Source organism: Callospermophilus lateralis, unplaced genomic scaffold, assembly GCF_048772815.1.
Source record: "Callospermophilus lateralis isolate mCalLat2 unplaced genomic scaffold, mCalLat2.hap1 Scaffold_83, whole genome shotgun sequence".
Classification (NCBI taxonomy): domain Eukaryota; kingdom Metazoa; phylum Chordata; class Mammalia; order Rodentia; family Sciuridae; genus Callospermophilus; species Callospermophilus lateralis.
This window is the reverse complement of record NW_027516368.1, coordinates 3,550,424-3,622,512: the sequence shown is the minus strand read 5'-3', so window position 1 is coordinate 3,622,512 and position 72,089 is coordinate 3,550,424. Positions and strand designations below refer to the sequence as shown.

Here is a 72,089-nt window from a genome sequence, read left to right as displayed (position 1 = left end):
GTCATAGATCTTTCTTGTAGAACTAGTCTATTCTCCTCTAAGCAACCATCCCATCTCTCAGTCTTCAACAGAAGACACTCAGGCTGGAGATTTCATGCAACAGTAGAGCACTTACTTACCGCCTATGCCTGAAGCCCTGGGTTCGATTCCCCAGCACCAAGAAAAAAAAATAGAAATCCATCTCCCTCCAAAAAAACACCCATTCTATTTCAAATGGATGATACTATTGTCAAGCTTTAAAGACTTTCTCGGGACTTGATGTGAAGACCAAGAGTAATTAATCTGGAACATGACGATCTTTTCCAGCATGATAAAGAAAATCTTGATGAGAAATTATGTACTGAACTGAATTAGTCAAAGAACAAGTTGTTCTTTCAATGTGCACACTCACATGCGCAAATTTGCACACTTGAAAGAGAGATGAAAAACTGAAATATTCTGCACAGTCGGTGACGAGCTAAACAGGAGGGTAGATGAGAAACGACCAGTATTTAACAGATCGGACTAAATGCGGTTTAAACTCTTAAATTCTCCGAATGGAGAAACACCTGACCCTTTCAACCTTCGTGGACACCTTGTTGTAAATGATCAATATGTAGTTCAGGTGGGCACAGTGGTGCACGCTGTATTTCCAGTAACTAGGGAGGCTAAGGCAGGAGGATTTCAAGTTCCAGGCCAGCCTGGGCAATTTAGTGAGACCCTGTCTTTAAATAAAAAGGGTTGAGCTGCTCACACCTGTAATTCCAGCAGCTCAGGAGGCTGAGGCAGGAGGATCATGAGTTCAAAGCCAGCCTCAGCAATGGAAAGGCACTTAGCAACTCAGTGAGACCCTGTCTCTAAGTAAAATACAAAATAGGGCTGGGGATGTGACTCAGTGGTTCAGTGCTCCTGAGTTCAATTCCCTAAATAAATAAATAAAAATAAAAGGTTGGAGATGTAGCTTAGCAGTTGCCTAGCATGAGAAAGGCCTTAGGTTCAATTTCAGCACCCTCACAAAAACAAAAAACGTCTACCTCAGGTACACATTGACTTCAGAGGAGCCTAATGCTGAATGTGGACAATGTTCCTGGTGATTTTGTGTGGTACTCTGATTCAGACTTTTGACATATAGTTTTCCAAATGAACTTGTCCGTTATTGAAGGCCTCCTCAAATATCCATTCTTTTATCCACATCTATGGCTACGTCATTTCCTCCTTCTACCAAGTATAGTAGCTCATCATCAGTACGACATAAGAATCATTTCATTAACAGCAGTCAGTTTATTCCCGTCCAGCCACTCCTGCAATACTGCTCCAATGTTTGGGGTCACATGTTGCTTCCGAGAGATTTCACACTCTATACCTTTTCTTTACATACCTGGCTCAAAGATACAGGTAAAGAGCTATGATATATAACATATATATATATATTATATATAATAGAGTCACATGACACATGGCTGTACATCTAGGTTACAAGAATGTAAAGTGCCACTCTTGATATTTTAGCAATCTTGTGGTGGACAGTCTAGGGACCAGTTTCTCCTCGTCTGCACCTCATTCTAAAGGGAAGAACTCTACCTTGTCTTTGGCCCTATGAGCTCTCACAGAGTCATGAGTCAATTAAACTCCAAGAATGAACTAGACCTTACACATCCAAATGCTTTTCACTCCCCCAGCACTCCTGAGGATCTTATCAACAGGAAACAAAAGCACTATACTGCTATAATGAAGCGTCTGGCTTTTATTTTCTAATTAGAAAAGCCCAAAGATTGTAGCCCAGGGAACAGCTAAATATTTAGAATGTTAAAGAAGTTACCAAGACCCAGGTGCCCTCTGCCCTCCCCACCCCCATGGCCCTGTTGTTTACCCTGCTCTAGACCATTTCAGAAGAAAAAACTTTTGTTGCCCAAATCTGCAGCAATGGGGATGTACGTGCACCCGTTGAGACCTCCCTCGCTTGAAGTGCAGTCTGACCATTTTGGGGAAAAAAAAAATAGGAGCTGTTGTGTTTACAGATAAACGCTGCCCTGGCTCCTATCCCACAAGAAGCACCAAAACAGTAGAGACACATCAGATTCCTTGACATGCAGGTAGTTTCAGTCAGGATATTCTTCAAGAACTAACTTCCCATTTTAAAGTTCTAATTCTCTCAACTTGCCAGCAACCACTTTCATTTCTTGGAATTCAACCTATTCTAATTAAACACATGTTCACACTAACAAAACAAAAGTGACTGTTTTTGAAAGAGAGGCATTAAATTTTTGCTCACATATCTTGGCAGATGAAACACACTGCAATCATCAGAATCTAAAACATCAGCTTGCTTCTCAGGTCAGTGGTGTCCCCCGCCCTCTTTACAGCTCCATTTAATTCTCTACACCCTCAAAAGCTCTCATGCTGTGTCACTTCTACACGCCTGTAATCCCAGCCATTTGGACGCCGAGGCAGGAGGTTTGCAAGTTTGAGGCCAGGCTCAGCAACTTAGTAAGACCCTAAGCAACTTCGTGAGACCCTGTCTCAAAACAAGGAATAAAAAGAAAAGACTGAGGATATGGCTCAAAGTGAAGTCACCCCTGGGTTCAATCTCCAGTACAAATAAATAAATAGTGCAAAGCTATCCACCAGCTTTCAGCTCCCTAAAGCCCTCATTAAAGGCAGTGACAAATTTTGAAGACCCAGCCATGGAGTTACCTTTTCTTTCCTACACCCCACCCCCATGGCTGCTTAGAGAAAACTAAACAGACTAACAACAAAAAACTCATTATTGACTACAGCACTCAGGCTTCCACACTCACCTGACCCCGGGTCAGCCCCTCTGTTACCAAAGTACGCCCAGCCAGGAATGCGAATCCTGCTCCTCCAGTAGTCAGCGCCTAGATATTTAGAAAGAAAGACCACCAAGTATGAAACTCTCTGGGTCTCTTAACAGAAATGCTCCTCCTAATTTCACCTGTTTACCCTCTTTAGACCCCTTCCCTGGAGGGATGCTCTCTCCTCCAAACTTGGCAGAAAGGTTGGTGGGATCACCTGGCAAAGATTATAGGTAACTTCGCTTGTTTATTTCCAGGGCATAACTGACAAGTGAGACCGGACACGCACAAACTTCGAACGTGCATGAAGCTGGGTCTAAGCGAAGTGTTTGGCAGATCCCAAAGCACTGGATTCCCCACGCGGATGATAAGTATCGGAAACCCGCACCCTCATTGGACAGGAGCTCAGTCCAGACTTCTGCCCTCACCGCTCCCCCAGTTTTCTTCCTTTTTTTAAAAAAACCCTCCCCGCGGGGGCCCCCACGCATGCATTATTCTCCTAACCATGCAGCGCGAGGGCTACATTTTTAGAAAGATTGCTTCCTTGAGCAGACTCACTTATGACACCCCCTCAACCCCCCTCCAAAAAAAAAGCTATTTCCTGCAGCTGCTCCAACAGTTTCCAACTTGGGGGAATGCCATTTAGGTGCAGAATGGGGAGCCCTCAAAAGCCAGGCACAGGAGTCCAGGGAGGATATCTGGGTTTGTTTGGGTTTTTTAAAGCCTGAAATGAGACCTCCAAATAAACTGCCGGCAGTAAAAGAACCCCCACATACATGCCAAGTGCATGCAAGAACTCCCAGAAAGTGGGGCAAAAACTTCTGCGCCTGGGAGCCAACTCCCTGCGCCCTCTGCCCGGCCCCAGCCTCTACCTTGGTGCCCAGGGAGCCACTCCGACTTGGGGGAGCAGGACGAGGAGAGGGGTTAGCAGCCGCTAGGTAATCCCATGTATGCGAAAAGGGAGCTCATTCCGTTAGGATGGAAGCGGAACACCCACACCTCCTCTCGGCGTGCGCTTTCTCTCTCTCTCCACCCCCTGCCTCCTCCTCCTCCACCACCACCTCCTCCTCCACTCCTCCCACCCCAGCAAGCTTGAGGAAACGCTTCAGCAGAACATCCAAGTGGTTACAGCACTTTGAAGTGGCTCCCGGCGCTTTATATAGGCCGGGAAGCTCCCAGGGCAATGCAGTCCGAGTGCCTGGTCGTGCCAGCTCCCGGGGCTCCTGGGAGGAACTGCAAGTCCCAGAATCCCCGGGCTGGGCTCTAAATAGATGCGCGGCGGGGGGGGGGGGGGGAGCGCGGCGGGGGGTGGGGGAGCGCGGCGGGGTGGGGGAGCGCGGCGGGGGGGTGGGGGAGCGCGGCGGGGGGGGGGGGGGAGCGCGGCGGGGGGAAACGTCCTGCCGGGCTGCCCCGCTGCAAAGTCGACTCTGCTCCGGGACCCGTCGGACTTGCAGCTCGCGATCCCCCTGGACACCCATCCCGGGACGCCCCCAACCCCTGGGACTTTTCTCCTGTGGCTGTGTCCCTTACCCTGAATCCAGGTGACACAGGGGACCGGGAAGCGGGGAGGGGCTTGAATTTCTGCTTTGGGAAGTTTTTTGTTTTTTTTTGTTTTTTTTTTTTTTTTTTTAACAAGCTGTTGTCCACCCTTACCCCCACCACCCCCTCTTTGGGTCCCTAAGCCAAGAATTTCAGAAATCCGGGGCACAGAAACGCCAGTGTTTGCGGTCAAGGATTAAAGGCGCGAGGTTGTCTTTATTTAATCTGCTCTGCCCTGCTAGTGTTTCTTGAAAAAACAAAACACAAAAAATCCTAAGTCTGGAAGCGACGGTCCACGCAACCGGGAACAGAGGCGGGTCGCCTGAGAGCACTTTTCTGAACTGCGTGCGCCTTTCGTCGCCCGGCAGGAGGTAAAGGAGCGCAGACCTCTCCGGTGCGCAAATAAAGGAACCGTGTTGTGACTTTCCAGCGCAGCGATTGAAACGCAGAAAACAAATAGAAACAGCAATCTCGTTTCTGAGCCTGCTTCTAGCAGACCCCCTGCTCCTGGAAGCTGTAAATGCTTAAGTAAATAAGCCGCAAACCAGAAAAATAAGGGCTTTGAACAGAGCCGCTCACACAGAGATGCGCGTCCAGGTGAGGCGCCCTCCCAGCATCTCCAAAAGGGGCGAAATGGATTTCATCCCACTGCCAAATAGTGTTTGAGGTCTCAGGCTATGAGATGGCGTGGGCTCTGGGTTTTGGAAAGAGAGGAAGGGCTTTGCTCCCTACCTCAGATGACGTGTATTCATTCCACAAACGTTTCCTGAGTGTCTACTGGGTGCCAGGAGCTGGGGCACAGTGGGGAGCCAAAATGCAATATGGCATCCCAGACAGGCGCTGCCTGCTGCTGCTTAAGACCTGCAAATAACAACAGTAATAATAATAATGATTAAAAAGCGGCTATTTTATCGAGCCCCAGACCACGTGCGCTTTCCATGCATCTTGCATGGAAAGTTTTACCATCTCTAAGTGTATTTTATTATCTTTGTCTGGCAGGTGCACAACTGAGGGCTCAGAAAAATCAGGTAACATCCCAAGATGTCACTCACAGAAAGTTAAATCCTTGCATGCTTGCAGCCTAGAGTCTGGCTCCATCACCAGTTCCTTAAACCGTCTCCCTCCACATTTTAGCAGCAGTCTTTGAGCCCTTAAGCAAGTCATTTTCATCTGTTTGCTCCTGTTCTGCCACCAGAGAGGCAATTACTCATTAGAATTTGCCTACTTTCTATCTGGATCACTTGACAGAAGAGCCTTGTGAAGTTTTAGGTACAGATTAGAAATGCACCACCGGTAACAAATTATTACTGTGATAATAATGCCAAAACTAATAATTAGTGGCATTTATTGGGTGCATGCCACGTGCCACTCATTGTTTTAAACTGTTTATGTATAGCACCTCACCAAATCCTATTAGTGACTTTTTTCCCCCTTTTTCTTTCTTTTTTTTTTTTTTAATCCGTGAGAAAACAGGCACAGAGAAATTACATCACGTTCCCAAAGTCACACAGGTGGCTGAGCTGAACTCCCAAAACCTTGACCTTTCTTACTGCCCTCAACTGGCTCAGAGAGTTTAAACATATGCAATGTATTATTTAAGGCAAAGCTCTTAAAACCAATTTAGGTTCATTATGTTTCCTCCCGCCCCTCCTCTCAGCACAAATCCCTCAGTTATTGGGCACAAGAGTCTAATGCCAATGTCTCCCCTATCCTTCCCCATCATCAAGAACACCACCCAACTGCCACAACAAAGGAGTACAGAGCTTTATCTGTTCTAGTGAAAAGCACCTGTTCCATTTTCAAAGGATTGTCAATTCTACTTTGCTAGCAAAGAAAACAAGTCTATGAAAATGTAACAAGTAAATCAAGAAGGGTATTCATTTCACATGCTTCTAACTCAGAAATGCGATGAAATTCGTGTGTGAGTTTTCCAAAGAATATTCCCATATATTTACGAGCTGGAGTTAGGCAGCTTTCATCTTGGCTGTACAGTGGACATTTGTCCCCTGTTTGCTTTACCACTGTTTTTCCTCTAAGTTCACAAGTTTCATTAAAGTCCGGGACCTTGTCTCACTTATGCTCACATATCCCACTTTCCCCGACCCAGCAATACTTAGTCTTCTACTTTCACATTTTGGCAGATGTAAAAAAAAAAATTGTTGAAGCCTTTAAAGGAAAGGTGTGTCAGGCATATGGCAGGCAGCACGACTGTATTTTTGAGCAATGGAAATCTCCCAGCCCACTCATATCATGGCCTGCTTTCTCTGGCTGTTTGTGCATGCAGTTCTTTTCATCATTTGGCAAGTTCTGGAAGCTGCTAAGTCACTAGGAAGTAATTTTATTAAATTTTGCTGTGATGCAAGAGATTCTCTGTGACGTCGTATGATTGATGAATATCAGAATAAAAGGGTCATTTGCACACTATTCAACGTGTAAAGTACACATTAAATTTCAAAGATAGTGTCAAAAAGAACAACATATCTCAATAATTTATATATTGATTACATGTTGAAATTATAATATTTTGAATATATTGGGTTAAATAAAATAGATTATTCAAGTTAATTTTGCCCATTTCTTTTTAATTTTTTTTTTACCATGGCTACTAGAAAATTTAAAATTACATATGAAGTTCATATTATATGCTTTGGGAACATAAAGATCTAGAAAACTAAAAACCTGATTCTCAAGATTAAAATTTAAGATGATGAGCAGCCACGAAAATTGCTGTTCATGACTGCCCTTGAAATGCCCATTCAGGGAAGTAGACGGCTTCGCAGAGTCAGTATAGTGTTATAGAGTGAGCCAAAGTCTGAAGAAGGCTCAAAACTAGCACACCAGCCTACCCCCAGGGAAGCCCTACAAATAGAAACAGGTTTCATTAGCAGTCTATGGCTGAAAACTGCGGCTGAATTCATCTGCCAAGATGCCCACCCTCAAGTGTTGCCCTGATTAAAAGGGCAAGATGTGCTGGAAAAAGGGGGACTCAGGGGGAAAAACATGGACTTAACACATAGTAGCACTCTTAATATCCAGGTTTATGTTGCTGAGTTGATTGACTGGGTGACACCTCTAATCCTTCCCCTGCAAATCCAATGAATCAATGTGTTATAGGACAGGAAAGGACTCTCAAAGTTCACCTGAGCTGCACAAGATTAAGAGAATTATCAACTAGTACAGACAAACTGATGTGTTCTGATTCATTACTCCCTTCCAAACTAAACCTCTGCTTCTCGGGACAGCACTATTCCCAATTTTTTCCCCAGGCAGGAGACTTCCATTGCCTGTGAATATCACAATAAGCCTCACGTGCTTTAGTTAATAGCTTCTTTAAGTCACTCTTAAGTGGCAAGACAGAACTTATAATACTCAAGTCATAACACTCTATCTATTTTTTGGTGCTAACTTATTACCTGGTTTGATAGATTGCCATTGACCGTGAGAAGTGTTAGCAAAGAGAAATAGCTACTATACAGCCAATACCTATATGGTCTTTCTTGGTAACTTTACCCATTTCCTGTGGTGGTGGGGTGGAGTCAGTCCAGCTTGAGAATTTTATAAAATTCATGAATGTTTGTCCCAGCACAACACAGACACTCAAAATTTTAGCCATTTCCTAAACACCCACAAGAGTAGATTATCTTCTAGTTCCATATATATATTTTTAGTCATAGGTGGACACAATATTTTATTTTTATGTGGTGCTGAGGATCGAACCCAGTGCTTCACGCATGGTAGGTGAGTGCTCTACCTCTGAGCTACAACCCCAGCCCTGGCTCCATCTTTCTGTGATTTTATCTTGCCAACCTGATAAGATCTTTGAAGACAGGGACTTGGTTCTATATTTATGTGTCTTTTATAGCACCTTTGTCAGATCTGGATAGAGTGTGTGTGTTCAGCTTTAGCAGCTAATTAACTATTAGGGCTACAAGAGTTCACTGGAGAAATGAGCTACAAACACATTGCAGTCCTACTTGAGATGGGAAGAATGTAGTTGGTATTCAAACAAGAGCAGGAGAGAGAATCATGTGGTATGGAGCTAGGAAGAGGAAGACATTTTCTCAGTCCAGTGTCCTGGCATCCTATGATGCTGGGACAGGTCATATTTGTGTTGTGCTATCTCTGGAGTGCAGAAAAGGTTGCTCTTCAATCACCTTGTGAGTGGTGGGAACTTGGATAAATTATCAACAACTTAACATCTGGAAAGCATCCTCGTAGCTACAAATGAATGCAAACCTGGGGCTGGGGATATAGTTCAGTGGGTAGAGTATTGCCTAGCATCGTGTGAATGGCCCAGGGGTTGATCCTTAGAACTGGAAAAGAAAGAGCTACACTTTATACCATCTCTGGGAACATTGTCAATCTTGTCTACAGTCACCTAAGCAAAAAAAGAGAGCTGCTAATATTTTTGCACATTATTTTCTTGTGAAATAGGCAGAATCCAGGGTTTATTATCAACTCTGTCACTTTTCCCAGTCTCCTGCTTCCCCTCTGTAAGACTGTCATTGTTATTTGCTCTAGTGGACAAGCTGGATCTAGAGCTTTGGAGTCTTATTGTCTTATCCTACTGTTCCAACTGAAGTGAAATCTGTGTGTCAAAAGAAAAACACGAAGCTCTTCATTACAGAAGAATTCAGCTAGTAGATGTAGGAGAAATAATAAATCTAAAAATCACCATTCTGTAGCTTCCCGTGGAATACTTTATTTAGACTAAGATTTCACAAAGTATAATCTCATGTTATCTAAAACTCACTCTTGGCAAAAATGCCTATTTAATTTATAGAATACAAAACATTTAATAATTTTCTATGTTTTTTTCCTAAATTCTCTACAGAATTTACAGAATATAGAATATTACTTCTTTTTATATTTACACTTGTCTATCTTCCTCAAAAAAGCTATGTAGCTTTTGATGATGGTGCACACCAATAGCTCCAGCTACTGAGAAGGCTTAGACAAGATGATCAAAAGTTTGAGGGCAGCCTCAGCAACTTAGAGAGAAACAGTTTTGAAATAAAATGGAAAGGGCAGGGGTGTGTAGCTCAGTGTTAGAGAGCTTGTCTAGCATATGCAAGGCCCTAGTACTAAAGAAGAGGAAAGAATAAATGAACTTTGTGAAATTAGTAGATATTTCTACCCCCTTCTGTGAGAGTTTCACAGGTAGGCTGTAAGAGTAATTATTTAGCTTTTGGGGTTTTGTATGTAAGAAATAAATTAAAAAAGAAAGAAAAAAAAAGCAAGCTAGTTACTCTAACTAAGCAACTTTTTATATCAATAGCCTCCAAGTTATGAATAATTCTATTAATATAATACATCCTTCTTAGGGTCTTTTCAAATCAACCAGAAGAGCAAAGGGAATTATGTATGTGAAAGGGTTAATGGAAACCCTGAGAACTTTTGCTGGCTTCTTAATGATCAACAGACTTAGTCACTAACCCAGGAACTGAATTCTACCTAATTCAGTTACCAATCAAGGGTACCACTTCTTTCACTTCCCGTACCAATTACAGAGACTCAAAAAATAATTAACTGCTTCCTTTTGTTCCCTATTAATTTTGTTCCCAGATTTTAGGTAGTATTTCCCTCTAGTTGTATTTTTAGGATATGAGCAACTCATGAGGCTAGCCCAGGTGGAGAGCTGGAGGCCTGTGAAACAAATCTTAAAGGTAGGTCCAACCCAGGGAAGTGAGATTGGATGGGTGGAGGGTCAGGAGGAAGCATCCAGGGACATTTTATTGCTTGAGTGCTGGGCTGTCACTATTAGATTGATATACCTACTCTAGCAGGTGCTACTCTGGGTACTGGGGAAGATGGAAAGAAGGAGTAGAATGCAAATTATTTTTGCTGTCATTACTTTCCTTGCAAAAAAATTTCAGACAGGATGCTTAGAGGATGACAAACAGGATGCAGAGGCAGAAGATGGCAGGTTCAAGGCCAGCCTCAGCAAGGTAGCAAGGCCCTAAGCAACTTAGCAAGACCCTGTCTCAAAATAAAAACTAAAAACTGTGGCTCAGAGTTAGCATATTCCTGGGTTCAATCCCCAGTACCACAAAACAAAGCAAAACAAAACAAAAAACTGTACCTGTGACAAAGATGATTCTTTGTCATTGAAACATTTATATTGAACATAGAAAGTGAAGAAAGTTGCTTCTGAGTAGCTTCTCTAATCAACAGTTCCCTTGACCTATCTTTTTTTTTTTAAGAGAGAGAGAGAGAATTTTTTTTAATATTTATTTTTTCAGTTCTTGGCGGACACAACATCTTTGTTTGTATGTGGTGCTGAGTATTGAACCCGGGCTACATGCATGCCAGGCGAGCACACTACCACTTGAGCCATATCCCCAGCCCCCTATCTTTTTTTTTTACATTGATAATTGTGATACCTTTTAGGAGGAGGAGAAGGATGAAGAAGTAGAAAGTGAATGTATTTTAAAGGCAGTCTAGGTCTGAGTCAACATCTGAAATACCTAAGAAACAGAAAAAACTGACTATCCTTGAAGCCATTCTGTAAAGATCAGTTTTCATTAGGAAAAAAATGTTTTTAATTCTATAAATCTTATCATCAAAAATCAATAAAGGGGGCTGGGGTGGTGGCTCAGTGGTAGAGTGCTCACCTAGCATGTGTGAGACCCTGGGTTCGATCTTCAGCACCACATATAAATAAATAAATTAAATAAAGTTAAAAAAAATCAATAAAGGTATTCAATCCAAGTGCAGTGGCGCACACCTATAATCCCAGCGGCTCAGGAGGATGAGACAGGAGGATTGTAAGTTCAAAGCAGCCTCAGCAACTTAGTGAGGTCCTGTCTCAAAATAAAAAGGTCATAGCTCAGTGGTAGAGCACTTGCTTAGCACATGCGAGGCACAGGGTTCAATCCTCAGAACCACTTAAAAACATATAACTAAAAAACAAAAGGTATTGTGTCCACTTACAACTAAAAAAATAATAATAATAATTAAAAATAAATAAATAGAGCTGAGGATGTGGTTCAGTAGCTAAGTGGCCATGGGTACAAAACAAGAAGAAGAAGAAGAAGAAGGTATTCAAAAGAAAATAGTTAATGCTTCTTAAAGAGTCCTTCTCATAGGAAAAGCTAGTCCCTTCTTTCTAAGATTCTGAATACAATGTCTTGTACCCGAGGAAAGAAACATTGAAACAAGGCTCAATGAAAGAATTTTTATATAGTAGCAACTAAATATATTTGTTTTTTTTTCCAAAAAATGATTCAGGTAAGAATTCACTAATTATTTTTAACTTATGCATCACTGAACAATTATTTGGCTTTCAGAAAAAGCAAAGTTGTAAAGGCCATCTGGTTTTGGTTAGAGAATTGAGATGAGAAGTGACTATTAGAATAATCGTTGTATTACAACACTTGTCCTGGCTTTTCTTTTCTTTCTTTTTTTAAGAAGTTGTACATTCTGACCCCAAATCACTATTAGAAACTAGATTCTCAGATTAAATGGGCTTTTATTTCCCTCCACTTATTTTCAGAGCATAACACAAGGGAAGAGACACCGATGCTAAAAGAAAATGGGATTTCTTACAATGCTAACCTATTTGGGAACAATGATTTGAAGCAATAATGGTACTGGTGATGTGTTAATCCACAATGCAAGGTAAAGTAAATAGAAAAAAAAAAAACCTTTTCATGTGGTCTATGAAATAACTTTTCATCAGCAAGTAAAGTTGATGAATTGCAGCCATTAAACTATGAATCTTGTTTTGTGTCCTTCCAGGTAAAATGTGGTAGAGTTGGGTGTGGTGGTACACACAAGTAATTCCAAGTCCTTGGACGGCGGAGGCAGGAGGATTGCAACTGTGAGACCAGCCTGGGAAACTTAGTAAAATTCTGTCTCAAAATTTAAAAGAAATAAAAAATAAAAAAGGGCTAGGTATATGGTCCAAAAAAAAAATTACAGTGTAAGAGACTCTTGAGGAAATGAGAAAATGAATCGTAAAGTTTCCCTTAAAAGTCGACTTTCATCATGCCCCCGGAAAGAAGCCCACTCAGAAAGAGAAGAAAACTTTTTTGCATATAGAATGGGATACCCTTTAGACACATGTATTTGGCAAATATCAATATCCATCAAACACTCGATAATAAAGAGATTTGGGTAGAACTGATGATGAATTTTAAATTAATTTCTGATCTTGGGTCCTATTTCCAAATTAATTTCTGATCTTGGGTCCCTGTTTCTACCACATGCTTGGCACATAGCAGATAGTAGGTCTTTGTGGGGCAGAATGTGTTGATTTGATACATGCACATACTATATAATCATCAAATCAGGGCAAATAGAATATCTGTCGTCTAATGTATTTATCATTTCTTTGTGGTAAGGGCATGAAAAAAATCTCTCTTCTAGCTATTTTGGAACATACTGTCATTATTAATGGTCTCCTCCTGTTCCACAGAACACCTGAATTTACCCTCCTATCTAACTTTGTACCTGTTATCAAGCCCTTTCCATCCTCCCCTCCCCAATCTCTGGTAACTACTCTTGTACTCTCCTTTTATGTGGTCAGCTTTTGTAAAATTGACATATGAGCAAGATAACTCAGAATCTTTTTTTTCTTTTCTTTTCGAGACAGAATCTCACCACATTGCCTAGGCTGGTCTTAAACTCGTTAGTTCAATGATGCTCCTGCCTCAGTCTCCCCAGTGCCGGTCTCAGAATTTTTCCTTGTGTCTAGCTTATTTTGTTTAACATAATGTCCTCCAGGTCCATTCATTTTGTTGCAAATGACAGGATTTCATCATTTTTATGACTGAATAGTATTCCATTTTACATGTGTATACCACATTTTCTTTATCCAATCACGTTTTTTTCTTTTATCCAATCATATGTTATGGGACATTTAGGCCTATTCCAAATCTCCAATATTATGAATAGTGTTGAAATAAACATAGGAGTTCAGATATCTTTTCAATATACCGATTTCATTTCCTTTGGATATATGGCCAGTAGAGGATTTGCTTGATCATTAATATTTATACTTTTAAGTTTTTTGAGGAACCTCCACACTATTTTCCAAAATGGCCAAGCTATTATTACATTTCCACCTTTCTTCATCCAAGAAATAGAGTTAAATAAAACACATCTCTTAAGCTTATAATGAGGATTTAAAAGGTTGGTCTAGCGGCTGGGGTTGTGGCTCAGCGGTGGAGCACTCACCTAGTATATGTGAGGTACTGGGTTCTATCCTCAGCACCACATATAAATAAAATAAAGGTATTGTGTCCACCTACCACTAGAAAAAATATTTTTTAAAAAGGGTTGGTCTAGGCAAAGCACTGAGCACATAGTAAGATTTTAATAAGTAGTTTCTATTATAATGCATTTACCATTATTATGATGATTAAAAGACAAGCTACTGAGTGTAATAAACCTACAAGGCACCAGAAGAACACCCACGGACAAGCCATTTGTAGACAATAAGTGTGCCCTCACAAGCTGCTCCCCCACAACACTCAAATTTTCCACCTTACGTCTTTTACTCCAGAGCACTCTGGGAGAAAAGAGTCTGAAAAAAAATGTTTAGCCCCCAAAGCAGAATGAAGAGGAAGCAGAAAGTTTTCACATATTTTGTGGAAAAAAAAATGTGTCCAACAATAGAAAGGAAATTCATTTAGGTGTGATGCAATAGCTGTAGAAATGAATAGAAGTAAACTGGACCAGGAGCAAATTAATTTGCAAATAATTGAAGAGAATAAAAAGAAACTATGCCAGGCTCTCTCCTCTGGGAAATTTAACAAGAAAGAAAGGGTTTGGACATATATATTATTTTTCTCTCTCTCTTCCCATTCTAGGATAATTGATATTACCATTGTGTGAACAAAAGAGGTCACCCCTGGAAGGACACCCTTTTCTTTCCATTATGAGGAATTCATTCTCTGGGTCACAGGAACAGAACAGGTTAGGTCATTGGGAAAGTGGAATGTTTCTATGAGTTCCCTGTGGAAAAATGTGCCTGGGGGAAATTAGTCACCAAGCTGTCTGTACTCATGTGATCACATGCAATCAGATAGATCATAAGTAACCTCATGGAAACTCAGAGCAGGTTTGAAGGAAAGTCAAGAACTGCTGTCGCCATTTGTCCCGAGAGCAAATCAGAAGCAGAGATGGGACTCGCACGGGTTGCTTGAAACCTGAGCTTTCTTTTCTTTTTCTTTTGAATCCTGAGCTTTATTTTTTCTTTCTTTGTCATCATCTTTCTTTCTTTCTTTTTTTTTTTTTTTTTTGATGATACTGGGGATTGAACCCCAGAGCACTTTATCATTGAACTACATCCCCAGCCCTTTTAATTTATCTTGAGACAGGGTCATGCTAAATTGTTGAAGCTGGCCTCAAACTTGTGATCCTCCTGCTTCAGCCTCTTGAGTCATTGCACCAAGTCCTGAGCTTTCACTCACTCTGTCTGTGATTCTCAAACTATGGTTTTTAACATCTGCAGCAGCAGCAACATTACCTGGGAAGTTGTTAGAAATACAAATTCTCAAGCTACACCTCAGATCCACTGAGTCTGAAATTCCAGGGGTTGGGGGCAGGGACAGGTAGGCAGCAATCTGTGTTTTACTTAGCCCTCCAGGTCATTCTGATGGATCCTGAAAAATCAGCAGCACCTGGATATGCGATCTATGTACCATGCTTGTAATTAGGGAAATGGAGTCTGTCTGGAAAATGACTCCAGAGCTCTGAGTTGCCTGGCCAGGAACAGGCAGGGCTCATGCTTCCTGTTTCTCAGTTGGAGGCTGCAGAATTTCCATGGTTTCAGGGACCACCTCAAGAACCCCAGGGGCTGGGCAGTTTGGCAATCTTCTGAATTCCCTTAAACAGAGAGCTCAGACTATTCTAAGCACCATGGGTTATGAACACTATTAGCCCATGCAGATCAATTACTCTCCTCTCCCAGGAAAAAAAAGTAGTAAGGGGAAGAGGCTAAGGGGATAGACAGAGTCCCTCCAGTGGCACACAGCTCCTCTGTGATCCAGCTGTGTCCCTGCCGAAGCACATCACCTCCCTCTTCCAAGTTTGCCAAGAAAATGGAGACTCATGCATCTGCTGGCCCTTCTGCCCACAAGTTCCAACCTTCACCACGTGAAATTGCTGGAACTGAAATATATATTTGGACTAGTTTCCTCTTGCTGCTGTACAATATGCACAAACTCGCTTTCAATGATACAAATGTATGGCCTTACAGTGCTGTAGGATCAGAATCCCACTTGGGTTCCACTAGGCTAAGATTCACGTTAGCAAGGCTGTGTTTCTCTCTGCATGTGGGGGGCTCTCAAGGAATCTCTTGTTTTGTCTTTCCCAACTTCTAGAGCCCTCACACATTCCTGGCCTTGGCTCCCTTCCTCCACCTTCAAAATCCACACTGTGGCACGCCTGACCATTCTTCCACAGCTGCATGTCACTCTAGGCACCGCCAGGGCTGGTTTTCCTGCTTAGGAGGACCCTTGTGGTGGGACATTGGGTAATGTTAATGCCCCCCATCTCAGGGAATCTAATCTGATCACATCTCCAAAGTCTCTTTTTGCCATGTAAAGTAATACATTTGTAAGTCCTAGAAAAGAGGATATGGACATCTTTGGAGGCAATTTGTCTACTTGCCAGGATTTTCTCTTATAGTATAGGGCAGTCTTCTCTCTTAGAGATTACATTTGCAAAATTCGATAGGAACAAGAAGAGAAGATGAACTCATATTTTATTTGTCAATTAGCAAAGTGTGGAAAGGAATTTTCCCTTATTAATTTACTGAAAATACAAACCTCTAATTTTATTTTTTTTTATTTTTTGGGGGTACTAGGGATTGAACTCAGGGGTATTTAACCACTGAGCCATTTCTCCAGCCCCATTTTATATTTTATTTAGAGGCAGGGTTTCACTGAGTTGCTTAGCACCTCACTTTTGCTGAGGCTGACTTTGATCCTCCTGCCTCAGCCTCTGGAGCCATAGGGATTATAGCTGTATGCCACTGTGCCCTTTTAAAAGGAGGGAAATGGAACTGTACCAAATTATAGGTATTGACAGCTCATAAAATATATCCAGATTTCAGAAACCATAAAATGGGAAAGAAGCATCTCTTAGAAGCACCGTGATGCCACAGAATTATCTTCTAGTGTTCATGTGTCTCTTCTTATACTTGCACACTTGATCTCAGTAAGGCACTGTTAGGAAACAAAGAAACTCAGGCTCATGGAAGTTTAATGTATATAATGAGTCAAAGTCCAGTTTTCAACTCAACTCCGTGGCAAGTTCCACCACATTAGGTGAGGCTGCTCCACATAGGAATGATGGTTTTCATCTGCCTTGAAAGAAGGTATTCTGCATGCCTGTAATCCCAGCGGCTCAGGAGGATCCCAAGTTCAAAGCCAACCTCAGCAATGGCAAGGCACTAAGCAACTCGGTGAGACCTTGTCTCTAAATAAAAAAACAAAACAGGTCTGGGGATGTGGCTTCGTGGTCGAATGCCTGCATTCAATTCCCAGTACTAAAAAAAAAAAAAAAAAAAAAAAGATCATGAGTTCAAAGCTAGCCTCAGCAACTTAGCGACTCCTTAAGCAACTCAGGGAGACCCAATCCAGACAAAATATAAAAAAGGGCTTGGGGTGTGGGGCTCAGTGATTAAGTGCCCCTAGTACCAAAAAAAGTTGTTTTGTCATTGATCTTCCAAGTTTTGGTCACAGACTCACAGGAAACCAAATGACAAGAATTTGTGCATATGCTCAGCATTGGTGGAGGCTTGGAAGAGTATGACGCATATTTGTGACTTTTAAAGATATACAGGTGGCGATGTGATTTACTCTGCAGTTTCCTTTGCTCATTCACTGGCTCCATGGCAGCATCTTGACATTTCGTTTTCTTAATAAATGGATACGAATAAAAATGCTGTTATAGAAGCATCTGGAATATCTATCCATCTTGCCTTTACAATTGAGCTCTGTTTCTTGAAAAATCTGGGACTCCCTTCTCCCTTGTGTTACTTGACTTTGAACAGTGCGAAAGCTAGGATGTTACAGGGACCCAGGATGGGGATTTCTGATAATATTCCTTCCTGTTTCTTTCCAAAGATACATAAAGCATGTTTTGCTTGATCTAAATTTCTTTTGGTCCCATTCTCACTTCTTCTCATCTTCCTTTCCAAGTACTACTGTCCAGGAACATCCAGAAGATAAACATGGTAAGTTTGGAGAAGGGTAAGTTAAAGCTGTATTAGAGTTGTTAATTACAGAGCCTACCACACCCCCAGCATTGCTAAGAGGTGGTTGGGGGGAGCCTTACCCAGCACAGGTACTGAGGGCTAGTGTGGGAGGCTTACTTTAAGAAAGTGGCAGTTATAAAATATCCAGATCAGTAGAATCAGCATCACCGGAGGACATGATAGACATGCAAATTCTTGTGACCCATTTCAAGCATTTGTGGACAAGCCCAGCAATCATTGCTTTCAAAAGACTTTCTAGTGCCAGGTGAGGTGTGGGTGGCTCAAGCCTACAATCTTAGCTACCAGGTAGCCCTAGGCAGGAGGATTTATAAGTTCAAAGCTAGCCTGGGCAGCTTAGTGAGACACTGCCTCAAAAGAAAAACTAGGGACTGGGGTTGTTGCTCAGTGGTAGAGTGCTTGCCTAGCATATGCAAGTCCCTGGGTTCGATCCTCAGCACCACATAAAAACAAATAAAATAAAGGTATTGTGTCCAACTACTCCTAAAATATAAATAAATACACAAATAGGAAAAACTATAAATGGTAGGGCACCCCTGGGCTCATTCCCCAGTACTGTGAAAAAATAAAGATGCCTCTCTGTGATTCTGGTGCAAGCACCATGTCTGCATGACCTACTGATTGGATGGAAGATGGCCAACCTGACTCCTCTGAGGGAGGTGGCCTGAGGAGGAGGAGCAAGGCAACCCAGGGTTCCCCACACTGGCAGCTGCATGGGGAAACAGACAGTTAGCAGCAGCTGAAGGAGGCTTCTGCTTAGTCACAGTTCCTGTTCTAGCATGCTCTTGACCTTGGTGGCCACCAAGGTGGCCTAGCTAACTGGAAGGGGATGCAGGAACCATGTGGGCTGAGTCCCACAGGAGGCAAATTCTCTACCATTAACACACAACCTGGCCCTCTGACCCTCTTTCCCATAGTCTAACCCTTGCTGATGCCACTGTCACCACACCAGTCTCTTAGCTGTTCAGTGAATACACAAGGCACTTCCAGACCCAGGGTCCTTCAACTAACTTCATTAGAGAGAAGTGGCAGCCAGGGCTATAGACAGGAGAAGGGGATGTAGCTTAGAGGTAAGACATTTGCCTCACATGAGTGAAGCCCTGCGTGATCGTGTGATCCCCAGTACTGAAGCCAGAATTAGACAGTCAGTCTAGACAGGTAAATCGAGTCAGGTAGATTAAGGAGGCCAATTTTGACTGAGTCCAGGAAGTTGGAGACTGTCCCCTGAGGGATTGAAATGTTAATTCCTTCAGAGCCCTTCCTCCACCCCAGATCAAGAACCTGCCCCTGCTCCAACCTGTTGCTAAGGTAACCCGTCCCAGGAATAGCCCCTCCCAACAGGGAGCTATAAGGTTGTTAATTAAAGTGTCCAGGGCTGCTCCATCCCACCCTTTCCCCTTCCACCCACCTGTTTCCCACCTTTTGGCCATCCCACTGAGCATTGGGGGGGGGGGGCTAGTCACATAGGGAAGGAGAAAGATAAGGGGGAAAAGGCCGAGAACAAAGGAATCCTAGGACATATAAAAAGGGCAGAACAGCTCGCCTCTTGGAATACCAGGATACCAGCTATGGTCCCCTTCTCCCTCCTGGGAGAAATCTATGTTACCCCTTTTTAAATAAACCCTGCTTTATCTGCTTGCCTCCCTGTGCTTCTCTAACATTCAAACTTCAACGTGTGAGGGAGCAGGACTCAGTCACCAATAACCGGCAGTATCAGTAGCACCCAAACCAAACACCTATGCACATACAAACCAAAGGAAACAAAAGACTTCTATCTAAAGGTTATAGAAACAAATAAGAATTTTTGGGTTGGGGATGTGGCTCTGTGGTAGAGGACTTGCCTTTATGCCTGAGGTCCTGGGTTCCATCCCCAGCCCTGAGAAAGGGAAAACAAAGCTTGCATAAGGACCTCAGTGGGAGACAAGGCAGGAAAACATCTAGAATATCACCCGAATTTATACAGAGCTGACTGCGCAGAGGCCTCTTCACCTAAGCATTTCTCAGTTAATATTTTTCACTTAGTGACCACAAAGAAGTTCTATGATGGACAAAGAATGTTCTTCCTGGGGAACCCACAAAGCTCCATCTTTGACAGTGATTCCTAAAAACAGCAAATGTTTTTGGAGATATGTTAAATGAAGGTTAAGCCTTACATACTTGATCTCTTTTAAGCCTCATAAAACCTCTAAGGACGGGGGTCTGTTTGTTTGTTTGCAGAGCTAGGGATTAAACTAGGACCCTGGGCTCTGATTGTGGCTCAGCAGTAAAGCACTTGCCTAGTGCAAGTGCAAGACACTGAGTTTGATCCTTAACACCACATAAAGATAAAGAAATAAAGGTATTGCGTCCAACTTCCAAGTAACAAAACAAAACATAAACCAGGACTTCTGGCATGTGAGGGAAGAGCTCTACCATGGAGCTGCACTCCTAGCCCAAGAAGGAGGTATTATCATTCTTAAGCACATATATTTCTAGTAAGTGGCCATTGTGTGTGTGTGTGTGTGTGTGTGTGTGTGTGTGTTTGTGTTGAGGGTTGAGCCAAGGAGTACCTTACTGGTTTATCCCTGAGCTACATCCCCGGTCCTTTTTAATTTTTATTTTCATACAGGGCCTCACTAAATTGCTGAGGCTGGCCTGGAACTTGCCATCCTCCTGCTTCAGCCTCCTAAATGGCTGGAATTACAGATATGCAACACAGTAAGCCGCCTAATTTTGCTGAGACATAACCTGTTAAAAAATGAGATTATTTGGACACTGCTTATCGTTTACCTAATAGTAAAGTTAGTTTATCTTCTATAATGGCTTACCTGAAATTACGTGAGAGCCACTGCGCCCAGCTAAGTGACCAGCTTTGAACACAGTTCTGTGCTAGTCTGCAACCTGTATCATTTTCTTAAGAATTTTCTTCCTCTTCGGAGAAAGATAATGATTTCTGTCATTTACTCATATATCCATTAATTCAAGAAATGTGCACCCTGAGGGCCTATCATGGGGCCGACCTTTGCCACGTTGTGCCTGAAAGGCACGTGACTCACCTGAGGTGGAGATTCAAACAAGAGATTTATTGGGGGGCTGCCTGAAGGGAAAGAAAAGGAGAGGCAGAGAGAGAAGAGGAAGGCAGAGAGAAAGAGAAAGAGCAGAGAGAAGGAGAGAGAGGAGAGAAAGAAGAGGAAAAGGGCAGACAGCATGAGATTGCAAGCTTCCGCTTAAGAAGGCTTGCGTAAGCCATGTGGCGGATGCTGAATGGCAGGGTGAGGCTCTTCCGGTTGGCGCCTTTTGGAGAGGGATAAGGGATTCCATGATGTTCTCGCGAGATGTAATCTCGTCTTGCAGGACGGAAGTTATACTTCAGCACGCAGTCTCCCACACACCCAACATTGCCAATATACCCGTGAACAAAATATCGGGGTCCTCACCTTTATGGAGCCTCTAGCTTAATGCTGTCACAGGACTAGAACAGAGACCTTCAGGTTTCTGCTAAGCAGTTGACCCAGCGTGTGCTGAGACTGACCATTTGAAAGAGATGAATAAAGATGACCTTTGACCTCGACTGTGGAATATAGATTGTGCACAGTAAATACATAAAACTTTGGTTTATACATGCATCTTGAAGCCTCATCAATGATGAAATGGGCAGAGCACAGCTCGCTCTTGTCAACTGGCTGCAATTGAATGAGAAAATGTGTAAAAACTGCTGTAAAATAGCCCACAAGGAGGAAAGGACTTTCTTTTTTTAAATTTTTTAGTTGTAGAAGGGCACAATACGTGTATTTTATTTATTTAGTTTTATGTGGTGCTGAGGTTTGAACCCCTGTGCCTCACACATGCTAGGCAAGCACTCTACAACTGAGCTATAACCCCAGCCCAGTAAAGGACTTTTCTTAAAAAAAAATCATGTTAAAGCCAAGAGAGAATAATAAAATAAACACCTGGATACTCATCAAGCAGCTACAACAGTCATCAACTGATGGCCAATTATACTTTTCCTTAGCTACTCATCTCATTGCCCGTTTTTGGGGAGACAAATTTTCAATGACATATCTTTTGCTCCACATATATACCTCTAAGAAAGGGACTTTTTTTTTCTTTCTTAAATATTTATTTATTTATTTATTTTTATGTGGTGCTGAGAATGGAACTCAGGGTCTCACACATGTGAGGCATATGCTCTACCACTGAGCCACAACCCCAGCCCCCTCTTAATTTCTGAGAAAATAATTTTTAAGGAAACACAGTCACAAATACTATTGTTACTCCTAAAAACCTAAAATAAATTTACAGTAATTATTTTTTTCAAATATCATAATTCAATTCAGCAATCACATTTCCATTCTTATAGGCTAAATGTCATTTTAAAAATCCATTCAAAAATCCAAAATTTAGGGCTAAGGATGTAGGATGCTTGAGGCTCTTGCTTTGATCTTCAACAGTGCAGGAAAAAAAATAAATTCTAAGATTGTGAAATTGGAAGATTTTTGAGTGCTAATGTTATGGTCAAAAAGTTTGGGAGTTTGGACCATTTTGGATTTTGCATTTTTATATTAAAAATTAAAAATGCTTTACCTGTGAAGTCTATGCCAGAACTCCAAAACTGGAAAAAATCTAACATTTGAAATACTTTTAGTTCAACTAGGCATGGTGGTGCAAAACCTGTAATCCCAGTGACTCAGGACACTGAGACAGGAGGATCAGGAGTTTAAAGTCAGACTCAGCAATTTAGTGAGTTGCTAAGCAGCTCAGGGAGGCCATATCTCTAAATAAAATACAAAATAGGGCTGGGGATGTGGCTCAGTGATCAAGTGCCTCTGAGTTCAATCCCTGGTGCCAAAAACAAAAAGTGAAAAACAAAAACTTTTAGTTCCAAGCATTCCAGATAAGAATAGACAATATTCCAGATAAAATAGACAATATTTCTATTGATTCACCAGGTGGTACAGATACTGTTGGTGTGGGATAAAACTTTGGGAGGTACGATTTGGCACGTCCTGCAGCCTGGATTTCTCTAACTCTATCCCTTATTCAAACTATCTCAAAAAACTTTATATCAGTAGGGCTGGGGTTTTAGCTCAGAGATAGAGCGCTTGTCTAGCATGTGTAAGGCACTAGTTTTGATTCTCAGAGCCACATATAAGTAAAATAAGGGTCCATAATTAAATAAAACAAAGGTCCATCAGCGACTAAAAATATATACAGATAAATAAATTTTATGTCTTCAGTTTGAATCATTATTTAGATAAGGCTTGCGTGTTGCATCCGGGTGCTGTTTTTGTTTTTTGCCTGTTTTTTGATATAGGGTCTGGCTATATTGCCCAAGCTGGTCTCCAACTCCTGGGACTGAAGGGATCCTCCCACCTCAGCAGGCTAAGTAGCTGAAACATTGCCACCAGGGCAGATGATTGCTAGGTCAATTTTAATCAGTAGATTCTCTTTTCATCTTTTAATTTTGCATTTTGTTGCTCCTAAAACTGAACAGTGCTTTTTAAAACTGATGTACATTAGAATCATCTGGAGATTTTGTTAAACCACCCATTACTGTTTCCAGAGATTCAGTCAAGGCTACATTTCTTTGCTTATTTATTTATTTACTTTTTGGTGGGGGGTAAAGGAGATTGAACCCAGGGGCACTCAACCACTGAGCCACATCCCCAGCCCGCTTTTGTATTTCATTTAGAGACAGGGTCTCACTGAGTGGCTTAGTGCCTTGCTTTGAACTCGTGATCCTCCTGCCTCAGCCTCCAGAGCTTTTGGGATTACAGGCCTGCGCCACTGCCAGTGGGAAAAGTACATTTCTAGGGCTGGGGTTGCGGCTCAGTGGTAGAGCGCTTGCCTGGCATATGTGAGGCACTGGGTTCCATTCTCAGCAGTGTATATAACTAAATAAAATAAAGGTCCATTGAGAACTAAAAAATATTTAAAAAAAAAGACAATATTGATTCACCAGGTGGTACAGATACTGTTGGGGTTTAAAACTCAGAGTTTGAAGTTAGATTCCCTAAGTTTAAATTTCGCTTTTGACACTTTGCTGCCATGTGACTTTGGGCAAAAAAACCACTCCATGGCTCTGTGAAACCCATATCACTGGAGAAATGTGAGGATGAAAGGAGAAAATTTTGAGAAATAAAGGGCTGTCCCTTTAACGAGAGCGTGGCCACGTGACCCAAGGCTCGTGGAGCAACGTAGCTGCGCCTGGGCCAGGGCAGGCTGGTGAACGCCGCCCCGCGCCCCTTCGGGAGCTCCTGCTGCCGCTGCTTTTGCTGATGTGCTGGGCGGCGCGGGGCGAAGAGGCCAGACCGGTGCGCGCGGCCTCCCTCGCAGGCTTCTGCGGCTGCGGCATGCCTCAGCGACCCCGGGGCCCCGGCAGCTCCTCAGCCGCGCACCGGTACGCGCCGGAGGCGAACGCCCCGAGCGCGCTCCCAGGAGAGCGGCCGCTGGCTCCCTCGAAGGTGCGCCCTCGACTCCCCTCTGGAGGGTGGGGGTGTGGGGGCTGCCGGGCTCTAGGAACCGGTCGCAATGGGCGCGGTCAGGGGAAGGTTACCGGAAGGCAAGTCGAGGCTATAGCCACACCCGCGCCACGCACCTTCCCTTCCCATTCGACCGGGCGCACCTCTTGCCCGCACCTCCCGAGGGCGGGCTGCGTCCTGGGGCTCCCGGGTTGTGAACCCTGGACTCAGTTCCCCGCCTTCCTCCCTCCCCCGTCCCGAGGTCCACAAGTGAATTTTAAGTTGGATAAGTTCGGGTTAAAATCCACAATTCCTGTCTTACTAACTCTAGGGAAATTAGGATCAGCGTCTCCAACTTTGCACTGCACTGATTTGCAATCGCCTGCCTTGTATGGTGTGCTACCTGAGGACAAGGACTTGTCATTTTATTCTGTCACGTTGAACACTAGGAAGGTCTCAGCCAACTGGTTGCTTTATTTTGTCTTATTTATCTGTTATGTCTTGCACAGTGGCTGGTTGTGGAGGGGCTAGGGTTTGTACAGAATAAACAGCAATAACAACTGGTGGTACCCATCCTACCTGCCAGGGATTTTGCATTCTGGTACATCTGAGGCAAACCTAATGCCCCTTCTTGTATACGTCGTGTACCCTATTCTTTTTCCATCTCAGTTTTCTTTCCTTTGGTTTTTTTTTCTTTTTTCTTTTTTTTTTTCTGGACAATATTCAGGATTTGGGTGAGAGGTAGCATCCACTACTGGTTTACCTGACCTCCTCTGCTTTCCTCCCATCATTATTTTCATATCCTGTCCCAGTACTATGTGTTAATTTTGACATAACAATAACTAAGAATATTTGTCTCTGCCTTTAACTAGACACTGAGGGTGGTGGAAGTTAGGACAATAATTTAGTCTTTGAGGTATGGAGTATAGGAGGTTGACAACTGGGCTTCTCATTATTTCTGTACACTTTTGCCTTTAAAGTTTTTTGTTTTTTTTAAGATAATGTGGGCAAGGGCCTCATTATTGGTGTTTACCTTTTATGGAGGTCCTGATTACTTTTTTTTTAGTTGATATTGATCATACTTAATTTTAACCCTCTCTAAGTTATATGCTAACTGGTAATCTCTCTCTTTCTAAGGAGAAAGCCTATTTATTAATCTATTTTGTAACTAACAGGACAGCTGTCTTATTTGCATATGCATATTGATCTTTCTCAAAATTTTGTCTTGAAACTGGTGGCCAGTGTTGAACATTTCTCATTTTTATATGCTCTGCCTTTCTGTGGGTTCCAGAATGGAATGTGAGTCCCCATCATCTTTTGAATTAAATTTACAAGATATATATCTTTTGTCCCTATAGAGTGGTTCTGTGCCCTCACTGAATATTGCCTGGGTCATCTTTGACCAGTCCTGTATTCACTTTCTATAATATTTGGAGGCATTCCAAGCCATTCATAAAATTAGTAGTTGATGAGAACACAGCTTACAAACTTTCCACCCAATCATTGATCCTAAAGTAACCTTATTATCAAGGCCAATGTCTTCATGGGAGGTAGTTCTTCACCTGTTTTCCTTGGTTTTAAATGTCATAGTTTATATGCAAATGACTAGTTTAATTCTGGCAGCATTTCTTCTAAATTTTAGGAAGTAAAATTTACTTTAGGAGAATCTAATATTATAGTGGTAGTCCTTCTTTTCCTCTTGGTTTTCTGTTTATTTGGTTTGGTTCAACCAATTTTTGTTTTATATATATATATATATATATATATATATATATATATATATGACTCTGTTGTGTGTGCTGGGCATACAGAACAAAAAGAACTGTTCTCCACCCTCATTGCATTTCCACTCTGGTAGGTTCTGTCTCTCATTCTTTCAGACACACAAACACATTTGCACATACACACACACACACAACTACACATAAGTATAATTTTGTGAATAGTAACAGTATAATTTTGTATATGGTGATAGGCAGAGTAATGTACTTTTTACATAGAGAGGAAAAAGGGTTTCCTGCTTTTTGAATATGTCAAGAGGTGCTTTTTGAAAAGGTCATTTGAGCTAGGTCTTGGAGGAGATATTTTCAGGAGCTGAGGATTGAGGGTCAGATTGAAGGACATTCCAAGGAGAATAGCTTTGGCCCAAAGCACTATGTAGGAAGCATTGTGTGTTCTGGGACATGTAAATGTTTTAGGTTTCCTGGGAGTGACATTTTTCACACTTTTTTTTTCTGGGTACCAGGAATTGAACTCAGGGGCATTCGGCCACTGAGCCCCATCACAACGCTATTTTGTATTTTATTTAGAGACAGGATCTCACTGAGCTGCTAGGCACCTTGCCATTGCTAGCTTTGAACTCAAGGCTGACTTTGAACTTGCAATCCTCCTGCCTCAATCTCCCAAACCGCTGGGATTACACCTTTCTTAGGTGCAAATCCTTTTTTTCCCCTCTCTTTTGCATTAAAACAATTTTTTTTAGTTGTAGATGAACACATACCTTTATTTTATTTCTTTTTTTTTTATTTGGTGCTGAGGATTGAACACAGTGTCTCATGCATGCTAGGCAAGGGCTCTACCACTGGATTACACTCCCAGCCCTCTCTTTTGCATTTTAATTGATTTAATGAGCACTTGGTAAAGTGGGGACACAAAGAAGCAAGTAATACTAGGCTTTCAAGAAATTTGCACTTTCACTGAAAAGTATGGTAGTAAGAATCTCCCGGAAACAACATGCATTATAAAATTTGACTTAGATTCCCTCTGATTAAGAAATACAGTTTTTACTGGGAAAATTATCCTAACAATGTTTCATATCACTTATTCTTTTGTAACAAAGTGACAGGATGTTTTAGTCTCCATGGATCATTTAGAAGAGGAGCTTATAAGGCATTTAGGGTCATGAGGTGTCGAAAGTGTGTATGGTGCTTCTGTGCATAAAGTCAGTTAATGGCTTGTCTGAGGCTGTTTCTGATGGTGTGACACTGCCTTGGCATAAAAGCACAATTGATGACCATCTCTTCTGTGAAACTTTTCTTCCAAAAAGTAGGGTTTCTTTCCTCTGAATTTCCGTAGCATATTTTTTTGTTTTCTGATGGCAACTTATCTATTTAGTTTAGTTTATTGGCGGAGTTGTCTATCTCATTCTACGTTGAAGGCATTTTTAGACCCGTTGTATCTCCACATGCCCAAGGTACCTCACATATTTTAAGCATTCTGTAACAATTCCTCCAATGATCTGTTGCCTTTTATGTGGATATAATATTGAAAGATTACCTGAGGAATAAAGGATATCAGATACTTTTGAAAGACATCTTTATAAAATATGCTTTTGCTGTACTTATCTTCCCCAGAACCCTGTGAGACTTATCGTATCTCCCACTTCACAGATGAGGCAACTAAGGCTTCATTGGGATGGAAGAAACTTTGAATGTCATTCCGTGTATGATTAATGTCTGCGGAGGCAGGAGGGTGAGAGGATGGTAAAAATAAATAAGCTCTGTATGGGTGGATAAGGCTGCAGTTTGTAGACAGATCTGGAGAGCTAATTTCTTTTCTTTTTTTACCAGACTTTCTGCTTAGCCTTTAGCATTTGATTTAAGTTTGAGCAGTGGAAAGAAGGAAAAGGAAGTAAGACCTACACCAAAAGAGTTGGCTATGATCTTATTTTTGTATACAAGATAAAAATCTTATAGGAATAACTAAAAAAAAAAGATAATTAAAACTGGTGTAAGTCAGGTGTGGTGGCCCATGCCTGTAATGTCAGCCACTTGGGAGGCTAAGGTAGAAGGATCACAAGTTTGAGGCCAGCCTCAGCAACTTAGTGAGGCCCTAAGCAACTTACTGAGACCCTGTCTCAAAATGAAAAATAAAAAGGGCTGGGGATATGGTTAAGTGGTAAAGTGCCACTGGATTTTATCCCCAATAACAAACCAAACCAGGCAACCAAACAAAAAATGAAAGCAAAAAGCCAAACTGATATAAGCAGAAAAAAAAATTGGGCGGACCTCTTATGGACTCTTCTTAAGCTTGTGAAGTTCAAGAGTTTCTGTGGCCCCAGACATAGTGAGATTTAAGGATTAGGAACTTCTGAAAGTCTCTCTGTCTCTTTTTTTGTGTTATCTTTGCCTTCAGGTAATCTCTTTTCCTACTGATAAACTAGTTGGAGGAGAAAGAATTCCTCTTTCCTCGTAGCTCCAGCAAACATTCTAAGGTGAACTTACCCTGGGTCATGGGCTTATTCCTAGTGGTCAAAGAATACCACAAGTCATGTGCAGTCGTACATGCCAGCAACTCAGGAGGCTGAGGCAGGAGGATTGTGAGTTTGAAGCCAGTCTGAGCACCTTAGTGAGACCCTAAGCAACTTAGTAAAACCCTGTCTAAAAACAAAAAATAAAAAGGAGTGGGGACGAAGTTCAGTGGTAAACTGACTAAAATACTTCTGGGTTCAATCTCCAGTACCTATCCCCCCAAAAAAAATAAAAAGAAAAAGAATGCTATGATTGGCCAGGCCTGAGTCACAGGAGGTGGAGTCGGGCCATCCAGTCCCACTTGGGCCACATGTACTTAGTTTAAAAGGTGATTTTCTTTTTTTTCCTCTCTCTGTCCTTTCTTGGTGGTGGTGGTTTTGCAGCACTAGGGATTGAGCTCAGAGTTGATCCTATTGCTAATTTATATCCTCAATCCCTTGATATATATCCCCAACTCCCTTTTATCTTGAGGCAAGGTATCACTAAGTTGCCTAGGTTGGCCTTAAACTGAGGTCCTCCCACCTCAGCCTCCTGAGTAGCTGGTATTAGAATCATGTGCCTGGCAAAAAGTGGTTTTCAAAAAGGACTTTGGGTACTTTCACAAGAAGTAGAGGAACTGGCAAAAATAGTAGGGACGAGGGGCGTGACTTAGTGATGAGGTCAGGTCGTGGGCTCAATCCCTAGCACTGAAAAAAAAAATTATAAAGATAGATGCCCATTGCTCTTAGCCTGAGTGTGTGGCCCATTCACGGTGATAGCAGAGTCACTCTTGACCTCAGGTAGGCTTCTGGCTTGAGTGGCAGTGGAGAAGCTGTGTGGGTGGCTGAAGAGGTAATTCACCTTTAGACTCCAGGAAGAATGAGTTCCTTGACCCTGGACTTTCCATAAAGACTCAGTTCAAAGGGCCTTTTTATTTGGACTGGGGTCCTCTGCTACGGGTTTTACTAGAGGGACATTTTATATTTGTAGGCCAGAAAACTTGACTTTATCAGTATAAGTTTGAATTTTCAGCAGTGCAGAACTATTTTGTATATCGCCTCTGGAATGGAAACTTAGTCTGTTCAGTGCTGTGGCGGTTAATGAAAGAAGAAAAAGAAACTAGGCCAGTAGTCCACAGTGGAGGTCGTGATGGTATTTGCTTTATGGGTATTCACCTTGAGGCAGAAGGGGATGAAAAAAATTAGGTAATTGTAAAAATCCATTAGGCACAACAGGCAGAGCTTCCTGTGGGCCTTGTCTGAGCCCAGGGGTGCACTAGTGTTCTCATTCCAGGCCCCACTTGCCTGCTCCTGGAAAGTGTGATTTTTTTTTTCTCTTAAGTCCTTTATGGAAACTTTTATTAGATCCTCTTAAAAATCATTTTAAGACTATTCTGGAAACTTTTGCCTCAGGTCTTTAGTTTTCCTCCTTCTTTGTAGAGCTGCTTAAAATTCTGATTTCTAAGGACTGCGGAATCTTGTGTTCCAGACACTTAGACAACAATGAGAATAATGGGGCCGCCCAGTTCAGTCCCTGAGCTGAGGCTGTTACCCAGGTTTCACTGCGACACAGACATGTCACCCATGTCTAGGACTGTGTTATAAATGAAATCGAATTTCTATAATTATAGTTATGAATAATTCAAATAATAAATCCTCATTATATTCATGATCTCACTCATTCAGTCAGTCAAGATTTTTGGCATGTCTACCAAGAGCTGCACGCCATGCTACATGTTGGGGAAGATAGAAATGAGAATATTAACTTCCAGTTCCCAGTGAGCCTAGGGTCTAGGAGGGATGAAAACGGGTAACTAAGATACCGAGAGAGAGAGAGAGAGAGAGAGAGAGAGAGAGAGAATGAGAATTGTTAGGATAGATAGAGGCTTGGATCAGAGGAACCTAAATGGGGCACCCATAACCCAGGCAGCCAGGGATGGGTAGGCAGGCAAGTCTTCCTGGGGGTAATCCTTGAACAATGACACCATCTACAGAGGCAGAGTGGTTCAAGAAGTGCAGCTGAAGTACAGAGTAAGAAAGGTGGAGAGAACTTAGACTCTGATGTTTAGATATTTTACCCTGAAAGGTCATGGGAATTCCTGAATAACTTAAATAGGAAAATGATATGATCAGGTTGACACTTATATTTCAAATAGATGGTACTTTGAAAATTTTTAAAAATATATGTGCGAATACTGATAAATTTTCACCTTATCTATTAACCTTCCCCTCCAACAACCACCCCATGCATTTCTTGTGTATTTTTTTTCAGAGCTGTGTTCTACAAATGGGAGCAAATACAAAAATATATGAGTCTTGTATTCTCTCTCAGCCTCTTTCCACAACCTCTCTTTACAAATGGCAGCACTTCCTGTATACGATTGTGCAATGTGCTTTGTTCACGTAGTAGCTCTTTATCTTGGTCAGATCGCTTCCTATCAGAATGTTAGATATTTACTTTTTTTCTTCTTCTGTGGTACTAGGGATTCAACCCAGGATTGCTCTACCACTGAGCCACATCCCCAGCTGTTTTCATTTTTTTTTTTTAAATTTTGAGATAGGGTCTCTGGTGAAGGCGATCCCTCACTCACTGTCTTGACAGGGTCACAGTGAGAAAAAGTGTTGGCAAAGCCGCTCTCCCACTGTCTTGACAGGGTCACAGTGAGGATGAATGCTGGCAAAGCCACGCTGGTTGGTGGGTAACCGAAACCATGAGACCCTTTTTTATGTAATTGGGACTTTGCATTTTCATGCTTATGTTTCTCACAGGAGGCATGAGTATGTTAAATGCCAAACAAATTAAATTTCAGATGGTCACATCTGAAGGTCACATCCTGGGAAAAATGTAAATTAATGTACCATCAATCATGGTTAAGGAAATGTCATGTCTTGGCAAAGTTTTAAATTATATAATTAATGACATATTGTGAATCAATAAAAATGAGAAAAATTGTAATAAAAGGGGACCCAGAGAAAGCTGCTTTAGCGCTCTCTCTCTGGAGATTGCTCGAACAGAACGATGCCACTCATCCTTCAGGACTCCCTAGACCCTGCTAGGGCTGGACCCCGGCAGGTCTCCGTAAGTTGCAGAGGCTGACCTCAAACTTGTAATCCACCTGCCTCAGCCTCCAAGTCCTTGGGTTACAAGTGTGCACCACTGTGGCTGGTTTTCTTCTTTCTTAAGGCTGCTTTATTTCCCATTTTCTAGTCCACAATTAATGAACATTTAGGTTGTGGAAAGAGGCTGAGAGAGACTATTCCAGCCTGTTTCTGTTATGGAGCTATTATAAATTGTGCTGGACATAGAAGGCTTGAGTTTTGCAGAAAGCACTGCAGGATTTTTTTTTAATGATCTTTTTACCTTTATTTTATTTATTTGTTTTTATGTGGTATTGAGGATTGAACCCAGTTTTTCACATCTGCTAGGCAGGTGCTCTACCACTGAGCCCCAACACCCCAGCCATCCATGGGAATTTGATACTTGTTGAATGAATGATTGAATGGAAGGTGGATGATTTAGAAGTAAGGAGGGATATGAACCTGCACAGTTACCTGGGAATAGAAAAGAGGGAGAGATGTGAGGGAGATATGTGTAGCAGCATCAGAAAGGCTGGGTGACATATATATGGTGGGATTAGGGAACAGAAGTAGCCAAGGATGATTTCTTGGAATAGTAAAACACATTGGGCAAATGCTATGTTTATTACTCACATAGATGAGAATAGTACCATTTTTATCAGGAAATGCATGCATAGAATTGTAGCAACGACAGCAAAGAGAATCAATTGGAATGGAAAGTAGAATCAAGATAATCATTCATTTCCTGATTTCTGTTTCTTCCAATCTTGTTTTTGTGATTCTCCCACTCCTATTGCTAAGCTGTATTCTTTCTTTTTATCTCAACTAATTATCTCTTTGACTTCTTCGTTTTTTCCCCTTTGATTTGAAATCCTGTTTGTAGAGACTGACAATTCCTAAGCTGCCAAGCAGTCTCTGAGGTGACTTGGACCCTTGATTTTATTTTTATTTATTTTTTTCCAATGTCTTTATTTATTTTTGAGAGAGAATTTTTTTTAATATTTATTTTTTAGTTTTCAGCGGACACAACATCTTTATTTTATTTTTATGTGGTGCTGAGGATCAAACCCAGTGCCCAGTGCATGCCAGGTAAGGGTGCTACTGCTTGAGCCACATCCCAAGCCCACAATGCCTTTATTTTTATGGGGTGCTCAGGATCGAACCCGGGTCCCGCCCATGCTTGGTGAGTGTTCCCCCGCTGAGCCACAGTCCCAGCCCCAAGATGCAGCTATCTTGAGGTTAGCCTTATCCTTTTTTTTAATTGTTGGTTGTTCAAAACATTACATAGTTCTTGATATATCATATTTCACACTTTGATTCAAGTGGGTTATGAACTCCCATTTTTACCCCATATACAGTTTGCAGAATCACATCAGTTACACTTCCATTGATTTATATATTGCCATACTAGTGTCTGTTGTATTCTGCTGCCTTTCCTATCCTTTCCTATCCCCCCTCCCCTCCCCTCCCCTCCCCTCTTCTCTCTCTACCCCCTCTACTGTAGTTCATATCTCCCCCTTGTATTATTTTCCCCTTTCCCCTCGCTTCCTCTTGTATATAATTTTGTATAACCCTGAGGGTCTCCTTCCATTTACATGCAATTTCCCTTCTCTCTCCCTTTCCCTCCCACCTCTCATGCCTGTTTAATGTTAATCATCTTCTCATGCTCTTCGGCCCTACTCTGTTCTTAGTTACTCTCCTTATATCAAAGAAGACATTTGGCATTTGTTTTTTATGGATTGGCTGGCTTCACTTAGCATAATCGGCTCTAATGCCATCCATTTCCCTCCAAATTCTATGATTTTGTCATTTTTTAATGCAGAGTAATACTCCATTGTCTATAAATGCCACATTTTTTTTTATCCATTCGTCTATTGAAGGGTATCTAGGTTGGTTCCACAGTCTTGCTATTGTGAATTGTGCTGCTACGAACATCGATGTAGCAGTGTCCCGGTAGCATGCTTTTTTTAGGTCTTTAGGGAATAGGCTGAGAAAGGGAATAGCTGGGTCAAATGGTGGTTCCATTTCCAGCTTTCCAAGAAATCTCCATACTGCTTTCCAGGTTGGCTGCACCAATTTGCAGTCCCACCAACAATGAACAAGTGTACCCTTTTCCCACATCCTCGCCAGCACTTGTTGTTGTTTGACTTCATAATGGCTGCCAATCTTACTGGAGTGAGATGGTATCTTAGGGTGGTTTTGATTTGCATTTCTCTGACTGCTAGAGATGGTGAGCATTTTTTCATGTATTTGTTGATTGATTGTATGTCCTCCTCTGAGAAGTGTCTGTTCAGGTCCTTGGCCCATTTGTTGATTGGGTTATTTGTTATCTTATTGTCTAATTTTTTGAGTTCTTTGTATACTCTGGATATTAGGGCTCTATATGAAGTGTGAGGAGTAAAGATTTGTTCCCAGGATGTAGGCTCCCTATTTACCTCTCTTATTGTTTCTTTTGCTGAGAAAAAACTTTTTAGTTTGAGTAAGTCCCATTTGTTGATTCTAGTTATTAACTCTTGTGCTATGGGTGTCCAATTGAGGAATTTGGAGCCCGACCCCACAGTATGTAAATCGTAGACAACTTTTTCTTCTATCAGAAGCTGTGTCTCTGATTTGATATCAAGCTCCTTGATCCATTTTGAATTAACTTTTGTGCATGGTGAGAGAAATGGATTCAGTTTCATTTTGTTGCATATGGATTTTCAGTTTTCCCAGCACCATTTGTTGAAGATGCTATCCTTCCTCCATTGCATGCTTTTAGCCCCTTTATCAAATATAAGATAGTTGTAATTTTGTGGATTGGTTTCTGTGTCCTCTATTCTGTACCATTGGTCCACCCGCCTGTTTTGGTACCAGTACCATGCTGTTTTTGTTACTATTGCTCTGTAGTATAGTTTGAAGTCTGGTATCGCTATACCGCCTGATTCACACTTGCTGCTTAGCATTGTTTTTGCTATTCTGGGTCTTTTATTTTTCCATATGAATTTCATGATTGCTTTCTCTATTTCTACAAGAAATGCCATTGGGATTTTGATTGGCATTGCATTAAACCTATAGAGAACTTTTGGTAATATCGCCATTTTGATGATGTTAGTTCTGCCTTTCCATGAACAGGGTATATTTTTCCATCTTCTAAGATCTTCTTTTATTTCTCTCTTTGGGGTTCTGTAGTTTTCATTGTATAAGTCTTTCACCTCTTTTGTTAGGTTGATTCCCAAGTATTTTATTTTTTTGAGGATATTGTGAATGGAGTGGTTGTCCTCATTTCCATTTCAGAGGATTTGTCCCTGATATACAGGAATGTCTGATTTATACGTGTTGATTTTATATCCTGCCACTTTGCTGAATTCATTTATTAGCTCTAATAGTTTCTTTGTAGACCCTTTTGGGTCTGCTAGGTATAGAATCATTGGGCCCGTGATTTTAAAGTTAGACATTGCGTCTGCAGAGTGTGTTTCTGACAGATGGTATGGTTGAGAGTCTTCTTTTAATTGAGATATAATTGACCCATCATACAATTCACTCTTAAACTGTACCAGTCACTGCTTTTTTAGTGTAGTCACACCATTATTACTATCTAATTCTAGAACATGTCATCACTCCTGAAAGAGACCCCATACTCAGTAGCAATCATTTCCCATTCCTGTCTCCCCCAGCCCCTGATTGTCACCAACTCCTTTCTGTTTGTGTTTTTATTTTGGATATTTCACATGAATCAGTTCACACAATATGTGACCTTTGAGAAATGGATTCTTGCATCTCGAGTCTCATTGTCGAGGTCCATCCATGTTGGAACATGAATCAGCCCTTCATTCTTTTTATGACTGAGCATTATTTCCAATTAAGGTACACTACATTTGCTACATATGCATCAGAGGATGGATATTTGAGTTGTTCCCACTTTTGCCCATTGTGAATAACGCTACTGTGAATCCTTTTGTGTGGACATAGTTTCATTTCTCTTGGATAAATATCTGGGGGTGCAAGGGGGCATCATATGTTAACTCTTTGTTCATTTCTTGAGGACCTGCTGAATTTTTTATGTATTGCCTTCACCATTTTTACATTCTTTTTTGTGGGGGGTGGGTGCCAGGGATTGAACCCAGGGGTACTTAACCACTGAGTCACATCTGCAGCCCTTTTCATATTTTATGTTGACACAGGGTCTCACTACGTTGCTTAGGACCTTGCTAAGTTGGCAACACTAGCCTCAAACTTGAGATCCTCCTACCTCAGCCTCCAGTGCCACTGGTATTATAGGTATGAACCACCATACCCAGCTCCTGGACTTGCATTTTTTAACTGAAAACTTACTGTACCATCCTCAGACCCTGTGCTCAGGGCTGGGAACTGGTAAACATAACCCTGGTAAACTGGTAAACATAACCCCGCTCAGCTAGGAACTGGTAAACATAACAGTCCCAGTCTCTTTCCCCTGGAAGTTTAAGTTCATGTGTGACGGTAGATAGGAAGAATGTACTTGCAATATGGTAAGGAATTATACAAAACATAATCCCTTAGTAAACTTTTCAGATTTTTCTGTTTCAGTGATTTAAGCCCTTCCCATTATCTTTAATGGGGAAAATTCATGCAGTGATGCCTCTGAGTTCAATCCCCGGTGCCCACCCTCCCACAAAAAAAGTCTTTGGCTAATCTGACTTCTTCATAAGAGGAGGAAATTAGGACACACAAAAGAGATACCAGTGATATGCACACACAGAAAAAAGGCCATGTGAGCTCATGGTAAGAAGGTGGGCATCTAAAATCTCAGGAGAGAGGCCTCGGAAGAAACCAGAGCTGCTAACACCTTGATCTTGGACTGCTAGTCTCTAGAACCCTAAGAAATAAATTTCCATTGTTTAAACCAAAAAAGAAAAAAATTCATGTAGTGAGTATTTGGTGATATTATATATGGCATTTTTATGTATGTTTTTAAAATTAATTTGAAAGAAATGAAAATATTGAAGAAAATATGTACACATGTATCTAGTGAAGAAATATGGCATGCTCTCCCGGCACCTGTGGCTCCCCATTAGACGATTTGGTTTCTATTAATCCTGTTTGCATCCTGTGCGCAAATTTAGGACATGTGGAATTTGGGCTAAAGAAACTTACTTTCCTAAAAAATTTTCACCTTTTTTTTCCCCCAGTTCATGGTTCACCTTCATTGGGGTGTGGAGTGATTTTGCTAATTTTATGGTGATTTCCTGGTGGGGGTTACTAAGCATATGTGCTTACTGTGGACTGAGAACTATACGCCTTGCCCAGGTACAGTTTGTGATGCATGACTTCTGTGTCTCCGTCTTCACTGCAGATGGTCCCCATCCCTGCTGGAGTGTTTACAATGGGCACAGATGATCCTCAGATAAAGCAGGACGGGGAAGCCCCTGCAAGGAGAGTTACTGTTGATGCCTTTTATATGGATGCCTATGAAGTCAGTAATGCTGAATTCAAGAAGTTTGTGAACTCCACTGGCTATTTGACAGAGGTAATGTGGTTGGGGACAAAAGGGGAAACTTAATTATTTTCCATTGCTCTGAGAAATGTTTTAAATCACAGTTAACATAAGCCCTTTATTTATGTATTTCACTTAATTTCTCCAGAAACCCTGTGCAGTGGGTTTTTCTTCAGGTAGCAACTGAGGGTTAGAAAAGTGATTTGCTCTAAGTTGTGTGGCTAGTTACTGATGGAACTGGGATTCCAACCTGCACAGTGGGACCCCAGAGCCTGTGTTCTTAAACATAAAGGTATGTTGTGTTAATGCTCAAGCATGCCAGAGATGGTGACTGTTCACTCAACTTTTTGAGATAACAGATGTCACATAAAGTAAGGCCATTCTTCCCTGTCAATAACGTGCAACTTGGATGTTCCAGAAGCATTACATGTTTTAGGAATGATAGATGCCAGAGTGCAGGTTTTCATTTTTGTGGCTTTATTCCAGTGCCTCGATGGTTCACAGGCTCCTCTGTGGCAGTTTCTGGCATTATCCCGTGGTCACTGAACCACCAAGCAGGGCTCTGGAACTGGATGTTTGCCCTAAATGAGAACAGGAAGGGGAAGCTTTGGAATTTATGAGCGTTTCTATGTGTCTCTGAAATAGACTTGTTTTCTAAAACGCATCCCATTTTCTCTTGCCAAAAACTTTCCCCTTGTCTTGAGTATGTGGAGTTCCTGTTTTCTTTTCTTTTTTTCCTTTTTAAAGCACCAACTATCTTTTTTTCTTAATTTAAAAGCATTAATTTGAGAGTGCATGTGAAAAGCAAAATAATGGTCAGATAGGATTTTGCATTCTCACATTTCTTTGAAATTTCCCCAAATATACAAAGTGGTTATAAATCTCTTTAATAACATTTGTCAGAAGCAAACATCTGTGTTCTTTTTGTTTGAAAAGAATATTCCAAGGTCAAGTTGCCAGTACTCTGCTAAAGTCAGAAGATTTCGTGGGAAGAAGGCTTTCCTTAGACCAGGGTTCTCTATGAAGATTAGATAGAGTAAGCAGAATTTAGGCATCCATGAGCACAGAGGAGAAAAATTTTCATCTGGATATTTCTACCTGAAATTTAGCACGCCCTTCAATTATCACACAGACAACAAACCATGGTAAACTTAGTACCTGTGACTTTGTTACCAATAGAAATCAGACTTCATCAGGTACACTGGGGCACACCTGTAATCCCAGTGGCTCAGGAGAATGAGGTAGGAGGATTGTGAGTTCAAAGCCAGCCTCAGCAACTTAGCCCTAAGCAACTCAGCAACACCCTTTCTCTAAATAAAATATTTATAAAGGCTGGGGATGTGGCTCAGTGATTAAGTGCCCTTGGGTTTTTAATCCCTGGTACAAAAAAAAAAAGACAAAGAAATCACAGATTTACTTTCTTATTGTTATTATTCCAGATATTTTGAAATACTGTTTGCATTCATCCCACTTTGAAATAGGATAATTATGAGAACTAGTACCAGATCTTACTTAATATGTTAATAAAAAGCATACAGGTGGGACTCAGGTTGTGGCTCCTTGGTGGAGCACTTGCCTGGCAGGTGTGAGGCACTGGGTTTGATTCTCAGCACCACATAAAAATAAAAGAATAGAGTAAAGGCCCATCAACAACTAAAGAAAATATTTTTTTTTAAAAAAAAGCATACAGGTGACTCTAACAGCCATTTGTTTTATTAATATTTATGTAATGATTGTTTTAGTAGTCTTATTGATTTTATTTTATACATTTAAATGTTTCATTCTGAGAAGGAGGTTTCTAAGCTTCAGTATGATGCCAGAGGGTGTAGGGCACGGGGGCTCAGAAGCCCTAACTTGGACAAAATGCTTCATTTTTTTCTAGCACTTTACAGATTCCTCCCCCCCACTTCAACATTATTTTACATCCCACGCCCCTTGCCAGTCCTACTGGTCTTGTTTTTATTCCTTGAGAACCAGACATTCTTTCCCAGCCTGGGAGCTTGGTTCGTATTTTTCCTCCGCTTGGAATCCACAGCTGCTTTACTTATCTTCTTTTTACAAGGCTGTCTCCTTCTCCATCTTTTTCTTTTTTAATTTTTTGGGAGTCAGGGTTTTGCTAAGTTGCTGAGGCTGACCTTGAACTCGCGATCCTCCTGCTGCCATCTCCCGAGTAGCTGGAATTGCAGATGTGTCCACTGTGCCTGGCTGCTGCTTGTTCTTGTCATCTCAGCTTGATTATCACTTTTTCAAGGATACTACCTCTGTTCACTCTGTCAGAAGGAGGCTTGTGTTTAACTTTTTTTTTTAACCTTACAAGGTGAAATGAAGTTATAATCATTTTTTTCTTTCTTCATTGGGCATGATTTTTTTCCTGTATCGGCACACTTAAGCACAATGAAGACAGGGATTATGCCTTTCTGATATTGACCTTGTGTCCCCTCATTTAGTTCTAAATCCAGCGCATAGTGGGTGTTGGGTAGATAGTGTTTGTGAAATGAATAAACTGGCTTAGGTTGTTAGGCACGGTGATGTCACCAGCAAATATAGTAAGAACATCTGGGGTGAGGAAAGGATGGTAAGCGCCACCCGAAGGGGAGCTTGAGGTGCCAGGGTAAGGCCTGAAGTGCAAGGCCGCAGTCAGGTGAGGACAGCTTGGGACTGGGGCAGAGCTCTGGAGCCATGGGAAGTGCTGGCTGTAATTAAAGTAACAACATGGGAAGTTGCCCAGCGGTTGACCAGTGTGTTTATCTGGAACCACCAGTGTCAGGACTACAGGTGTGACCTAGGCAGAGTTTTTGAGCCTTGCCACAGCCCCCAGGATCAGACTCCCCAGGGATGGGGAGCAGCAGCCTCTGGTTTTCACAGGCCAAGGTATGATCACAGAGCTGGAGGCTGCTGACCTAGTGTGAGAAGTGCAGAAAGCAGGGACAGCGCTCTGAGAAACCGCAGCATCTTAGGAACCGTAGGAAGAGCCCATGTATTTCAGGGGATGAGGATGCATAGTCAGATATATGGAAGAAAACTAGAGGAGGAGTAGAGTCACGGATGCCAAGGGACAGAGGACCCGGTTTTCAGAACCAGATCTCACACAAGGAAGAGAACCAGGTCTGTGAAGAATTGAGATGTTCATATTAAATAGAATTATTAAAGTTCAGGTTTCCATCTAGTGCTTAAATTAACCACTTGATATTTATAAACACATTTAATACCTCGGTGGAGCCAGAATGTGTCAGAATATCAGCAGTGGCATTTAGTTATTTTTGCTGAATTCCAGGAGGAGGACAAAGGACAGGCTGGGTTACACAATCTCATATGTATAGATTTCTGTTATTTCCCTGGGCTATTTGTAAACTTGGGTAAATGTGAACAGTTTGTTCTGAAAAGCTAATCTCAGCACCCTGTGCAGGGGTGCATGCCTGTAATTCCAGAGACTGGGGAGGCTGAGGCAGGAGGATTGCAAGTTTGAGTCTAGCCTGGGTAACTTAGCAAGACCCTGTCTCAGAATTGGAAAAAGGGCTGGGGATATAGCTCAGTGGTAAAGCACTCTTAACAACTAAATGAAAACAGGTTCAAAGAGCAACATTAACCTGTTTTAAGAGGGACACAGATGACTATAAGTCATTTCTGGGTCTTGTGGGAAGATGTAGAAAAAACTCAGGTTCATTGGGAGAAGAATCCCGTTAGCAGTGTCCAAAGAAGATGGCATGCATACACCACATCACTGCAACCTTCTCTGGGTTTCTATTTCTTACCTTCCCTGTAGGCTGAGAAGTTTGGCGACTCCTTTGTCTTTGAAGGCATGTTGAGCGAGCAGGTGAAGACTGGCATCCAGCAAGCAGTAAGTAACCTTTAACAGGCTCTCGTACTGCTCATGGCTCCTTGGAAAAGGTCTGGGTGAGAAATCCAAACTCAAGGACCCCCTTCCTCTTCCTCCTAACACCTGGCAATTCTGTGGCTACAGATTTGCCCAGAGAACCAGGCCCACAGGTGGATGGTATCTGAGGAAGTTTCTGTCTGCCTTCTGTCCTGGGCGTCCCAGTTATGCATTGTGTTCCTAAGTACAGCTCCAAACACTGGTGGGTGTCCTTTATCATAGGTATGTGGAGAATGGAGAGTTAACTGAATGTTCGTTTCCATGCTCTTGATATCATCAGGGGCCAGGTGGAGACGGAGCTTCCTGTTCTGACATTCATGAACTCACATGGTCAGAGCAGTTTCCGTGGAGGGCCCCTTTGCTGCAAATGTTCATAATGAAGGCCGGGAACTGGTCCTTACAGGCAGGGGTATACTGTGTCATAGGGAGGACCCATGGGATTTGAACTAGGTGTGTTTCTCTTAACTGGAAATGGTGCAGTGTGCTTCCATAATAATAGAAGTATTTCATACATTGGGTGGACAGGTGAATTCACAGCACTATTTAAATAATTACCTCCTTGTTCTTTTGAATGTTGATCAAAATTAGAGAAGACTCAATTTTATGTTAGCTGTTCAACTGAAGTGTATATATAGACATATGTATGTAATTATATCATAGTTAATTTAGATTCCTGTTCCAGCCATTTCAGCAGGGTCGTGGCGTTTATGGGCTTGCTTGTGTACATCTCTCACAAAAATTTAAGAACAAGGCAAGGTATGAGGCCAGGCTGGAAAGTCACACAGAAAAATGTGCAGAGAATGCAGAGGCAACAGCAGACAGTGAGGGAGGGGTTAGTCTACTCAAGGGAGACTGACTAAGATGCAGATGTGTTGCGTATGGTGGCATGGGCCTGTAATCTCAGCGGCTCCAGAGGCTGAGGCAGGAGGATCGCAAGTTTGAGGCCAGCCTTAGCAACTTAGGGAGGCCCTAAGCAACTTAGAGCCTGTCTCAGAATAAAAAGGAAACAAGACTGGGGGTTTGCTCAGTGGTTAAGCACCCCTGGGTTCAATCCACAGTACCAAACAAACAAACAGATCTGAAGATGAATCTAGTTTCAACCTGCCTATAGTTTCCTTTGAATTATTGCCTGCATTTCATCTTTTTATTATTCTCAGTGCTGGGTTTGGAGCCCAGCATCTTGTGCATGCTAGACAAGCGCTCTACCACTGAGCTCCACAGTCCCACTCCTGAACTTTATGTGTTGCCGGCATTATGTCCTCTCTGGAGAGCAGCATTACCCGAAAAATTGAGCTATCCTGGCTCACATTTCCTTTCTTTCTTTCTTTTTGAGCTAGTGCATTCCACATTTTCTTTCATTTCAAACTAATGTAGCAGTTGATGTGGGAGGGGAATAAAGTAAAACAAGACTTAGTCTCAAACCATGTTTTAGTGAGTCAGGTCACTTTTTCTGTATTTGAGATAAGTGTTTGAAAAATGTTATTTGGCTCCATTTGAATTTCACATTTTCTTTGCTCTTTGCAAGTTTATATTACAGGTCTGTTATGTAATCTGATCTCCCCATCTTTTTTTTTTCCAAGGGCTTGGTGGTCAATTCTGGCTGGTGTTGATGACCCAGCAGCTTGGGATATGGTATCTTGTTTTAAGATACAGAGTTCGAAGGGAGAGAGAAGGGAAATTGCATGTAAATGGAAGGAGACCCTCAGGGGTATACAAAATTACATACAAGAGGAAGTGAGGGGAAAGGAGGGAAAATATAAGGGGGAGAAATGAATTACAGTAGAGGGGGTAGAGAGAGAAGAGGGGAGGGGAGGGGGAGGGGGGATAGCGGAGGATGGGAAAGGCAGCAGAATACAACAGACTCCAGAATGGCAATATGTAAATCAATGTGCAACTGATGTGATTCTGCAATCTGTATATGGGGTAAAAATGGGAGTTCATATCCCACTTGAATCAAAGTGTGAATTATGATATATCAAGAACTATGTAATGTTTTGAACAACCTACAATAAAAATTAATTAAAAAAAAAAAAAGATACAGAGTTCGGGCGAGGGAGGGCATATGTGCTTATTTCTGTTCTTTGTGCATTCAGATACAGGACATCTTGTCCCTGGAGAACCTACAAACACATTGGGCATGAAGGGAGAGGTGAATTATTGCTGGGCTCCAAAGGTGCCCTTTTAAGTGGGCACTTCCCTTTTAGGGAAGTGTGGGCACCTGTAACCAGGATGAGGACAAGTACCTCTTACTGGGACTCAGTGTTGTCACTTGCTTAAATGCTCATAATGGAAAAGCAAACCTTTTAAGCTTGTTTGGAGAAGGCTGAATGAATACAATCTGTGAGTTTTAGAAGAGCTCAGGTTTGTTTTCTTCATCTCCTGAGGCCTGACTTAGTTTGATGCATCAGATCTCTCCTCATCTCAGTAGTGGGGTTGAACCCAAGGGCTGTACCACTGAGCCACACTCCAGCCCTTTTCTAAAATTTTGAGACAGAGTCTCCCTAAGTTTCTTAAGGTCTCATTAAGTTGCTGAGGCTAGCTTTGAACTTGTAGTTCTCCTGCCTCAGCCTCCCAGTTGCTGGAATTGTAGGTATGCCCCATCATGCCTGGCACTAGATCATTTATAAATTCAGTGTTTCTAGAAGCATACGACATGAAAAATATATTTATTTATTTATTCTAATTAGGTATATATGACAGTAGAATGCATTTTGATTCATTGTCCACAGTTGCAGCACAGCTTTTCATTTCTCTAGTTGTACAGGATGTAGCGTCGCACCATATGTGCAGTCATGCATGCACCTAGGGTAATGATATGCATCTCATTCTGCCATCTTTCCTGCCTCCATACCCCCTCCCCTTCCCCCCTCCCCTTTGCCCTATCACAGTTCCTCTATTCTTTCCCTGTCTCTGTCCCTGCTGTTATGGATCAGTGTCCACTTATGAGAGAACATTCAGTCTTTGGATTCTGGGGATTAGCTTACTTTGCTTAGCATGATATTCTCCAACTCCATCCATTTACCTGCAAATGTCATAATTTTATTCTCTTTTAATGCTGAGTAATATTCCATTGTGTATATATACTATAGTTTCTTTATCCATTCATCAACTGAAGGGCATCTAGATTGGTTCCACAGTTCAGCTATTCTGAATTGAGCTGGTATGAACATTGATGTAGCTGTCTCACTATATTATGCTGATTTTAAGTCCTTTGAGTATAGACCCAGGAGTGGGATAGCTGGGTCCAGTGGTGGTTTCATTCCAAGTTTTCTAAGGAATCTCCATACTGCATTCTAGATTGCTTGCACTAATTTGCAGTCCCATCAGCAATGTATGAGTGTGCCTTTTCCCCCACATCCTCACCAACACTTATTGTTGTTTTATTCTTGATAACTGCCATTCTGACTGGTGTGAGATAAAATCTTAGAGTAGTTTTGATTTTCATTTCTCTAATTACTAGAGATGTTGTGTTGAGAGCCGGTCAGAATGACACCTGGCATTTGTTGATTGATTGAATATCTTCTTCTGAGAAGTGTCTGTTCAGTTCCTTGACCCATTTATTGATTGGGTTGGTTGTTTTTTTTTTTTTTTTTTGATGGTAAGTTTTTTGAGTTCCTTATATATCCCAGAGATGAAAACAGGGCTTGGAATCTTTCTCAGGCTATAGTTGTAGCTAAAAATTAAATAGTATTACTTATTTTCATTATTTATTTTAAATGTTGCCTTGCATTTATGCAGGTTATGCTAGTGATACAATGCCCCCCCCCACACTTTTGAAGACCTTTTTATTGCAAAATAAAATACAAATGGAGAAAGGTGACATAACAGAGGGGTAGCTTTCTGAGTTATCCTAGGGCAGACATGTCTGTGACCATCACACAGGTCAGGGATTAGAATTTGGCTGCCTAGTCCAGCAGCCCCTACTGTCCCTAAGGTAGCCCCTATCTTGCTTTTTAAAGCAGATGCACCCTTAAGTTTCTTTCTAGTATAATCGCCCAGGTTATGTCCCAAGTTTAACCTTACCCATTTTAAGGAAACCTGTGTCTTTTGAGACTCTTATAATCTGTAGGTTTCCTTTCCGTTGCCCCATCCCCCTGTCTTTCCTCCTGGTTTATCCCTGGAAGAATACAGGACCTGCAGACTGGCCCACATCTGAATTTTGCTGATTGTGCTCTGACAGTGCAGTTCAGCTCTTCTCTCTGTCATTGGTGACCTGCTAATTGGTAACCACATCCTCAAGTCTGATCAGACCCATGTTCACTCCATGGCAAGACATTAAAGTTGTGTCTTCCCCCATAGGAGGCATCAGATACGTGTTCCTTCTGCTTCTCTTCATGCTAGCTGTTGTTAATGCCTGGTGGCTAACTCCAGGAGTTTATTTGGGGTTGTAAGAGTGATTATCTAAATAGTTCTTTTTCATTTATTTATCTACTCTTTTCATTTATTTATTTATTTTTTAAAAGGTGTGGTGGTACATGCCTTTATTTTTTATTTTTATTTTTTAAGATAGAGAGAGGAGAGAGAGAGAGATTTTTTTAATATTTATTTTTTAGTTTCCGGTGGACACAACATCTTTGTTTGTATGTGGTGCTGAGGATCGAACCCGGGCCGTACACATGCCAGGCAAGCGCGCTACCGCTTGAGCCACATACCCAGCCCCTCTTTTCATTTATTAATGAGGATATTTTCATAAAGAGCTCAGTTCTCAGGCTGGGGCTGTACCTCACTGAGGCACTGGGTTCGATCCTTAGCACCACATAAAAATAAATATATAAAAAGATATTGTGTCCTTTTACAAATAATAATAATAATAATAATAATAATAATAATAATAATAATAAAGAGGTAAGCTCGCTCCTCTTACTATTTTCTTAACCATTCATATGGGTCATAGAAGAAAAATAGGTAAATGAATCTTTACTAGCTTTTAAAAAAATGAGTTGATTTCCCATTACTCTGTATAGGTGATGGGTTTTATTTCTTTCTTTTTTTTTAATTGAACTTTTCATTTTTCAGGTAATTATAGATGCACATGCAGTTGCAAAGAAATAATACAGGGAGATCCTGTATACCCCTTTCTGTGTTTCCTCTATTGTTCTCATAGTAAATAATTATACTATATTTTCACAACCAGAAAATTGGAAATTAGTCCAACCCACTTGTCTTCATCTGATTTCACCAGTTTTATATGTATTCATTCTCTTTGTGTATACATTTCTGTGCAGTTTTATCATAAATGTAGATTTATGTACTTGGAACCAGATTTTTAAAATCATCTCTATGAACTCAGAATTTAAATACATGTTGTGGGTTTGATTCACTTGGAATCATGATCCCTTGACTTTTGAACACTGGATGCCATTTCAAGTTCTTGGGAATCCTTTCTCTCTCTCTCTCTCTCTCTCTCTCTCTCTCTCTCTCTCTCTCTCTCTCTTTAACAGCTATACTGAGATATAATCTACATGCTTTGAAATACACCTTTTAAAGCAAACAGTTCCTGGGTTGTTTTACCATGTATGTATGGAGTTGTTTTGCCATGTATGTGCCATCGTCACAGAATGGAATAGGACATTTTCATCAGCCAAGAAAGAAACCCTTTGTCCATTTGCACATTACTCCCCATTCTGACGTTCTGCTTTGGACAGCTGATCCTGATCCCTTTTGAACTGACCCTAGGAACCCTTTGTAGCTTCTTTGATTTTTCTAAGGCAGGATATATCACCCTCCCCTGCCTGGAATTGCCCATTTCTCTAAGCAGACACTACTTTTTGTAGAGAATAGTGTTTCTAGAACCTTCTCCAGGTTCCAGGTGAACTTGCTGCTGTTAGGTTTGTGGTTGTTTCTAGATCTCCCAGTGGACAGAGCTAAGATACAGTGCCCTGTGAGTCCACATTGTACTTCAGGTTTTTAAACCTGTTCTGCATGACATCTTTTCCTCCTTTTTTTTTCTTTTCTTTTCCCGACACCAGTAATCCTGATTCCCAAGGACATAGGGGATAGAATTAGAGTAGTCCATAATTACTCATTTGTTTTATCCCAGATTACATACATAACAGTCTCAAAATAACAACACCAGTGCTATCATCACCAGTGTAATTACCGAGAACAGGTTTAAAAAAAAAAAAAACACCAGACTTTTATATATGCTTTTCCTGTTTCTCCCCAGTTTTAAAATAGTTGCACTTGATCTGTATTATCGGAACATATGTCCATGCATAGAGTACTCTCTGCTTTTTAGCTCCTGTTGAAGCTTATCTATCCAAGGAAGCACATGGTTGGTGCTTTGTGACATTGTTGCCCTAGTCATTTGACTTGGCAAAGCTCTTCTGCACCAGGTTCTTCAAGCAGTGGCCAGGGGACATTCTTCTCCAGACTTTCACATATTGACAGTGCTTTGTTAGTACTCTTTCTACTTCACAGTCACTTTTGTTGGACATGAAATCTTTAATTCACATATGTTTTCCTTCAGGTTTTACATACTTATTTTTCTTTTGGATTGAAGTACTGTTCTTCAAAGGGCCAATGATTATCTCATTTTCTTTATCTTTGAAGTTACTCATTACTTTTGCCTGAGAACCCAAGGATTTATTTTTCTTTATTATCTAGTATCTTGCTTTTGTTCCTTGTGGTTAGTGTTTTTCACTTACAGTTTGCTTTTTCTATGTGTTGTACTTTCACAATTTTTAAACATTAAGAGAATTTTAAATAAATTGCTGTTTTTGTGTCCTGTCTTCAGGAATTTGTAGGATTTTTTTTTTAGATTTTTTTTTAGTTGTAGATGGACACAATGCCTTTATTTATATTTATTTGTTTTTACGTGATGCTGAGGATTGAACCAGTACCTCACCCTCACTAGGCGAGTGCTCCACCATTGAGCCTCAGCCCCAGCCCACATAGGATTCTTTTTACCTGTTTTCAGTGTTCATTTTCTTTTAAACAATTTATATCTTTTTCTTTTACATATTCTTCTTTTTGTCTTTTGCCTCTTAAGCAATATTTCTGAAAAGACTTTTTGTTTTATTTTCAGTTGTTTTTTTTTTTTTAATTTCCGTACCTCATCTGAGTTCACAGATTAGGATTTATTTTATTATTCACTTATCATTTTCTTAATGCCATTCCCATCATTTTGAAACTGTGTGTTGGATTTTTTTTTTTAAATTGAACTCATCTTCTGCTCTGGTTTGGATATGGTTTGTCCCCAAAGTTTTATGTGCTAGAAACTTGGTCCCCAGAGTGGCAGTATAGAGAGGTGGTAGACCTTTTGGCAGCAGATCCTAGCTAGCTCCTTTGTGCAGGCCTGAGATGCCAGCCTCGTGACTAAACAGGGTCCTAAGCAATTTAGCAAGATCCTGTCTCAAAAATATAAAGGGCTGGGGATGTGGCTCAGTAAGTCAGGAGCCCTGAGTTCAATCCCTAGTATGAAAACAAATGAATAAATAAATATAAAATTGATAAATATAATAAGAGGTGGAGCCTATTGGGAGGTCATTAGATCATTGCAGGAGCTGCCACTGGAAGGATTGCTGCTGGTCTCACTGAGGTGAACTGTGAGGAAGATGTAGGCCTCACCTCTGAATCCCCCCTCTGGCTTCCCGTCTTGCCACATAATTCCTTCCTCTTGAGTGTGCTCCCACCATGATCCCATCTGCCATGACATGGTGTATCCAAGGGAGCCCTCCCCAGTGTCAGCAGATAGTGGTGCTGAGTTCTGGGGCCTCCAGCACTGTGAGGGGGTTCCTGGGGCAGGACTATTGAAGCGTGTTCACTCCTTCTTCCTGTGGGCTCCCCCTCACTTGTTATTGGTGGGCACAGTTCCTCCGGTTGTGCTGTTCTTCTCAAACTGTCCTGTGCTTTTCTGTGACACTTGTTGGCTGCTGGGGATTTTCCATGCTTTTTGCTCTGAGAAGGTCTGAGTGAGGAAGAGGTATTTGAAGGGACCCTTGCAGATGAGGAGGAACGCATTTTGGAAACCATAGGGCAGAGCCTGCAGCAGAGGGCCTCCCGCGCCCATCACTAACTCCCCCCTTCAGCCCTGTGTGGTCAGGTCTCAGCTGACCGCCCTGGGCTGTCAGTCAGAACACCCTCCTGACATCCACATTCCCCAGGTGTGTTCCTGTGGCTCCTCATGCCTTCCTTTCACAGTGTTCATCCACTTATTTGTGATGACACTTATTTGTGTAGATATTTCTTGAATACTTTACCCTCTCTTAGATTCATTCTGTGAGGGTAGGTGGGAATTCACATGTTGTATTCACCATTATGTCCTCAGCACAAAAACTGTCACTTAATAAGCACTTAATATGTATTTCTCAAAAAATAATGAAAGCATGCCATTGGGTATCATCTGCCAGGCATTTAGTTTTTGAAAGCCGCAGGACTCAGACCTGATGTGACCTGTGTCGGTTACACAGTCAGTTTTTCCTTGGCGAGAGACACTGGTCTGTCATCAGGGTTAAGGTGGGTTCACGGTAACTGAGTTCTGGGGGAGGCAGTCCAGGCCTGGCCGATTGGATGAGATAAGAAGGTAACACTGTCTCTTGTGCCTTTCTAAAGAGAGTGTTTGTTCGCTTGACTGAGCAGTCAGTGTGGCATGAGCTCAGGAAGTGAACCATGATAAGGTTAGAGGAAGAGAGCCCCATACGAGACGATAACAGACACAGGTTCTTCTTTTCCCCAACCCATTCCAAGGCCCTTGATCACAATTAATATATTTGAGACATGCTGAGCCCCAGAGGTTCAGATTAGAAATGCCTGTGTAAGGTATCCATAAATTTCTTTTAAAGTCATGGGTCTTTTGATGCTTAACTGGAATTAAGAAATAAAAATGGTGGGCTGGGGTTGTGTGCCTAGTGTGGTGAGGCACTGGGTTTGATCTTCAGCACCACATAAAAACAAATTAAATAAACAATGAAAGCTTAAATTTTTAAAAGTTAAGGAAAAAAAAGAAAGAAAGAAAGAAAGAAAAATGGTGCTGATATCTCCTGGCCCCAATTGTTGGGGTTTGTACCATCCACCTCCCTAGAGAAACAGATAGACTGTTGATCAGAAAGCCTGGACTGCTTCAAGATCAACTTAAGAAGAAATAAGTATTTAGAATGAATAGAACTTCCAAAATGACCCAGAAGAAAAGCCTTCCTCTTACAGGTGAGCTGTGGCCCAGGAAGGGGAAATGGTTTTAGTCAGTTCCAGATCCATCTGAGGGGGCACCTGGAGGTGCCTTAGAGCCAGCCTCACTCTTCCCACCACAGACTTCTGCTTCAACCCTTAAGCCAGGAGTTGATTCTCTCTCACTACAAAAAGATATTTTACTGAAAAGACTGTATTTAAAATTGGTGTTTATCCAGAAGAGGGCCACCCAAGATGAGGTGGGGCTTGAGCCAGGTAGTGGGTTAAGAGGAGTCTGAATGTCATCTTAACATCAGTTAGAAGCCATTGGATCTAACTGACGTTTTAGAGAGACTACCTGGCTTTGTGTGGTTTTTGTGATAGTGTAGGGGAGAGGTGATGGTGCTGGGAGGCAGGGTGGTTGGAGTAGAGATGCTAAAAAGTGGTCTGATATTTGAAAATAACTTCTGAGAACCTAGAAAAGGAAAGAGGAATCTAATGACTTTTGGATTTTGACTTGAGAAACTGGGGAGAGATGGGGATGCCCTTAACTTTGAGATGGGAGAGCTTAGAGAAGGTTGAATGGGCTCCCAAACCTAAAGAAGACCTAAGAGGTGAATGAGTGTAGTTTATTCTACAGATGTTTGAAAGGCGAATGAAAGAGGAATTTGATTCATGCTGTGTGGGCCTTGGAAACCTAATCAGGGCCAGCAGGTGGGAGGTCTCTGGGAGGAATATCAGTTTAGCTGTAAATCAGAACTCTGTTTCTTAGAAGGATCTGCATGTGATGGGCTGCCCATCAGGAAGTGATGTCTGATAGATTGTTCATACTGAGACTGGGGGGACCAACTGTTGGTTGAGTGACTGTAAAGGCCAGACTTGGGGTACTTTTGGGAGTGAAATGAAATGTTTTTAATTCTTCTTGGGTAACAGGTGTAAATCTGAATTACCAGGTCACATAGGAACCAGTATCCATCCTACCTCATCCCTATTCTTCCCAGAAACATGGTAGAGGGGATGCCTTTGGGTGCTGGTTGAATCTAGTTGATCTCCCCACACCCTCCAGAGCTGAGGTTCTAAAGATCTTTGGTACATTTTACTTGACAAGAAAAATCAATGCCCACCTTTGCTGGACCACGTATATAGTGGAGGATGGACTCCCATGTGGAAAGCCCTGGGTGCACCCCCCACCACCACCTCTACTTTCTCCACCTCCTCACCTACAATGGGAAGAATCCACGGGATCATCCCCTGACATTGATTGGGTGCCTTTCCTTGGACTTCCATGGCTCACTGAGCTCTTCTTGGCCTCACTTATCACAGACTTGCAATTATTTGCTTATTTGTCTGCTCCATTTCTAGATCATATACTGTACCCCCAGGGCTGAGCACAGAGTAACATCATGAATCCATTCTGTAGATGTCCAGTAATGTACCAACACCTGGCTCAGTCCTCACAGCAAGCCAATTAAGTAAGTTTTCTTGGAATACTGACATTACTGATTGAGAAAACAGAGGCTCTGAGACTTCTAAGTAAACTGCCAAGCCAACCTCACGTGGTTAATCCTGTAATAGGAGAGTCAGGATGGGGACCAGGAATGCTTCACTTCTCCACTCAAGTGCAAACCACATCCTGCATTTTACCAAGACTTAGCCCACACTACATTAGCATTTTAAAGACTCACAGAAGTCCTGTAGTTAAAAATAGTTTAACTTTGATTAACCTAGGACCTTTCTACCCACTGTGACTACTTTCATGGTAAACCATTTCTCCCCACCAACATCTTTTTTTTTTAAATTATTTTTGTAGTTGTAGATGGACAACATACCTTTATTTTATTTGTTTATTTTTATGTGGTGCTGAGGATCAAACCCAGTGCCTCACAGGTGCGAGGCAAGCACTCTGCCACTGAGCTATAGCCTCCCCACCCCCCCTTAACATCTTATGGAAGATACTTACAAATAGCCCCTGGGAGATGTTTGAATAGTGGAAAGAGTTATGAACTGAAAGCCTGTGTCCATAGTTCTGCCACTACAAAGTTTCCAGCACTTATGTTTCCATCTGTAAAATGAGGGACTTTCAGTAGAATGTGTCCTACATCCTTTCTACCTTTAAAATCCTGTGGCATTGTAAGCAGTTATGTGTTAAGCATGTAGCAGTGTTGGAACTTCACTCAATACCTGGCCTTCTGGGTCCAGGTTTCCACTCTCACCAAGCCTATTTGTTCCCCTATTCTTGCAGAAGTTTGCAAAATGCACAGTATCATGAAAAGTATACAGGTATTTCCTGCACAGTGTGCTCCCCAGGGAGTCACCCTTCTGCCACTGGTGCATAGCATCCAGCTGTAGGGAGAAATAGTATTTGCCAGCCCGGCAACCTAGGAGGTCAGCTGTGACGTGCTCACAGCCTGTTCTCTATCCTTGCAGGCTTGGCTGAGACTAGCTGATACAGTAGCAGACTCTTGTTTAAAGGGGCAGCAGTTGATCCATGGCATTATATGGCTTTCTGCAGATGCCTGTCTCTAACCATGTGACAGAAGTAAGTCATCTCCAAATGTGGGCCTGCGTTGCCTTTGCAACAAGAGTGCCTGTCCTCTTTTATTATAGTGCTGTGTGGGGTGAGGATGCTTTTTTTTCATTGTTTTTCAAATAATAGGTGCTGCTATGGTTTGAATATGGTTTACTAGGAAAGTTCACCTAGTGGAAGCTTGGGCCCTGGGGAATAAGGTGTTGGAAACTTTAAGAGGTGGGTCCTAGTAGGTGATCAGATCATGATGGCACTGCCCTTGGGAGGGTTTAGTGCCCATCTTTTAGGGAGTGGGTGAGATCTCATGTGCCTGGATTAATTCCCAAGAGAGCTGGTTGTTACTGTGTGAGGCTACCACACATGCTTGGCCCCTTCTGCATGCATCCAGTTTCCTTTCCTCTTACCTACATGTTGTGATGCAGCCCAGTGACCCTCATTACACCCAGAGTCATGCCATTTGGACTTTCTAGCCACAGAATCAAGAGCCCAGTAAGCTTCTTTATTTATTATCCAGCGTTGGGTAGTCTGTTGTTATAGCAACACAAAAAACGGACTAAGACACCTGGGATTACTTATTTGGTTGTTTACTCTAAAGGCAACCTGTGTAGGAGAATCTTCTCTTCTTGGATCACCTTGTCTATGTTTTGCTTTCTGTTTGGCCCTTCTTCTCAGAAGCTTTGGTGTTTGTAAAGCATCAAGAAATAACTCAGATGCAATCAAATGGCATTCAGACTGTATTTAATTTCCCTGTCTCATACATTGGAAAAAAATGTACATGTAAGCCATTAGCAATTTAAATATCCTAAATAGATCCTCCTTCTAAAGAGTTCTAATAAATACCTTCATCTGGGATGCCATGATTAATACACATATACTCAGTTCTCTTTCCAGAGGGAAATTACCTATGCCATAAATTAATGTGATGAGTTTTTAAAGATGATGATTTTTTTAGCAAGAGTTATAAAGACACACTCTTAGGTATAGTCATGACTTAGGTATAGTCATGCAGCAGCATGACTATACCTAAGAGTGTGTCTTTATAACTTTGATCCTCAGCACCACATAAAAATAAATAAACAAAATGTAGTTGTAGTTGTAGTTGGACACAATACATTTATTTTATTAATTTATTTTTATATGGTGCTGAGGATTGAACCCAGGGCCTCGCACATGCTAGAGAAGCACTCTGCCGCTGAGCCACAACCCCAGTCCTCATGCTGCTTCTTTAAATTTTTTTTAATTTTCTTTTTTTAGTTGTAGATGTACACAATACCTTCATTTTGTTTATTTATTTTTATGTGGTGCTGAGGATCAAAGCCAGTGCCTCACATGTGTGAGGCAAGTGCTCTACCACTGAGCCACAACCCCAGTCCCTGCGTCTTTAAATTCAGCAGAAGGAAATGAAGACTTTTGAAGATGTTCACTGTCATGTAATTGATAAAGCAAAAAGGCGAGGACAAACCTGAATATAACTGAGTGGTTCAATGTTTAGAGATTGGTAATTTGTGATAGATTGTCTTCAGAAATACTATGAAATCACTAAAAAATGATTGTTGTGAGTCCACTTAAAACCTAGAGAAATATTTAGTAAGACCAATGAAAATGATCCATATATAATTTGAGAAAACTGTGTAAAACGTATATGCTTATTGGTGAAACTGGAAGGTGAATATAAAAGTGAAATTTTATATTAGTAAATTAGTAATTAGTAAATTAGTAATTTTTAATGAACATTTAATATTGCCTGCTTTTGTTTTTCAATGTTAATTACTTGTATAAATCTTCACCATTTACTAAAAGTAAAATAGCCAATTATAAAAATGTCTGTATGGTAAAAATTCAGTAAAAGATATATCAACATGTAGAGAGACACATCACAAAATTATTAGTAGCCTATATATGGAAATTTTTGTAATCATTATTTCTGGGTGATGAGATTGGAGATGATGTCTAACGGAATTTTTTAGGCCATTTTAAGTATCTGAATTATTTTGAGTTAGCATATTTTTTTACTTGGGTGTTTTAATTTTTTCCTTTTTAAATATTTTTAAATATTCTTTTTTTAGTTATATATGAACATGACACCTTTATTTTATTTATTTATTTTTATGTGATGCTGAGGTTCAAACCCAGGGCCTCACATGTGTGAGGCAGGCACTCTGCCATTGAACCACAACCCCAGCCCTAGAAGTGGTTTTCTGCATATAATTTTAATGACTGTGTTGGCCTATCTGAAAAAGCATGCATTTTTCTTTCCATAGAGTGTATCAAGTTGTCAAGGTACCCAATTTAAGATTTAATTTGAAATAAGCTGTCAGACTCAACTACCTATCTGTTTTGATGACGAATTCACTCTTTCGTTTATTTAAGGCTCCTCTCCAACCTTCTGCATTGTATTGGGTGTTCACTGTTCCATTTGATTCTTTCAGTTGTTAGATTCCCCTCCAGTTTTATTTATACTTCATGAATTTGAATGGATCTGTAATTTCTCATTGTTCACTGGTGCCAGTTGAAAAATTCTCGCAGGCTGTTTTTATAGGGGTAACTGTCACGTTTATACTACATTTCAAGAAACGTCCATCTTTTTAATTTGCTTGTCTAAAAGCATTAAATTTTTAAGAGAGCAGTTGTAAAGTTGTGAACTTGACATCTTTACACCCGACATTGCATAATCACACCACACTCTGTCTTTTTCCAGTGCCATTTTTATTCTGGGCTGTGTATGTTTAAGAAGCATAATTCATCACCTCTGGCAAGAATGAAGGCACCTTTGCTGTCTCCCCTTTCCTTTCCTTTGAGCTGTTACCACAGATCTGGGTATGTCTTTTGGGAGAGGTGGGAAAGGATGTCTTTGCTCTCTCAAGTCCATGTCTCAAGGGGACATCAGTGCCCACGCAGATCCCATTTACACTGTGATTGGTCACTGGCTGCTACAGCTGTTTCAACTTAAAACCCAAGACAGTTGCTACGGAGATTTGACTAGAAATAAGTCATGTTAAAGTCCTTTTCCTCCTGGATATAAGGGAGTCTGTAACTCTGGAAGTTGTCTCAGTTGAGCAGAAAATGTGTAGGTGGACAATCACATCACACACACACACACACAAAAAAAAAAACACAAAAAATACTTCTCTTTTTTAGGATGTGTTGGAGCATATATGTCAGTCTACTCATGTTGCTTCTGCTCTGTAAAGAAAACACCTGGAGATTATTCCTGAAAAGGAAAAAGAATGGAAAATGTCATTGTTTGCATGTAATCTTGATAAATTAGCTAATATACAACTCAAAAGTTGTTCACAAGTTCCTAAACGTATTAGAATAACATTCATTTTTCAAGACAGAACCAGGTGTTCAAGAACATTTTTTTTAAATGCTGAGTTAAGAAACAGTGACATTAAGAAAAGAAAGATGTCTGGTGTCATCAGATGGGAGTTGCATGAATTTGACCAGAAAATTCCTTGGCTCTTCCAGGGCCTGCTGTTGAGGATGAGGGAGGCCCTGCCTCCGTTCCCACCAGTCCTTCTGGTCAGATTCTGATTACTTGACTTCCTTTCTGCATGTGTCAGAGGGGACTGGGATTCTGCATCTGACTGTTCCAGTGGTGACTTGTGGTCTGTCTCACAGACGGTTTGGTGCCCATACCGGTGCCCAAGCATCACCGACACCCTCATTGTCCATTTTGTTTCAGGGAGTGGGTCAGTTTCCCTGAACATGGCTCTCACATCATGAGTTCAGTGGAAGACACCACTCCATACTCTTCCCGAGAGTTCTTTGCAAGTGACCAATGTTCTTCAGCGCGTCCTTGACCACCTCCTCTTCTCCGGCACTTTTCTCAGCCTGTCAATATTCTGAAAGGGTGAAGTGGTGGGTGGGCGAGCCTCGCTGAAGAACTGCTGGGGTAGGCTTTTGACTAGTAGGATCTTGTTCATTGAAAGCTCCAAAAGAATGTTGCACCCTGTAGTAATGTAAACAGAAAATACCAATAATGACGCTGATACTGCTGCGATTCTTCCTCTTTACCTGGCCAAGTGCTTTACATAGGTTTCCTTATTTAGTCTTCATAGTGAGCCTAGGAAGTAGATGGTAGTATTTTTACATCTGTTTCACAGATGAGTGAGCTGGGGCCTGGAGAGGGCAAAGAGCCAGAGGAGCCTGTGTCTTGTAAATGAACTACTGTGCTTAAACTCCAGGCAGCTGACTCTGGGTAAGATGCTTTGACCCTCTGTTACTATGAACTGTATGTTAACACTTAAGAAGAGTAATCTCTTCCCCTGATTATTGGTCCAGCTGGTGATTTGCTCCTTTCAGGGAACATCTGGCAACAATGGAGATTTTTTTTTTGTGTTCTGCAGTTTTTTGCTACAACTGGTATCTAGTGGGTGGAGGTCAGAGATGCTGCTGACCTTCCTAGAGTGCACAGGCACCCCTCTGCACCAAGGGAGTATGTGGCCTAAAATGTGTGCCATCATGCCCTGTAGCACTATGGATGCCTGTAACCCTAGTGACTTGGGAGGTTGATGCAGGAGTATCACAAGGTCAAGGTCAACAGGGTGATTCAGACAGGGGGCTACCCTGTCTCAAAATGAAATAAAAATGGGGCTGGGGATGTCACTCAGTGGTGGAACACCACTGGGTTCAGACCCAGTACCAGAAAAACAAACAAATAAACCAAAGTCGGTAATGCCAAGGTTGAGAAAACCTTTTGGTGTTGCATGTGCATTCCTAAAAAGTATTCCTCTCCCAGTCCTTCACCCCTGCAAAATGCATGTATATTCTTCTAGAATCTTTTTCTTCTGGTCTTGCCACTATCATTTTACGTATGTATTTGTAGAAACAGAATCAATGTGTATGGTACATGTCACCTTTAATACACAATATGTGTGTTCCCATATCAGAGCATTCTTGGGTGACTAGTTGAGCAGTATGTTTGGTATGGATGAACACCAGGGACAGTTGGGTTATTTTGTAATTTTTGTTTATAACACTTTCATATGCTGTGCACATGTCTCTGCATACTTGCTTCAGATCTCAGTGTTTTGAACCAAAGAACTAGGTTTTGATACTTGGTCAGGCACAGTGGTGTCCTGGCTTCCCCATGCCCAAGCCAGGCTGTGCCCTGTTTCTCTGTGCACATCACTGAGATTGCCAAGGATCTCATGGCTCTGTGACTGTGTGACTTTTGAGCTAACAGTCTGTTTCAGATGGGTTGCTAGAGCAATGTGATAAATTTCTGAAAAATACCGGGGGCAATGGAAAGCAGACGTCTAGAGTGAGAGAGAGGCAAGAGAGACCCACCAATTTGAATTTTGGACATGTATTTGAAGGAAAAAGAGTTTATTAGGTTCACACTTATATTCCACTTTTTGCAATCACAGAATTAATTATTTTATGTAAAACAAATAATTGTAAAAATTGTGACTGTGCCAACTGTCCTGAGTGGTACTCTGAGGTTTTCTGGGATTTTGAGATCTCCTTCAGGGATTAGACTCTGGGACTGGCATACACTAGCACTCAATAACTATTTTATTTTTTTTATTTTTTTATCGGTTGTTCAAAATATTACAAAGCTCTTGACATCATATTTCATACATTTGATTCAAGTGGGTTGTGAACTCCCATTTTTACCCCGTATACAGATTGCAGAATCACATCGGTTACACATCCACATTTTTACATAATGCCATACTAGTGACTGTTGTATTCTGCTACCTTTCCTATCCTCTACTATCCCCCCTCCCCTCCCCTCCCCTCCCATCTTCTCTCTCTACCCCATCTGCTGTAATTCAGTTCTCTCCCTTGTTTTTTTTCCTTTCCCCTCACAACCTCTTGTATGTAATTTTGTATAACAATGAGGGTCTCCTTCTATTTCCATGCAGTTTCCCTTCTCTCTCCCTTTTCCTCCCACCTCTCGTCCCTGTTTAATGTTAATCTTTTCCTCCTGCTCTTCCTCCCTGCTCTGTTCTTAGTTGCTGTCCTTATATCAAAGAAGACATTTGGCATTTGTTTTTTAGGGATTGGCTAGTTTCACTTAGCATAATCTGCTCTAATGCCATCCATTTCCCTGCAAATGCTATGATTTTGTCATTTTTTTAGTGCTGCGTAATACTCCATTGTGTATAAATGCCACATTTTTTTTTATCCATTCATCTATTGAAGGCCATCTAGGTTGGTTCCACAGTCTAGCTATTGTGAACTGTGCTGCTATGAACATCCATGTGGCAGTATCCCTATAGTACGCTCTTTTAAGGTCTTCAGGGAATAGTCCGAGAAGGGCAATAGCTGGGTCAAATGGTGGTTCAATACAAATACTCAATAAGTATTTGTAACCAGTTTGAATTAGGGGAAAAAGATAAGAATGGCCTGACTGGCCCCTGGAGCACAGGCCCAGGCCTTCTGTTGGTAAGCCATGGAAGCTCCCCTTTTAAAAAGGTCCTGAAACCCTGCGGGGGCTTCTGCCTGGTAGGCTTGTGTTTGTCTCTGCTGAAGCTGGGTGTGGGTGTCACAATCCAGCAGTTGCTCTCCACAGTGTACAGACCATGGAAAGGCATGCGCATGTTTATTAAAGGTCACAGACTCCTTGAAGAATATTCAGGGAAGCAGCACAATTCAAAATAGCTCCAAACTGGAAATGCTCAAATGCCCATTAGTAGTAGGAAAGATAAACCCTTTGAGATTTTTTTTTTCTCTTCTGTGTACTGGGGATTGAACCAGATGGGTGTTCTGTCACTGCAACTACAATCCCAATCCTTTTAGAAAACCTTTTTAGTTAAAGACAGGGTTTCACTAAGTTGCGAGGGCTGGCCTAGAACTTGCGATCCTCCTGCCTCAGCCTCTGGAGTAGCTCTGCTTACAGACTTGGGCCACCACATCCAGCTGTGAGTCTTTTTTTTTTTAATTGCTAATGAGGAAATATTTCAAAACATAAAAGGGTCTGAAGAGAAAAGCTACCCCAAATTTAACAAAGGTTTATATGTGTCTGTATTTTGCCATTTTTATTTATGCTAGCCTTTTTTCTTTTTCTTTTTTAAACTTAAGACTAGAACTTCCTGTGGGGTGCTTAGTGCTGGGGATGGAGCTGGGTCGGGTGAGTGATCTGAAGGTCGCATTGAAACACAAGAGTGGAGTGACTGCGGCTCTCTGTGCACATCTTCCCTTGACATGTGGCAAACTGTCTGTCACTGGCACCTGAACATGGAGTGGTCCAGTCAAGGAAAATGTCTCAGATGAGTCTCTGCAGTGCCACAAATGAAACAGAAAGAAACCCTGCCTTTGCACCCTGTGCTCTCTGGGGTGAGACCCGTGCAGTAGTGCTGTTTAAGGACAAAATGCCTTCTGTGTTGAAATGGACTTTGCCATCACATTGTGATCGAGACCTTGCATGTCCTGAGCTTGTTGATGTTGTTAGGGATCAGACCGATGAGGATAGTGGGAACATGAGATGAAGAGAATAATTCTATAGAATGGGCCCATGTGCTTGGTTTTCCAAGAAGCCATTTACCTGCAGTCCTGCCTGGCCTAAGTGGACAAGCTATGTTACGTTCCTCAGCAAACTACCTGTTCACTGCAAGAGAAATGCAGGCCCAAGATAATGCTGATGGGAGGAACCCAGGAGACTCTTGTGACCAGATCCTGAAACTCTAGGACATAAGGATAGTTCCTCTTAACCATAAAATCTACAAGAATGTATAGTCAAAAATCCAATTAGAGGGCTGGGATTGTGGCTCAGCGGTAGAGTGCCCGCTTAGCGCACGCGAGGCCCTGGGTTCATACGCGAGGCCCTCAGCACCACATATAAATGAATAAATAAAAACAAAGGTATTGTATACAACTAAAATAAATATATTTTTAAAGAATCCAATTAGAACTGGTCAGCATGTGCCAAGGTGACCTACAGTTGCCATGACAGTGGGGACTTGAAAGTCACCCTGTTGTGTCAAGAGGTGAACCTGGGTGGAACTGTCTGGAAACTTCTCTGGGATCACCAATAAACCTGGTGTGCAGGTTCTCTGAGAGAACCCACTCTCTCCCTTGAGAGTGTCCCCTTTCCCTTTTGCTTTCCCTGAATAAACTCATTCCTCTTACTCTGAGTGTCATGTCTAAATCTTTCTGACTTGCTCTCAAGAATCGGGGTTTGAAGGGGGTCTTCATGTTGCCTCTGTTTCTTTGAAGATCCCAGCTCTGAGAAAGGATGAGTGAGACTGGAGTCTGGGCTTCCAGTTATAGCTATTGCTGGTAGCAGGGACACAGCTCCTGTCAATTCCACTCAGCCATGCTCAGCAGGATGCTGTGGATGGAGAGTACCATTGTCATGGAGATGACCTTGACCGCTGGAGTTTATATTAGAAGAATCCTTTGCAAACTTCTGTTCTTCACTTACTATCTTTTGAGCCTGTCCTTGTCACTGATTGTCATGGGGAAGATCATGTGAGAATGGTTCCCTTTATTGACTGCTCCTTGAGTCATTAGCCTAAGCTGCTAAGAGCCAAGTTCCTAAGCCCTTTTTGCTGTATTTCTTCTTTGCTAAAACTCAAGACGTAGGTGCCTGCTATCTCAAGCTTAAAGATGTTGCCAAGGGTCACACTGTAAACTGCAAAGCCAAGATTCAAATCTAGTTTTGATGGCTTCAAAGACTTGTTCTTCACCACTCACTAACTGAGGACCCTTGCTGTTATTATTTTTGTTAAGAAGATGAACAGAACCTTAAAGATCCAAGTAACAGTTTACTGAGCCTTTCCAAGATCTGACCTCCTCTGGTATTCTGAGTTAGGGGAAGCATTTCACAGATGAGGCTCTCAGGCTGGCTAGCTAAGTAGAGAATTTACCCCAGCTCACACAGCCCATGTGGGTATAGAAATCAAATCAAGGTCTTTTAAAAACATACTCCATTTTTCCTCAGTGATTCAACTTGATTTCTGACCACCTTGGTTCACTTTGGCCCCACACTTAATGGTAAGTTTAGCTGTCTCTCCATGTTTTAAAAAGGAGAAGTACAGGCTATCTTACATTTGTCAGAGATCACAGAGGATTAGTCAGCAGTGCATTTTTTTTTCTAAGAGAGAGAGAATTTTTTAATATTTATCTTTTAGTTTTCGGTGGACATAACATCTTTATTTTTATTTTCATGTGGTGCTGAGCATGGAACCCAGCACCCTGCACATGCCAGGCGAGCACTCTACTGCTTGAGCCATATCCCCAGCCCCAGTTGTGCATCTTTTAAAAATTCTTAGAAGCTGGGCACTGTGGCGCACACCTGTAATCCCAACAACTTGGGAGGCTGAGGCAGGAGAATCACAAGTTTGAGGATAGTCTTGCAACTTAGCAAGATCCTATTCCAAACAAATAAACAAACAAACAAATAAAAAGCTGGGCATGTAGCTCAGTGGTACAGTGCCCCTGGGTTCATGCCAGATATAGATATATATATATATATATATATATATATATATATATATATATATATATATAAAATCTTAGAACCACACATCAGTTAAATACACACTTATTTCACCACTGTGACATTTTATAATATAAATTGATACTTTCGTTGAAGACTTATTTACAAACAATCTTTTGATATTTTGGTAGAGGTATATGTTTGGTAACCCAGATGGGGCTTTGGTGCCGAGTGCAGTGTTCGACCGTCACAGTGGCTAACATCAGCCTCTTCTGGGTTGCTTCGAGGTTGCAGCCGCTCCCTGGTGGTTACCTGTTAAAGGCGCTAACTGGAGACACCCAGAGGGGCCTGACTCTACTGTTCTGCACAGGTGAGTCAGGTGAGGCCCAGGTGACACGCTTCATTCCATACAGATTCTTGTGCTCTTGAGAAAGAACCCAGTGGCCGTCTTCAGCTATAAGATAATGGCAAGAGTGACAAACCATCAGTGATTGGTAGGAAAATGAGATGACAGGAAATAATGTCTGTGACGACCTAAACACTGTGGCCTCCCAGAAGGCTCTTAATAGATGGCCTCTTTCCTTCCTCATTTGGCCTGTCAAAGAGTTATCTTCTTGCAGATTTCCCCCTTTGACAGGCCTGTTATAGAGCTCATGTCATGTTTAATCTTTCCAGTCTGTCCATTTGTTCTGCCTCGTGAGTGCATCTTTATGAGGAAGGACTGTCTGTCTCATGGATGGGCACTTGTGTCCTGCCAGGTGGCCCTGGAGTGGAGGATCCATGAGCTCTGTAGTTCCGGGCTGACATACTTTGGAGCTACCATCTGACTCCAAAACCACAGAGCAGCAAGTCGGTCAGCAAGTCTCCAAGGTGGCAAGGAAGTAATTATCTCAAGCAAAAATAGAGTTGACTTTAAGCCCGGAGGTGGAGAGGGTTTGGGTTAGGATCCGTCCCTCCACAGCCCAAGCAGACTGCTCTCCTAACCTCATTTTTCAGGTGGCATTTTCAAGTGTCTATCTTCACAGCATTCCTGGTTGCTCCCCTGATTGTCAGAAGCTGGGAAGACATGAGTTCAGTTTTAGGGATAGGCCCCTTGACAAAAGTCAGATATCTTTCAGGAGGGCCGGCCCCTGAGCTCCCTATTCATAACTTCTTTCCTGAGTTTATGGGGAGAGGAAAAAACAGGCAGAAGGGAGGCAGAAAAATCCAAAGAGGATTATTTTTTGCAGTGTTGGGGATCAAAGCCAGGGCCTCGTGCATACTAAGTACGTGCTCTACCGTGGTGCTGCCTCCCCATGGGATGTATTTTTAAATTCATGTAGTAAACTGAATGGCTGGCTGAGTCAGTCTTCTGAGAAAAGTGCATCTTTTATCAGTGCTGGGAATAGTATCTGGCACATAATAGCTACTCAGCAAACATTCGTTGAAAGAATACATGAAAGTCCTGGTGTAATTACTGTAGAAAACTCAAAGATGTATGTGGAAGGAACTCAGAATGTGTAGACCACTTAAAGACAAAGTGAGCAGGGGATTCAATCCAAGATGCCATCCCCATCCCTCTGTCCCTTGGGGAAAAGGGAGAACGAGTTGGGATCTGCTCCAGCCACACAGATATGACGAGTCAGTCCTTTGTGGAAACGTAGAAAAGATGCAGAGTTTGAAGCTGGATGTCCTAGGTTGGGTTCTCTGGAAACTGAGGCTGATAGAGTTGACCTGTAGAATGTCCACTGTGGGTCCCCCGTGGAGGGAACAGAAACTCCAATGCAGGCCCAATAAGTGCATGGAGCCCTGGGGTGTGCATGGCCATGGTTTTCATCACAGGGTCACCAACCAAACTGAGATGAGTAGACATGCCAGTTTCTGTTTCCTGTTCTGGTTGGAGTGTCTGTTCACTCTGCTCTCCCTCCTCCCCAGGCCGAATCACCCGGTGCTCCACGTCTCCTGGAATGACGCAGTGGCCTAGTGCACGTGGGCAGGGAAGCGGTTGCCTACTGCACGTGGGCAAGAAAGCGGTTGCCCACGGAAGCTGAGTAGGAGTACAGCTGTCGAGGAGGGCTGCAGATAAGTATTGATGGCCTCATGTTGCCCAAACCTTTTTTGTTTAACTCCATGGAACTTTCTTTGCTCAGAAAGTTGAACACAAGCAGCTCTTGTTCTTACAGGGTTTTCCTCTTCCCTGTGAGGTTACTTAGGTGACACTGGTGAGCGACCCCCTGACTTTTTGCAGTCCCCAAAGCCAGGTTTCTGGCCAACAGGGCTCCCTGCAGCCCTGAAGCAACTTCCAGTGGTTCACGTGTTGCTTGTTAGTCCCTGGAGCGGCTTGGTAGGCCGCCTTGCTGTTAGCATTTTCTTATTTTAGGCATCTTCTGAAGCAGTGGTATTTCTTCGCTTCTAGAGCTATGAGACAGAAAACTCATGTTTGGGACACATCTTCTAGGAAAAGCTCCTTAAAATAGCCACGGCTTTATAAAAAAGTGTGGTGTGGCGCTGCCTGATCACGCTACCAAATAAGTCCAGAATGAGGCCTCCTTCCCCGGCTCTCACAAGTCCTGCTGTTAGTGATGGGATTGGCCTCCAGCCTTCCGAGTGCTCAGGAAGGACTGAGGTTGTTGGTAACTTGACATGAGCTGTTACAAGGAAACTAGGAAAAACTGATTAAAAGCTCTTCTCTCTTTATATATGTATATTTTAAAAGCTCACTCAGAGCAAGAGTGTCGTTCCCTCGGTCCCTTGACTTTAACCCAGAAGCCCGTTCCTCTTGGCAGGCTGATGCCCATGTCTTTTCCAACAGACTTTTCCCCTGGGGCAACGAGCTGCAGCAGAGAGGCCAACATTATGCCAACATTTGGCAGGGCGAGTTCCCAGTGACCAACACTGCCGAGGACGGCTTCCAAGGAACTGCACCCGTGAGTAGTGACCCCGTGAAGGAGGGTGGCCGTGGCCTGCATTCATCGCTGTCACAGGGGGCCCACAATGGCTATTCTACAGGCCAACATCAGTATTTAATCTGATGTTCTCTCTCTCTCTCTCTCTCTCTCTCTCTCTCTCTCTCTCTCTCTCTCTCTTTTGTACTGGGGATTGAACCCAGGCATGCTTTACCACTGAGATACATCCTCAGACCTTTTAATTTTATTTTGAGACAGGGACTTGCTAAGTTGCTGAGTTTTCTTTTAGTTGCCGAGGCTGGGCTTGAACTTACAATCCTCCTGCCTCAGCCTCCCTAGTACTGGGGGCCATTCGCCAATAGCCCCCACTTTTATAGTGTATTTTTCCCCTGATCCCTTAATAAGGTATTCTTGTACAAATTTTAGAAAAAAAAGACCACTGTAAAGAGAAAGCTAAATTGATCTCATATTGTGCCACCCAGAGAGAATTCTTGGTAGCATTTTAGTGCATTTCCTTTCTGTTCATTCTTGGCTAGTGGATGTTGAGTGCTTTCAGTGTGCCAGGCATAGTGCTTAGCCATTTTCATGAATTATCTCATTTACTGTTGATTCAATTCTGTAAGGTAGGTACTATTATCCCCATTTTTCAGGAGAGCATTCTGAGGCATAGAGAGGTTAACTAATTTGCCCAGGGTTACACAGCTGGAAAGTGGCACAGCTGGGATTTGAACCAGGTCAGTTTGTTTCCAAAGCTCCTGCTCTGAACTACCATATTGGCTGGCATACGTGTTGTGTTTCTGGTATATATACATCATAGATTTTTTTTTTTACATATCGCATTTGGATCACACTGGACACAATATTTAAAATCTTGTTTTTATCTACTTAATAGAGTGAACATTTTTTTTTTCTTTCTTTCTTTTTTTTTACATGAATAGTTGTCACCAATACATTTCTTTCAGCAGCTGGATAAACAGTCAAAGAAGTAAATTTTATTTAGCTCTGATTGTTGCAGATTTAGGTTATTACTGTTTTTTTTTTTGAGGGGGTAAAACATACAGTGAGTATCTCATACATAAATATGGAGCTGCATTGCCATCTCTGATTTTTAAAAGACAGATGCCTAGGGCTGGATTGTGGCTCAGTGGCAGAGGGCTTGCCTAGCACACCTGAGGCGCTGGGTTCGATCCTCAGCACCACATAAGAAAACTAAATAAACAAAATAAAGGTATTTAAAAAAGACAGATGCCTAGCAGCAAAATTAAAGAAATGTTCTTTTTTTTTTTTTTCCTTTTTCTGGTGCTGAGGATTGAATCCAGTGCTTTGTGCGTGGCTAAGCACGTGCTTGACCAAGCTACATCCCTAGCCCTACAAAACTTCCTCTCAGGCTATGTGGGGAAATTGACCCAAGAGCCAGAGAAACATAGCTTTCTGATGGCCTTGTTTGAGCACCAGCTATACCTGAAGTTAGTCTTATGGTCCCGGATGTTTTAGTTTTGTCGGCCAATAATTACGTCTTGCTTTAGCTATTTTGGATTGTGTTTCTGTCACTGACAGATGCATAGAGAGAAATGCTTGGGGGTGTTAGGGCTTAAACTCAGAGGAAGGAGGCAGTCACTGAGCTGACATGGCCTGGGAAGTCATAATACTGGAGAAGGGATTTCTGAAGAGCTTTGCAGGACGGCTTGGTTGTTTTGTAATATTAGGCTTATCTCTCCCTGTCACACCCTGGAGGTTGTGCTGAGAGCAGTGTGCTTCTCCCTCCTTGGCCAAAGGAATGGGCAGTCCCAGGTATCCTCCAGGTCCTCCATTTATAAATGGAGGGTGGGAGGAGCTGCCCTACCTTTCAGCTGTTTTCCTTGGATGAGGCATGACTGCAGATACACTTTTGATTATAGACTTTGCATGTGCACAGATCAGATTAAAGTTGTGGTGCATTTTGGCTATTTTTGAGAAGAGCGCAGATCATGTTATATGCTTGTGCTTTATTGTCATCCCAGTTTTTTTTTCCTGATGAAACCCAGCTAACATGAGCAACAAAGACATCCTGAAAGGTCAGCCTGTGGGCTGTTTATAGAAATGGAATGGGATTCTTGTGGACTTTTAGGACAAAAAGACAGAGGCATCTCCTCTTCCTACCAGTTGTCTTTTTGACCATAGGACGGACCATCGTTGTGAGACCTGTGGGAGAAGTCTCTTTGTGGCGTTGATGCTGGTCTTCTGTTACACACCAGAAAGGGAAGCCGGAGTGAACGTGGAGAGATTTTTGAAGCAAGCTTGAGCTCTGATGTCCTTCACGCTGCTGACTCTGGCATTGCTGTTGCCGTGGAGCTGTGATTGTAATCATGATCTCGGCAGGCATATCACAGCTCGAGTTATACTGCAGATGGTTGACACCTAAGCCAACAGAAAATGTGCATAATCCCTGGGATAACAGATCCTTACAAATCCTCCAGAGACAGCAGGACATGCAACCCATACCCAAGCTGTTTTAATTTCTGCAAATTCCAAACTAGTTAGACAGTAAAGGATCAAAGACAGGCATGTAAATAACAATAAAAAGGTAGGCTGATTTTACATAGGAGAGCAGCTTTTTGTTTTTCATATGAATACATATATCCTCCTTTCTTTTCCTTACTCTTCCTCTTATCTAGCTCTGAATCTCTATCCAAACATTATGATTTCAAGTTAAGTCCTAGTTAAACAGAATCCCTCTCTTTCTCTGAATGCTATTCATTCCACCCATATGAGAAAATTACATAAAGACAAACACAAAAGCAATCAAGGCAGACTGGCACAGTGGGACAATCACTGGGCTGGAATCTTGAGAAGTACTCTCTTTGTAGCTTTATCTTCATACTCTGTGGACCTGAGTTTTCCATATGTAAAATGTCAGACTATGGTCTGTGTGTTAATTTGTTATTGTTTCCAGTAACAAATTATAACAAATTTGTGACTCAGTGCACAATTTTTTTCCCCCTGAAAGTTCTGTAGATCAGAAGTCCAGCATGATCTTGGTCCACTGGGCTAAAATCAGGGTGTTGTCGGTGAGACCATGTTCCTTCCGGGAAGCTCTAGAAAAGAGTTCATTATTAGGCTTTTCCAGTTTCTAGAGGTCACTGTCCCTTGGCTTGTCTACCCCTTCTTCCATCTTCAAAGCCAGTAATGGAGGGAGGGAAAAGTTCTTCTTATGTCTCAACTTTCTACTATTCTGCCTTCCTCTTCTGTTTTTAAGGACTCACGTGATTAGATTGAGATCATCAGGTTGATCCAGGATGATCTTCCCATCTTGAAGTTTTTAATGATATCTGTTAAGTCCCTTTTGCATCTTCCCATCTTGAAGTTTTTAATGATATCTGTTAAGTCCCTTTTGCCATGTAAGGTAACATATTCATAGGTACTGATGATGAGGCCATGTGCATCTTTATGTATGTGTGTGGTGCGGGGGGCAGGGGTAGCATTAATCTGCCTACCATATAGTGAATCCTAAGCCTCTATCATTATTAGATTCTGTTTGTGGAGGCTTAGTATCTATCCAGAACCATTTTACAAATTAAGAACGTCGCCTAGGTGCAACCCAGATGCATCTCAATCTGCAATAATCAGGGCTTAAAAATAATGATATTAAAACGTACATTTACTCCAGTTTTTAGGTAGTGAATTTAGGGTTGTTTTAATGTCTTCCTTTTGGAAATGATTCTTCCAGTTATCCTTAGTCTAAATGACACTTCTACAATCTGAAAAAAAATGTAATAGAAATTATTTATTTTGAAAACATCTTTTATTTTTCTGTTAGGCTTTGTGCTACTATTACTGAAAAGAGAGTTGAATGGAGAATTATTCTTTGCTTGGTATTTTGAGACATGCAATTCCCTTCTTAGATTGTTCAGACCTGCTTATAAACCAGAAGGCAAGCTGCTGAGATTTGATAGAAAAAAAAGGAAAATAAAAATCAAACTACAGTCTAGAAAAGACAGATAACCTATATCTAATTCAAATATTACTTCAATGCAAAGTCTGAAAATCATATAAAAAAAGTCACTTTTGAAATTTTCGTAATGTGTTGAACGATCACATCATCTTAATCTGCAATTGCAGATTCCCTGGAAATTGTTTTTACCTTTTATAATATATAGGTCAAATAGGATGACATTAATTTAAATTAAAATTGCAGTAGCCATGAAAGTTCAAGAATATTGGGGAGAAGCATTGTTAGAGATAAGAAGGTTCATATTCAAATTAAGATACTTTTTGAAGCAAACCAAGTGTTAGTTATACAATGGAACTCATGTCTTTTTTTAAATATTACATTCCAACGTGTTGAACAAATTATAGAGCTTTTTAAAAAATATCTTTATTTTCTTTATCTGTTCCCATGTGCTGCTGAGGATCAAACCCAGGGCCTCAACACTACAACCCCAGTCCTTTAGCTCATTTTTTAAAAATCTAGAAACCTTTGTGGAGAAGCACATCATAAAATCTAATTGGTGATAAATTGCAATCAAAGTTACAGGATCTGAGTCAAATGTCCTCCGTAGCTGGTTTCAGAAGAGCCATTGCTCTTCTGAAATGATTAGTGTCATTTTAGTTAAGGATACACACCATGAGCATGTTTGTTTTGAGGTGTATTTTTTTGCTTAAAAATAAAAACGAGGTACAATTTTGGCTTATCTACTGATTGCCTTTACTTTCACCAAGTCAGGCAGTTTGCAGTATTTATTCTTGGAGGGAGAATTTTTTGCTTTGCCACTATTTCCCTGTATCTGGCAAAAGAATGGATTTCCCCCTTCATTGAAGGGGTTGGGTGGATGCACATAGCAAATTGGTAAGAAAGTAGTTTGACAAAAACTGCTTGAGGTTGTAACTTTCAATTTTCCTAGTTTTTGTTCTCTCCCTGAGACCTTTAAGTTTCATTGTACCTATAAAAAAGGTAAAAGGAAGGCTGGTAATGAGCTTGGCTCCCTTCATTCCCCACTCCTGCCACTCAGGGTTTTATTTTTCAATATTCAAAAGTTCAGAAGTTTCAAAGGGTGAATCTATTTAGGAATTACTTTATTTTTCTATTTTGGGATGATAGACAATTTGGGCAGGTTGTGCAAATGTTTTTAAACGGCCTGTGGGGTGTGTGTGTGTGTGTGTGTGTGTGTGTGTGTGTGTACGCACATGCATGCATTTCAAGAGGAATCCAAAACCTTCTGCAAAACTATTATTTGCTACTTTCTAATTGACTTTTTAGGGACTTGGGGTATCCTAGAAGCAACACTTATGTAGCCCAAAGGGAAGAAAGGGATATAGTTCACACACTTCATCTGTGTCCATTTTCTAGATTCTACATATTTTGTAGGAGATTAAGATAATTCTCAGAAACTGGTGATAATTTTTTCAGTATCACACATTTCTTTTTTGGGGGGGTGGGGGATTGAACCCAGGGCCTTGTCCATGCAAGACAAGCACTCTACCAACTGAGTTGTACCCCCGGCCCAACCCATTTCTCTTTTTTACTTAGGGATATCCCAATTTCCTCACAGTCCACCAGTGTTGGTGACAGTGAAAACTGTGAGGAAATTGGGATATACATACATATATATTTGTTTATTGGGAAAACATAAAATCATGGTAATGTACAATAGGGTCTATCAAAACTATTAAAATTCTGGATATGTAGGGTTTCCTAACTAGGGCGAGTCTTGAGGTAGGATTCTGTTGCTTCCCCCCAAATGTCTTCTCTTTAGTGCCAGCAGAATGAGCCCCTTGTTGGCCCTCTCAGGGTGCTTCCTCCCTGGCAGGCAGGAGCCCAGTTGCTTTCTGAACCACTGGAAGCTGAACTGGAAATTCCCACTGAACGTGGTTTCCTTATCTGAGGACACGTCCCCCTTGTTCCCTTCCTTTGACTGCTTGGAGGAGATTGAGGCCGTCGCTGCCGTGCCAGTCTCCTGGCTTTGCATATGTCAAGGCGAAGAGGATGAGTTAGAGACATACCATGTCAGCAGCAACGGAGTCAATTCTTAGTCATTCATGGATATGTAATTTAATTTTTTACCCAAACTAGCCAACTGTAAATGCAAAGTTTCATTACTCATTAATCATTAAACACACACACGTTTGTATAATCATTACTCCTTCTCTGCTCCTCCCCTCTCTTGCCTCTCTCACTGCTCCTTGGCATTTTCCCCACACCTCGTCCCCGGCTCGGCTCCTTTCCTTACTGTCATCCTTCTCCTATTGTAAATCTGCGCAGACACTGGGGTCCACCTCTGCTTCACAGCAGGTGCGGGGACTCCATGCTGTCCAACCTGGCACCCCACACTGGGCCCATGCCTTGCTCTGCAGTGAGGCAGCTCTGTGCTCACCTCAACAATTTCATCATCCTCAAGCCCAGGAGGCATTTCCAGAAACTGGTCAATGTCTCTGTCTTCTGGTGGGCAACACGGGGGTAAGTCCTGACAAGCTTCATGTTCTTGATGACTGACCTGATCCATATGGGGAGAGATCCTGTTGGACAGCTGGAGATCTTCCTCCTGAGAATTAGAGACCACAGTGTCATCGTCCTTGTCATCTTTCTCATTGTCTAGAAAGGCCTTAAGATTTTTCATTAGATCATCTAGGTCCCAGAGGGTCTGGTTGGTCCTCCTCTGTGGGCACTGGTCCATCCTCTGGTTGTCTTCACTCAGAGCATTACCTACTGAGTCTTCATGGTGGCAGCCCAGATAGGCATCCAAGACCTCAATGATGGCTTCTTCGCCAAGTTCCTCTGGGTTGTCCTGAATTTGATTTTGCCTCCCCGTGGGTCTCTTTACACTTTTGGTTCCCCATCCCCCTTGGACAGGAGGGAGGAAGTGGCAGGGAAAACCCTCAGAAGTCAACTCTTCACAGGGTACGGTATCCTCACACTCAATGCTGTCCTTATGAGGGAAATAGCTCACTGAGACACTCTGGTTGGATATGGATTTCGAAATGCTGTGCTCCATGTCAGGGCAGTTGCTCTGGAAGATGAGTCTTCCATGGAGTTCAAGGGCTCAAATGCCCAGTGTCCTTCAACACTGGAAACTTCAAAAGAAAAACAATAATAGCTGATATTGGGAAGAGAGTCATGTACTTTAGCAAATAATACCCATTCCTTTTTTCCATTCACAACTATCTCACTGAGGCAGAAGTGCATCCTGTATTTGTACTCCCTAGTCAAGGACACAAGAGGCAGTTCTTTCTCTTTAAAAACTTTTTCTATTGTGTAATAACCCTCTGCAATGAGCATCTCCAGGGGAATTATAACCACCAGCAAAAGAGTTTGATAAATTTCTTTATAATCTTCTCTTTCTTTATATCTTCTATCTATCCATCCATCCATCCATTCAACTATCAATCAATGGATTGTACATGTATGTGCACATCCTTAAAAATGTAGATGTCACATCAAAGAAAGTGAGATTACTAAATCTTATGGCACAGCTTACAGAAAACATGTATATGGCTATTCTCTAACCCTTTTTTTCGGGGGGAGGTACCAGGGATTGAACTCAGGGGCTGTCGACCACTGAGCCACATCCCGAGCC

The 72,089-nt window shown here is 41.8% G+C and overlaps 1 pseudogene; it reads left to right on the top strand.

Moving 5' to 3' along the window:
• Positions 1-20,786: 20,786 nt before the first annotated feature.
• LOC143641040 (formylglycine-generating enzyme-like) lies at positions 20,787-66,820 on the top strand (annotated as a pseudogene).
• The last annotated feature ends 5,269 nt before the right edge of the window (positions 66,821-72,089 follow it).